The 71,048-nt window shown below is 49.7% G+C and overlaps 1 protein-coding gene and 1 long non-coding RNA gene across 2 annotated transcripts; one reads left to right on the top strand and one right to left on the bottom strand.

Moving 5' to 3' along the window:
* Nucleotides 1–19,145: 19,145 nt before the first annotated feature.
* ANGPT4 (angiopoietin 4) lies at nt 19,146–67,328 on the top strand. The gene is made up of 9 exons (XM_027558928.1): nt 19,146–20,016; nt 43,002–43,157; nt 44,684–44,805; nt 47,539–47,771; nt 51,802–51,917; nt 53,963–54,064; nt 55,531–55,697; nt 60,943–61,073; nt 62,021–67,328. Exons 1-9 carry the CDS (start codon nt 19,708–19,710, stop codon nt 62,179–62,181), a joined length of 1,497 nt encoding a protein of 498 aa, XP_027414729.1. The 5' UTR covers nt 19,146–19,707; the 3' UTR covers nt 62,182–67,328.
* Nucleotides 20,025–37,789, bottom strand: LOC113903177. Its single transcript, XR_003514040.1, has 4 exons — nt 36,745–37,789; nt 30,453–30,535; nt 27,880–28,075; nt 20,025–24,582 (listed from the first exon to the last, which is right to left on the bottom strand). It is a non-coding gene; the product is annotated as an uncharacterized LOC113903177 (long non-coding RNA).
* Nucleotides 67,329–71,048: the final 3,720 nt, after the last annotated feature.

Below are 71,048 nucleotides of genomic sequence, written 5' to 3'. Positions count from 1 at the left end.
GCAGGACTTAGGGTAGAGAAGGAGCATCTGCTCAGGAAAGGGGATGGAAGGGTGGGCAGAGAAGCCCAAAGAATGTGAAGCACCTGGTCCACTGGGCCGAGACCAGTCCTCCTAGAGGCAGAACTGGGCTTCACTTCCTCTCTACTCATCCTTGCTCCCTCCAGGCTCTCAAAAATTTTAGGCTTCAGGGCTGATTTGTGTTCCTGATTGCTCCTCAAGTTGGAAGCAATCTTGGGTCCCAGCAGAAGGGAGCTGGGCAAGGCTGGAGCAGGAAGGAAGGGGCTGGGTCCATTTCATGAGAGGAGGTCAAGCCCCTTTCCCCACCTCAACTCCACGCAGGGCATCTGTGAGGTAGGTGAGCGCTGTTCCTTGACACTGGCTGAGAAGAGGAGGCACAGGCAACAGCTGGGTCAGTCTGAAAGCTGGAAGGGGCCTCAGAAAGAGCCCGCATTAATGGTTACAGCAACAATAACAATAGCAATAGAATGGTCAGATGACACTAACTCCTAGCAGTTACTGAGTGCCAGTCACCGTACATTTAATCCTCACCATAACCCCAGGGACTTGGCCATCCCCAGTGCACAGATGAGGAGACTGAGGCACCGGGGGTTAAATAACTCACCCAAGAACAGACAGCCAGGAAAGAGTAGAGCCAGACCAGCCCCCTCTTCAAACAGAAGAGAGAAGGGAGGCCCAGAGACAGGCAGAGACCAGCCCCAGGTCACACAGTCAGAGGCAGAGCAGGGGCTATGAGAGCCGGACTTTCAGGGCTGTCTGAAAGTCAGACGATATAATAGGATGGGTTCAGGATGGTCACAGCCTGGTCCTGAGAGCAGACAGGACACTGTGAACATGGTGTTTGATGCAGTCCTTAAGGCTTGTGCTTTACTCCCAGGGAGACCCCCTATCTGGACAGTTCCCCTGAATTATCCTCCCTCCACCTCCCCAATGAAATGTCTGGAAGATAAATGAGCTGATATCTCCCTCCATGTTCCAGGAAATGATGGAGGGAAACTTGGGCCATTAGCAGGTGTCTATCGTCTCCATGGATCTTGGGGTGTAGGGAGGGCAGCCACCATCTCCCTCCTCTGCTGACAGCCCTCCGCTTGCCCACGGAGGAACCATTCCTGCCCACTATCAGCCTGTGTGGTGAAGGCAGCCACCAGGGCAGTCAGCTGGCATATTCCTTCCCTGAGGGCCTCCACAGTCGGTCCAGCAGTGGGACAGGACCCCGTCGGAGCCAGTGTGATGCCTTCCCAGAGATCTCACAAGGATTGGACAGAGAGGTACAACAGTCAAGAATGCTTTCCGCTCTAAGTAACTGGGAATAATGCAGTGGCTTAAACAGCAGAGGCTTATTTTTCTCTCTTAGGAAGAAGTCTGCAGGTAAGAATTCAGCAGATTAGCAATGTCAGGGCTAATACCATGATGATTTTTTTGGTGTTTCCCTCAAGGTTGCAAGATGGTCCATGGTCCAAGCATCATGCTTGTGTTTGTTGACCTGAAGTAAATAGACAGCCAGATATTTCTCCTGCAAGATGGGTTTATTCAGGATCCACAGAGGATTGTGATTTGGGTTTGGTAACCATGGTTGAGCCATGTGCAAGACCCTGCTTGGTAAGGAAAGGGGAATGCTTTCAGAGAGAAGAAATGAAAGTTGGAAGTTAGAGGGCTATAGTAAACAACGAGCCAATGGCTTTTCATTGGGTGGGTCCTTGCCAGGAGGGAAGCCTTTCTTCTTCCTGTTGCTCGCCTGTCATCGCAGACCGGGAGGCCTCCCTGTTCTGGTTTCTTGCCTCTTATTTAATTGAGGCTTCTGTTTATTAATTTTTTATATGTTCAACACAAGACAAAGTGAAGAAAGGCGGCTCCAGCCACTGCTGCCCTTGTTATCAAAGTAGCAAGAACTCTCTTCCTGCCAGCTGGCTTTGACTTATGTCTCACTGACCAGCACTATGCCGTGTGCACTCACAGCTGTAGAAGAGGCTGAATCGGTGGCTATTTGGCTACACAGCTCTTATGGTGGAAGGAAACTGATAGGAATTGGCACTTGATTAGCCACGTCCAAGGACTGTCTTTAGATATTCTTTCCCTTAAAGCTTGGTTTTTCAGGGACGTGAGGAAGGAATGGGAGGGCTGGCATTGCAGACAGCCTGCCTTCTTGCTATTATGATGTGAGAGGTCATCTGAGAATGGATGAGTCAATTTTGGTAATGCTGTTCAAGATTCTAGATCCAACCATGCCTGAAGACTGCCCCTTGTGAATATACTCATTACATAAGCAAAAATTAATAACAATGACATATTATTATATTTCATTTAATTTTTAAATTTTATTAAAATTTAAAAAATAAAAATATATAATCAAATAGTCTTTATTTTCTATATAATTGTTTTCATATAAAACAGTATGTGTGTGCATGCTCCATCACTTCAGTCATATACGACTCTTTGCCACCCTAAGGGCTGTAGCCCGCCAATCTCCTCTGTTCACGGGATTCTCCAGGCAAGAGTACTGGAGTGGGTTACCATGCCCTTCTCCAGGGGATCTTCCCAACCCAGGGACCGAACTGGAGTCTTTTAAGTCATTGGCCGGCGGGTTCGTTACTGCTAGCGCCACCTAGTGAGTGAAGTCGCTCAGTCGTGTCTTACTCTGTTACCCCAGGTACTGTAGCCTACCAGGCTCCTCCGTCCATGGAATTTTCCAGGCAAGAGTATTGGACTGGGTTGCCATTTCCTTCTCCAGAGGATCTCCCCGATCCTTTGCCTGCCTTTTTCAGTTCAGTTCAGTTCAGTCGCTCAGTCATGTCCAACTTTTTGCGACTCCATGGACTGTAGCACTCCAGGCTTCCCTGTCCATCACCAACTCCCAAAGCTTACTCAAACTCATGTCCATAGAGTCGGTGATGCCATCCAACCATCTCATCCTCTGTTGTCCCCTTCACTCCCACCTTCAATCTTTTGAGTCAGTTCTTTGCATCAGGTGGCCAAAGTACTGGAGTTTCAGCTTCAACATCAGTCTTTCCAATGAATATTCAGGACTGATTTCCTTTAGGATGGACTGGCTGGATTTCCTTGCAATCCAAGGGACTTTCAAGAGTCTTCTCCAACACCACAGTTCAAAAGCATCAATTCTCTGGTGCTCAGCTTTCTTTATAGTCCAACTCTCACATCCATACATGACTACTGGAAAAACCATAGCTTTGAGTAGACAGATCTTTGTTGGCAAAGTAATGTCTCTGCTTTTTAATATGCTGTCTAGGTTGGTCATAACTTTTCTTCCAAAGGAGCAAGTGACTTTTAATTTCATGGCTGCAGTCACCATCTGCAGTGATTTTGGAGCCCCCCGAAAATAAAGTCTGTCACTGTTTCCATGGTTTCCCCATCTATTCGCCATGAAGTGATGGGACTGGATGCCATGATCTTAGCTTTCTGAATGTTGAGTTTTAAGCCAACTTTTTCACTCTCGTCTTTCACTTTCATCAAGAGGCTCTTTAGTTCCTCTTCACTTTCTGCCATAAGGGTGGAGTCATCTGCATATCTGAGGTTATTGATATTTCTCCTGCCAATCTTGATTCCAGCTTGTGCTTTATCCAGCCCAGCATTTCTCATGATGTACTATGCATATAAGTTAAATAAGCAGGGTGACAATATACAGCTTTGACATACTCCTTTCCCGATTTGGAACCAGTCTTTTGTTCCACGTCCAGTTCTAGCTGTTGCTTCTTGACCTGGATACAGATCTTTTTTCTGTTCTGCAAGAAAGGCCTCATTGGTAGATGAAATAGTATTCAGAGTTTATAGTCAGGCTACCCAGTTTCCAATGCTGGCTCTGCCTTGAGTTTGATTTTGGCCAAATCATTTCACTGGTATGGATTCCCAGTGCTTACACTCTGAAACAGGCTACTGTGTGAATTAAGCCTAACATGGTATGCGAGAGGTTCTGTCACAGGTGGGCCTCAGCCCATAGTAACTGCCTTCCTCCCTCCTATCATTCAGTTTGCAGAAACTGAAGATGAATTTTCTAGCTGTGTTTTGCAGTGGCATTTGTCCAACTTTTTCCTTTTCCTCCAAGTGCCCCTTGAGGCCAAGGACTGTGTCTGATTTATTTTCATATCCACAGCCCAGAGGCTATCGATGATACTCAGGAAATGCCTGGAGACTGCAATATTTCACTTATCCACTCAACGAATGTTTACTGAGCTCCTACTGTGTGCCAGGTGTACCGTGGGAAGACAGAGGTGAATGCCTTAGACACAGTCCATGCTATTGGGAGCCCACATTATAATGGAGGAGACAGACAACAGACAAATAAACTTAAAACATGATGTCAGATGGTTCGAGTACCATGAAGAAACTCCAGTGGGGAAAGGGATAAAGAGTTTGTTTGATAGGGTGCCCAAGGAAGGCTTGTCTATAAAGCTGAGCTCAAAATGATGGCTTCGTGCCATACTCTCTTCTCTCTGGCAGATGCATTTCTTCCCTACCTGAAGCATCCCAGGGGAGGTCATGCCACCAGCTCTCACACTCCCACACCAGTCTATGTTCCTGGTCCAGATCTGAACCCATCCCATACCCTGTCAGGCCTCCCTGAGGTCCCCAGCACCCCGAATACCTTCCTGAATCTGATTCCCCCTGCTCTTGCAGTAGGTGGGGATGGATGGGGAAGTTATTGGACAGAAAACTGGAGGCAGCCTCCCTGCCTGTCCAGATCCCAGCCCTGTGGGAAAATGAAGTGACAGAGGGACCATTCCACTCCCATTTGAAGCCCAGGTCTTCCTGATACACATACGAAGCAGGCCTTCCTTCTTCACACTTTCTTTCTTGTGTTGAGCCTTAGCCCCTACTCTGCCTTCTGCTGGAAGGTGCCCAACCACCCCTGACCACCCCTCCAACCCAGCTCAAATACTTCTTTACCAAAGCAGCATTTCCTAACCCTGACTAGGTTGAGACCCTATTACACTGATTCAGGGTTCCTTGGAGCCGCCTCCTTTCCAGCATTTGTCACAAATGGATTAATTTTCTATTTTTTGCTTGACATCACTTTCTTGCACTAAAATATGAACCAACAAGGATCACATTTCTTCTCATTTGTTCTTGAATCCACAGGGCCAAGCACAGTTCTGCACGTGTAGCAATTGCTCGATAGATATGTATCAGATGGATGTGTAAATGAATGGAGGCATGGATGGATGAATTCTTAGCAGATGCGGAGAATACCTTCACTCATCCTTATGTTGAAAATAAAGTGAAAGTGTTAGTCGCTCAGTCATGTCTGACTCTTTGTGACCCCAGAGACTGTAACCCACTTCATGGAATTCTCCAGGCAAGGATTCTGGAGTGGGTAGCCATTTACTTCTCCAGGGGATCTTCCCGACCCAGGGATCAAACCGGGGTCTCTTGCACTGCGGGCAGATTCTTTACCATCTGATCCACTAGGGAAGCCCACCCTTATGTTTATTAGGAGTAACAGTCATCACCATCACTTACTATGATCTTTCAGTATTGTTTTCTGCCTCATTTCCTGTCCTCACAGGCGATCGAACAATGAGGTGGGTGGTGATTCTCATTTGCTGATGAGGCACAGCGCCTTCTCCTTGGTAGTCCAACACCTTAATGATCACCAAGAGTCATGCTTCTTCTTCCTGACACTACCTGTTACTGTTTTAATCAGCTTCATTAAGGTATAATTTACATACCATAAAAGTCGTGCATTTATGTTTATAGTTCATTATATTTTAAAAATTCATACATCTGTGTGCCTACCACTCTGATCCAGAATAGAGCACCCCCATAACCCTCAAATGTTCCTTTGTTATGTTCTTCTCCAGTCAATCTCTACCTTTCAGTCCCCAGCCCAGGTACCCACTGACCTGCTTCCTGTCACTATAGATGAGCTCTGTCTTTGTTAGGGTTCTGTATGGATAGAATCACTCAGTATGAATTCTTTTGTGGTTTTGTCTTCTTTTACTTAGGATAATGCTTTTGAGATTCATCTTTGTTGTTCTACATGGTTCATTCCTTTTCATGGCTAAGTAGTACTCCATGGCGTGCGCATACCACAATTTATTTATCCAGTCACAAAATGGGACATTTGATTGTTTTCATTTGGGGGTAATTTTCACTTGAGGGCAATTTTTAATTTTGGATAATGCTATTTATAGGAACATATGTATACATATTTGTGGGCATATGTTTTCATTTCCTTTGGATAAATACCTAATAGGAGAATTGCTGAATTTTATGGTAAGTATATGTTTAACTTAAAAAAAAAAAAACAACTGCCAAATTGTTTTCCAAAGTGGCCGTACCATTTTGCCTTCCCACCAGAAATGAACGAGAGCACCATTTGCTCCACATGTTCAGTCTCTTTGACTGGAGTCATTAGGTGAAATATGTGGTAGTCTCTCACTGTGGCTTTAATTTGCATTACCTTAAGGACTAATGGGGTTCCTCCCTGTGGCTCAGACGGTAAAGAATCTGCCTGCAATGCAGGAGACTCAGATTCAATCCCTGGGTGGGGAAGAGCCCCTGGAGAAGGAAATGGCAACCCGTTCCAGGATTCTTGCCTGGAGAATCCAATGGACAGAGGAGCCAGGCAGATTCTTTACCACTGGGGGGTGGGGGGGGCGTGGCTAGAATCCATGGGATCACAGAGAGTTGGACATGACTGAGTGACTAACACTTAATGACTAATGCTTCTGAAGACCTTTTCATGTGAGTATTTACCATTTGTATCTTTTCTTTCATTGAGAGTTTGTTCAAAACTTTGGCCATGTTTGTGAGGGGTTGTTTGTTTTCTTGTTCTTAAGTTTTGAGACTTTTTTCTATACTCGGATATTTCTCAGATATATATTTTGCACATATTTTCTCGTAGTCTGTGACTTGATTTCTCATTATTTTCATTGTGTCTTAGAAGCATAAAAACAATTAACTTTGATGACTTTCAGTTTATCAGTCTTTGAGGTATACCTCTGTTTTTTGTGCCAATACCACAGTTTTATCAATTTATCAAACTTTTCTCTTATGAGTCATGCTTTTAGCGTCCTTAGAAATCTTGGCTTAGGTTGCTTTTGTAAATTAATGTATCATGGATCTTTCCAGCAACCTCACTTTTAATAGCTCCTTGGTTTTCAGCCCATGAACTTGCTAAGGCTTCCTATTCCCCTTATGGAAGAAGAGTTCAGGCAAGGGCCCACTAAATCCCAAAAGCTGGACCAGTGGGGTCTCCTTCCCATCTCTACATATGCCACTTCCTCAGAAAATCCACACACACATCCACTTAGTTACCCTACTCAGCATCAACCCGTCTAGTCAGCCAGCTCTTGAGGAGGGGCCATTTTGTTCACAGTGCTTCCCCACTGCCTAGAGAGAAGTGCTGGGCACAGTATGCAAAAGGTAAATAAATAAAAATATAAATGATACAAAAGTGAATGAATGAATACTGTATGTGGAGCATTGAGCCCTGTGCCTGGTACACAGAAAATCTCACTGAACAGACACTATGATGACTACCAGAGGGAACCTTCACTGACTGTTACATTAGCCGGAGTATGTTGGTAGATTCATTTCCAGGGGCTGCCGTAACAAAGTACAGCAAACCACAAGGTTTTAAACACAGAAATGCATTCTCTCACAGCTCTGGAAGCTAGAAATCAAGGTGTCAGCAGGACCATGTTTCCTCAGAGAAATGTGTGGGTCCTTCCCAGCCTCTGGCTTCCAGTGATAGCCACCAATCCTTGGAGTTCCTTGGCTTGCAGCTGCCTTACTCCACAAGTATTCTGCCCTGGTAGTGGAACTGAGTAGGACCCTGTGGGATCTTCCCAGGTACAAAAGCCCCTCAGTGTTCCCCGTTTCTTACTTGTAGAGAAAAAGTTTTAGTCTCCTAGGCCTTCCCTGAGTTCCAAAGAGCAGACTCATACAGTTACTAATTAGGAAAGTGAGGGAACATAGAAACAAAGGAAAAGTAGGCAAGCAAGAAAACTGATGATAATGTGAACAATGGTGCAATGATAAAGCAAGGTCCTAGTTCCTCCCCAACGGATATACATAACAATTACATATTCCCCAAGGGATATATAATAACAAGTGGAAGATGGTGACTATACACTGACCACAAGCAGGGAGACCCCAGACTGGTTGGAACCAGAAGATTGATGGTTAAGATTCCTGAAACATGACCCTGTTACTTCACCACCAACCAATCAGAAGAAAATACATGAGCTGCAACCCTCACCCCAAATGCTGCCTTTAAAAACCTTCCCTGGGAGCCAGTAGGGATTTCGGGCCTTTTGAGCATGCACTGCCCAGTCTCCTTGCTTTGTGCCCTGCAATAAACAGCGTACTTTCCTAGTAGAACCTAGTGTCAGTAGACTGACTTTGCTGCCTGGGGAGTGAGCGGACCTGAATTCCATTTGGTAACAGTATCTTCACATCATCTTCTTAAGAGGACACCAGGCATATTGGATTAAGGACCCGTTCTACTCCACTATGATCTTATCATAACTAATTACATCCTCAATGATCCCTTTTTCCAAATAAGCTCACATTTGGGAGGGTTAAGACTTCAGTATATATTTCGAGGGACTCAGGTCAGACCAAAATAGCATTTGTTATGCTGACCTAACAAACAGCACAATTCAACAATGGTTTCTTTCTTCTTTCTCATCCTTCTTGTCCCCACTGGGAATCATCAGGTGAGTTCATGGGAACCTCACTGGAACCAAAAATTTTGACCATTCTATGCTACTGCTGTCTCAATACAGGGTTTCAGGTTCTCTGCGGTAAGGAAAGGAAGCAGAGAATCACACAAAGATTCTTTAAAGTGTCCAGTGGTCAAAGCAAGTCACATGGCGATGCCTAACTTCAAGAGGAGTGTCCTGAGGGGAGGCAAGACCTGGAGATGTAGTGGTAGGGATGGGAGGTTAACTTAAGTGAACATTAAATACTTAAATTCTCACGTTTGCTTTTACATTTAAATGGTGATATCCTCCAGAAAACCTGGAAGAATGCAGAAGCTTTGGATAAAAAGCGGAAGCAGGGAGAACCAAGGGGACATGAGAAAATATGCAAGTCTAAGGCTACCGGAACCTGAAAGAGGACCTGCCGGGTACCAATGCCTCTCTGGGTGACACATGTGCCATCTTATTTATCCTCATAGTGACTTGGGGGATAGGTATTATCCCCCGTTCTACTGAGGAGGTACTGAGACTCAGCAACTTGCCTATGATACACAGCCTCAATGAGCTGAACAAAAGGAAGAGCTGACTGGAGCCACATCAGCTCTTGTGCTAATGTGTGCTAAATTGCTTCAGTCGTGTCTGACTCTCCCAAATTTGGTGGCTTAATAAAACAAATATCTACTATTGTCATCGTTCTGTGAGTCACCTGGACAATTTTTCTGGTCTGGACTGTGTTGTCTAGAATGTCTTTAGCTAGGTCTGGGTGGTCAGAAATGTCCTCAGTCATCTGGAGTTCAGTTTAATGTCAGCTGGGGTGATAGGATGACCTGACCACATGTCTCTCATCATCCAGTAGGCTAGCTGGGGCTTGCTCACACCACGGTTCCAGGGTTCCAGGTGAGCAAGAGAGACGGCCCCAGGGCACAACCTCTTTCAAGCCTCACGTTTGAAAGTGTTGCTCTGGCCAAAGCAAGTCACATGGCCAAGGCCAGCTTCAAGGGGTGGAGACATAGGCTCCATCTCTTAAAGGGAGGAGCTGGAAAGACACATTGCAAAGAAACATGCTTACAGGGGTGGAGATCTGTGGTCAGTATTGCAGTCTGCCCCAAAACAAAACCCAGTATCCAACAATAGGGAATGAATTAAGAAAACCTTGGCTGTACAAGTGGAGGCTCATGTCACCATTAAACATGTGCTTTGAGAACTTTCTTCTGCTGTAGAAAGTACTTCATAATACTTCAGTTCAGTTCAGTCACTCAGTCGTCTCTGACTCTCTGCAACCCCGTGGACTGCAGCACGCCTAGAGCATTAAATACATAGGAAGTGCGGGCTATGAAATTACATATACCATTTCATAGCCATCAGATTGCTACAGAAGTAAAGTGTGACAGTACCAAGGGATGGCAGGAGTGTAGAGAATGGAAACTTGTGCAGCCACTCCACTTGGAAGCACAGACTGGAAATCTACCCAGACTGGCCACACATGTCCCCCATGTCCCAGAAGGAGCACCCCTCCATTAATACCCTACATAAGCACTTGCTCATGGCACAAGGGCTAGTGTGTAAGAGCCACAGAAGCCTGGTTAGGAACTACTGAAGAATTGCATTCACCCCATGTCCATCCACGGAGGCTGAATAAATGGAAAGTAGTGTGATTACATGCTGCACAGCTGCACAGCCATGGAAAGACGAGGACTCCAGTCACAGGATCTATATGTGATATTTGTGTAGATCTGGAAAACACAGTGTGCCCGCAGGACACTGCTTACAGTTTAATAGCATACGTTTGAGTTTTGAAAACACAAAAATTGTATCACTATTTACGGATACGTGCATATGGACCTGTGGGCCTGGAGAAGAGAAAACAAGACTGGAGGAGGATGTCGGGGAGGCCGACTTAACCTGTAATAGTATTTCATGTCTTTAAAAAATCTGGGAAAACTTGCAAAATGTTGACAGATGCCCATTTGGAGTGATGGGTATAGGGGGTGGTATTATATTACCTTGTGCATTTTTTTAAGTTCCTGTGTCAAAAAAATAAACCCAGTGTAAGTAAAATGAAATTAAAAATGACTTAGAAAATGTTGCTTTGAGGTTTGGGGGAGGTTTGTTTATGGTTTCGTTTTTTTTTCCTACAAAACCACCCCAAAATATATGCATCTATTTGTAGAATGGTTGGGGGAAAGATACTCCAAAATGTTCGCTATGGTTTTTGCCCCTGGCTTGGGAGAGCTCAGGCACCATGTATTTTTTTCCCTTCTGGCTAGTATGTATCTTCTGATTCTTCTGCGAGGGACATGCTGTGCTTGTTTAATAAAAACAAACAAAATACAGAGGGGCCTGTTGGTTCTCTGGGTCACAGGCTCCCCTGGGCCTCCCGGGGATGCCAGGTTCCAAAATAGATCTGCCCTCCGACCTGGCAGCCTCACTCTTCAAGTCCTGCAGTGAGTGCCAGGCGTGGGCTCAGAGGCAGTGGGGCTCCCCAGGCCTGAGAAAGGACGGATATGGATGGTGGCCCAGCCTGAGCGGCACAGCCACGCGGTGCATGTACTCCATCCTGGTCCCCTCTGGGGTGGCAGAGCCCGCACACTGCCATCGTTCAGAGGGGAAACCAAGGCCCAAATGGAGACTCTGGGGAGAGGCAACTGTTGCTAACAGCAGAGGCAGCCATGTGAAGCTTGTCGGGTGGGCACTGGCCTGGGTGCTGATACGGTGGGTGACTTTGGACAAATCCCAGAGTATTTCTGGGCCAATTTCTCTGGCACTCCCAATGGAAATAATCTCACTTCCTCCTATACCTTTAGCCATCAGAAGGTCTGGAGGACACTTTGGTGCAAAGAGATGCTGGATCTTTCCCATAATAGCAGGGGTAGTAATAACAGCTACCAACGATTAAGCACTTCTGCACTAAACACTTAAATGGCATTTTCTCGTCCTGCCCTTCTGTGGCAGATTATATTTTTCCAAAAAAGGCCACATCTCCCATCCCACATGCTCTTCCAAAACCTGGCCACTCTCCATTAAGAGGTAGTCTGTTGCCCTGCTCCTTGACCTCGGATGGGACTTCGTGACTGCCTCTATGAATAGAGTGGAGAAGAGCTGGCCTTGCATGATTCATGAGGCTAGGTGGCAAAGGTCATGTGCCTTCTGCCTGATTCTCTTGAAATCATCCCCCCGATACCCAGGCCAATCGTGAACCACCCTCACCCCTGTAACATAGGAAGACCATACATAGCCATTAGTGCCGACAGCCCCATTTGAGGTCTCAGTTATATCAACGGATGAGCTTTCAGATGATTCCAGGCTCTAGCCTTCAGCTGCCCCAGCTGATGTTGAATGGAGTCACATCAAGCCATCCCCACTAAATCTGGCTTAAATTGCATGTTTATGAGTAAAATAGGTGTTGCCGTTGCTTTAAATCACCAAGCATTGGGTACTTTATTACATAGCCCTGGTAACCGGAAGCCCCACTCCAACACCTTGTTAATGAGGGACTGTTCTCCCATTATACAGATGAAGAAACCAAGTCTCACCTCCTAAAGCAGAATCAAGATTCAGTGTCATGAGTGGGGAGCTCTTAATCAATAGGTGTGGGTCACAGGAGTGACCTCAATATCCAACCTGGGTCCTTTCTGATCCATTGATTGTATTGTGGCTCTAGGTTTGGGTGGCAGAAAGGAGGGGCAGGAAATAGTTGACAGACTGCTGTCTTGAGGGGAAAGTATCATGGGGACACCATGACTTCTGAGCCACAAGATCCCTCTTGGCCTTCTGAGGACACTGACTGACCATCTCCAATGTGGTCAGTAGCTCTGAGCTTCCTGCCAGAACTTACCCCGTTGCCACCAGAGGCCCTTGGAGATGCCAGGTCAAGTTCTCAGGGAAGTGAAGAGTAGAGAACAAGAGGCTTGGGAAGCTGCAAGTTGCCCACTTGCAACCTTCAATTATCACCTTGGGTGTTGAAATGTAGGGAGCTTGAAAGGGAATGGGGGGGAAGTACTGGATTGTGGAGATGAGGCCAGGAGTGGGAGACTCAGACCTGTGACTTAATCCTCTTCTTTGGATCCAAAATCAGCAAGTGACTCTCCAAGAATGATCCCATTTTCTCTGCCTTTGTTCCCAGGAGCAGGAAGGGCCATGCTTCTAAAAAAATCAGTTCCAGTGTGTGACTTGGGGCAAGTTGCCTCATGAGATAAATGTAAGGTAGGAACTCACGGAATCCCCAGTTATGCTAAGGCTCCACTGGCTTGGTAGCAGGGGGACCAAGAAACCAGCTGATGAATGACTAGGATGGGGAGGCAGTGGGCAGGTGGTCTGCACCCATCAGTATGCATCTCCCTCCTGGTCTCTCTTTCCCAGGTCTCCTTGAGAACCACCATACCTTTCTATCCCTTTGGGTACTATGAGGTTGACCCATGAGAGGCACATAGCCCAGCCTGACCAACCAGAGTATTTCGTCCCTCTGGCTACAATAATTGATTCAGGAATGGCCATGGGACAAGCCAGAACTTTCCCAAGAGCTATCAGGAAAGAGGGACTCCACTTTTGGGGGGGTTGGGGGGTGTTGCTAAGTTGATAGCTTGGAGCTGCTGTCATCAACTGTGGAGGTAATGGTGGTGGGAACTGTCAGAGGATAAGCTAACAGAGAAAAACAAGAGCCTAGAGTTGGAGGAAAAGGGGGAGGGGGGAAGAATTCCTAATATCATTTGAGTACCTGGATCCAGCTATGCCTGAAGCTAAATAAATACACTTTTCAGTTTCATCAGCCAGTAAGTTCTCTTTTGCTCCAAGACATTTGAACAAAAGCCAAATTCTCCAGATGGATATGAGTATTTTCTCCAAACTCTGGCTCCATGGCAACAACAGGCCAGCAAAGGGAAAATCAAGTAGGGGTAGAGGGGTTGTTTTAAGTGTTTGGAGGCAAGATACTTGAAATATCCCAAACAAAGTTCCTGCAGCCCTTGCTCTGGAAAGGGTGATTTCCTGAGTTTCTACCTGGGGACTGCGGCTCCAACTGGCATCCCCAAGTGGAGACTGTAGGGCACAGGAGACCGCTCAACAAGCACTCTTGAGAACCTACTGTGAAGCTGACCTTTGAATAGGCAACACAGAAATCGAAAGTGTGGTTGATACTCTGCAAAGGTTTTCAAACTAGAGGGGGATAAAAGCCTGTAAACAAGGGAGAAAGCTGTGAGAAGCACAGGCAGGGGGCCTCGGGCTCCTAGAGAAAGAGGACCTGTGTGCACCGAAGGAGGGAGGTTGATGGAAAAGGCTTCCCAGAGATGGTGATACCAGAGGTTAAGACCCAGAAGACAGGTAGAAGGGACTCAGTAAATACAGGTGAAGAGGATTATCCAAGCAGAGGTTACTACAAACAAAGGTACTGAGCTGGAGAGAGCAGAGAGAGTGTTGGAAAGTAAAAGCAATACCTCATTATAAAGTACCAAGTCCTAGGATAAGAGCAATGAGGCTGAAGGCCAGATCCTGTGGGGATTTATAAATCATATAAATAATCTGGAGTTTCAAACTGAAGGATTTTAAGCAAAGGAGTTGGGAGCTGCATTTGTGTCTTAGAAAAATCACTGACTGCAGCATCAAAGATGGATTAAAAAGAAGAGTTCAGTTCCGAGGCTGTTATTCTCCCCTTGGCAAGGGATGAAGATGCTGGGCTAAAAGAGTGACGGTGGGGGAATGATGACAACGTTGGCTGCCATTGATTGACCACTTAGTATGTGCCAGGCATCAGTTTTTTAATCCTTTTAACAACCCTACTGGTAATGGCTAACATCAACCCCATTTGACAGAAGAGAAAACTGAGGCACAAACAGATGAAGCACATTGGCCTAGAACATACATTTGGGAGAAGGGAAGTCAGTATTCCAACTCAGACAGGCTGGCTCCGGTACGCCCCAAAGAGTGAAGAGGGGCACAGAGCGGAGAACTATTTAAAGGGTCATGTTGGCAGAACAGGTCTGATTGGATGACAGGCGGGGTGAAGTGGATGGTGGGACCTCAAGTCTCCCTGGCAAGACTGGCTACGTAATTTGAAAGGCCCAGTGCAGAACGAAAAGGGCCAGACCCTGTGTTCAGAACTTACTAAGAATCTTGAGATGATAACAGCAGAGCATTAAACCAAGCCGTGGGAGCCTTCTTAAGAGTGGAGCCCTGTGTGACTACAGAGGTCATACACCCATGAAGCCAAGCCTGCTTCCAGGTTTCTGGCCCAGGTGCCTGGTGAGGTTGGGCAATTCCCAGAGATGGAAGAATCCAGAAGAAACTCATTTGGGGTAGAGTCAGAGGAGAAGAAAATGAGGAGTTCTGTTTGAGACCTAAGGGGTTTACCTCCAGAAACTGGGTCTGGTGCTCAGAAGGAAATTCAGGACTGGGAGTCCACAGCACACAGCACGCAGGTCACCAAAGCCCGTTCCAAGTCCAAAGTTCACTGCTGAGCTTGCTAACCGACCCCAGGTGGCATCTTTCCAGTTTCCTCTCCAGGTTCAGCCACTAGCTCCTCCTGCCTGCTGTCACCTAGGTACCTGCTGCTTCTCGTGGGAATGGCTGGCTCCCATTTCCCTGAAGTTCAAGAGGTCACTGTGTAAACCCTCCACCTCCCAGGCAGACCTATGCCCAAACCATCTCCAACACTGGCCCCGAGGCCCTGTGTTCAAAGATCCTGTGGCCTGACAGTGTGCAGACTTCCCCCCAGAGCTCTCCTCTACAAGATCTCAGAAGATGTGGTCAAGCCTGTTTATGTCGTCCGGCCAAGGAAGAGGAAGCTTCAGCCACAAATGCTGATCTGCCCGAGGCTTCCTAGCATCGTGCCAGCTGGGACTTGCCCTGGTGCCACAGCCCCATGGGAGCCCCACAGACTCCTGCCCCTCGTCAGTCTGACACAAAGCGCCCGGTTCAAACATTCATTCATTCATTCATTCGACAGATATTTATTTACTGAGAACATACTGTATATCAAATGCTGGGAACAGAGGGAGATGAGTAATTACACAAGTAATTAACCTCCGAGCACCTTGAGAAGGCTAAAGATAAAGGGGTGGGGCTCCAAGAGGAGCGATTCTGGCTTGGACAGGGATGAGCTGCCTAAGTCAGTTCTCTGACCTGTACTTTTCCCAGAGGCGGCTACTTCAATGCACTTTCCTGTCCTGCAAGCTCATTGTATGACAGTGAAACTCCTCCATTGAGGGATGAGGTCCTGCCCTGAACCTGGGCACACCCTGATCATATGGCAGAGCTTCCACTGAATGACTTCCCAGGCTAGGTCATAAAAGGTGATGTAGGGACTTCCCTGGTGGTTCAGTGGTTAAAACTCCGGGCTCCCAATGCAGGGGGCACAGGTTCAATCTCTGGTCAGCGAACTAGGTTCCACATGCTGTGTTGTGGCCAAAAAAAAAAAATGATGTAACTTCCACCTGGCTCTCTGGGGACAATGCCTTTGTAGCCTTGAGGGACTAGGAAGGAAGGCCAGTTGCCCAAAGTCACCATGCTGGAGACATCATTGCAGGGAGTGAGGCGGGTGCTCACTCAGGTGCTGACAAGTGAGAGAAGCCTTCAAGATGACCCTGATTCAGCTACCAGTGAAGAACCGACCCATTGGAAAAGACCCTGATGACAGGAAAGATAGAAGGCAAGAGGAGAAGGGGGCGACAGAGGATGAGATGGTTGGATGGCATCATTGACTCAATGGACATGAGCTTGAGCAAGCTCCAGGAGATAGTGAAGGACAGGGAAGCCTGGTGTGCTCATTTCATGGGATTGCAAAGAGCTGGACACGACTGAGCGACAACAGTAGCCACCATCTGACTTCAACCTCATCAGAGACTGGAGCAGACTGCCCAGCTGAGCTGCTCCTGAATTCCTGACACACAGAAACCCCAAGATAATACATGGTTATTTTTTATTTAAACCACTAAAGTGTTGAGGTCCTTTTCTGGCAGCCACAGTAACTGGAATGCTGATGAAAGGTGGAGGAGGTGAGGACATGTGGACAGTCGTTTCTGGACAGAGAAAGCAGCATGTGCAAAGGGCCTGATGTGAGAAGGAGGTGCTGAAATGAAGGTGAGAAGGCTGGCAAGCTTTCCAAAACTCTTCTTTTGATTCTACCTGCATTTCTCCTGTGAGTAGGTAATCCTATTTCCTCTCTGTGCAGAGCGCCATTCTGTGTTCCTGCAATTATGGGGCCCATGTCTACTTAATTAAGTGGGGGGAGGGGGTAGTTAACATTCATTCATTCTTTTAACCAATAAGATTAAATGCATTACGTGTGCCAGGAGCTTCCCTTGTCATGTCGATTCATGTGTGCTAAGTCATTTCAGTCGTGTCCAGCTCTTTGGGACCCTATGGACTACAGCCCGCCAGGCTCCTCTGTCCATGTGATTCTCCAGGTGAGAATACTGGAGTGAGTTGCCATGCCCTCCTCCAGGGGATCTTCACGACCAGGGATCAAACCCACATCTCTTAGGTCTCCTGCAACGGCAGGTGGGTTCTTTACCACTAGCGCCTCCTGGGAAGCCCATCTTCCAGTGTTAACGCTCCCTCCAGTGTTCAGATGAGGAGGCCAAGGCTGAGAGGCGGTGTCCTCACGCACTGCCTTGACAGGTAAGTGGAGGGAAGTGGAATGGGTCCTGGGGCCAGCATGGCTGGCCAGTTCCTAGTTCCTAGTCAAGTCCCTCCAGAGTTTTTTCATTTGTTTTAGGGTTTTGTTGTTTTGTTTTTTGAATTGGGGTATAATTGCTTTACAATATTACATTATTTTCTTCTGTCCAATGAAGTGAATCAGCTATATGTATACATATGTTCCCTCCCTCTTGAATCTCCCCTCTAACCCTCCATCCCACTCCTCTAGGTCAACACAGAGCACTGAGCTCAGCTCCCTGTGCTGTACCGCAGCTTCCCATTAGCTATCTGTTTTACACATGGTAGTGAGTGTATGTCAGTCCTACTCTCTCAATTGCTACTACTCTCTCCTTCTGCTGTTGTGTCTATAAGTAAGTCCACCCTCTACCTCTACGTCTCTATTCCTGCCCTGCAAACAGGTTCATCTGTACCATTTTTCTAGATTCCATGTCTTGTGTGACTTTGGGCAAATCACTTTCTTCTCTGGGTTTCAGTTTTCTCCTCTGTAAAATGGGAAGGATAATACTGCTGGCCTTGCTGAGATTATCTTGAGTCTTAGCCGGCATAATCCTAATAGCAGTTGCCTTTACTCTGGGCTCATCTGTACAGGGCCCTGTGATAAACTCATGAGACTTGAATTAACACACTTCCTTGCAAGGTTGGAGGTGGTGTGGCCCCATTTACAGTGGAGACAGTGGAGGAAGTGGAGGCAGAGGTGGGCGAGCAGGGCCCCGTGAATGCTGGTGGCTGAGGACCAGCTGCCTTGCCTTTTCCTGCCAAAGGAAATCACACACCTGGTTTCATGTTCTTAGTCCCGGATGAGCCCCTAGTTTGCTGCCGTCCCAAGCTAGTCCAGTTCAAAATTTCATCAGGATTTGGGAAAACAAAGGGGGAAAAAAAAAAACAATACCAAACAGCCGGATAGGCCCCTACTCTGGGAAAACAGCAAAGAAAGGCAGCCCACAGAGGAGGGGCCCAACCAACTCCTGGGCATCTTCTGCCCAGCGACCAGGTCTCCCAAGGACAAATCTTTGCCCTCTTGGGGTTTATATTCCAGTAGGTTGGAGAAGGGGAGATAATAGTAACTATGACAACAACCAAAACCTCTGTTCTGCGCTCACCTTGTGCCAGCACTGCTTTGACTCATAATTTTCACACCCAGTGAAGTGGGTGGTTTTAATATTATTTCTCAGTTCACCAAGACGAAACAGAGGCACAGAGAGGTTAAGTGACTTGCCCAAACACACAGCTGATGAGTGGTGGAGCCCGGATTTGAATCAGTAAACATGTCAACAAGTAAATCAAAAATTCCTCTGTCCCCATGCTGAGAACTCATATACATTCCTCATGCACGAGACGAGGTTTCCGTCTCAGGGTATGGAGGTTGAGAGAGGTGAAGCTGCCCGCACAAAGTCTCAGGGTCAGTGGTTGGGGAGTAGGATTTAGAGCCCACTGCCTCTAACTTGGGGGTTGGTCAAGACACTGCTGTACCTCAGGCTCTTCTCCCCAAAATCTACTTGCCCGTTCCAGCCAAAGGCAGCCGCAGCGCTATCTGCCTCAAGACAAGAACACGCTCCCATTTCTATCACAGCACCGGAGCCCATCCAGGCCCCAAGAGAGAAGTGAGGATGGGAGCCTGGCTGGGGCGCCCACTTCCCTAGCCTTGCAAGGATTTTCTCTGTCTCTAGAAACAGATCGAACTGGCTGCCTCCTCCCCAGCCTCACCCCTCTGCCCCCCTCCCCGTTGCTCTGTTTAAGGTCACTCCGCTGTGTTCCAAGGCTAACACGAAATCAGAAGGGGTAGGTGGAGGGGGGAGAAAGAGAAGGCGCTGGGGGCTGAAATTTGAGATCTCAGCCTTGCGAGGAGAGGTTGGAGAGAGAGAGAGACGGAAAGACAGAGACAGAAAGAGAGAATTCAGTTGCCTTTGGTTTCCCGAAGCAGGAAGCTTGCGGGTTTGGTGTGTGTGTGTGTGTGTGCGCGCGTGTGTGTGTCTTGTTTTCTTTCCTCCCCTCTGGCAGGGAGGCCAGGCCTCCACTGGATCATAAAAGGACTCGGAGACGAGGCAGGCAGAGCAAGCCAGTGCAGGGACATAGAGGCAGCGTGCGGACACGCGCGAGGAGGCAGGAAGGGAAAGAGGGAAGAATAGAGGTGAGGGGGTGTCTGGGGGCGGGAGCGTGAGGCGGTGGGAGGAAGCGGAGCAGCTGTGGTATTTGGAGCAATTATAAATAGCCGCCTGGACAGAGCTTGGCCAAACAGGGCTTTGCAGCTGCGGCGGCTGTGCAGGCAAGCCTGGCCACTGTTGGCCAGCAGCGGGTGCAAACGGCACAGAGATAGGTGGTGGACAGGCCCAGCCCCAAGGCTCTGACTCAACACCCCTCGCCATCACCACATCTCTGGATGCCCTCCCCACCAGCCATGCTGCTGGGTGGCCTCCTTCTCATTGTGGCCTCTACAACTGTGGCCCAGCGGAGGGGGCAGGAGGCCGCTGGGCGCCGCCGGGCCCACCGAGTCCAGCACGGCCAATGCAGCTACACCTTCGTGCTGCCAGAGCCTGAGCCCTGCCCACCTGAGCCCGAGGCCTTTGGGGGCTCTAACAGTCTCCAGAGGGACTCCCCGGCGGCCACACTGAACCTAGGAGACTGGCCAAGCCAGCGGATGCGACAGCTGGAAAAAATGCTGGAGAACAACACGCAGTGGCTGCAGAAGGTAAGGACTGGGTCTGCAGGGGGGTGAGGGCAGCGAACAGCAGGTGGAGCATCTACCCCAGAGCCCTGCCCTGGACACAGATGGCCAGGCTAATAGGGCCCTTGTCTCTGAATTGTACATATTGGAATGATGAGGCCCAAAGAGGGGCAGAGATGAGCCTGAGGCCACACGACAAACTGGGAGAAGACAGAACTGGAAACCTAACTCCCCAACTGCCATTCATTCCTCCAGTGTGGACCAGTCCCGTCCTAGGAGCAGCAAATACAACAGTAAGCAGAAGAGTACATTCCCTTCCGGACCAGGATAGGAAAGAGACAATAAAGGGATGAACAATATGTACTCTGTCAGAGGTAAAGCAAAGTGAGAAAGAAAAAGGCAAGGGGTGGCCAGAGGTGGCTATTTGAAGTCAGATAATCAGAGAGGATTTCTCAGAGGAGGTGACGTTTGAGACCAGAGAACAAGTGAAGTGATGAAGCAACCTGGGAAGGTTTCTAGGGGGAAGCTATTTCCAGGGGGACCAGCAAGTGCAAAGGCTGTGTGGTGGGAATGTAGTTGGGGTGCCTGGGGAACAGCAGCATGGCTGGAGCAGAGAAGGAGGGCAATAGAGGGTTGAGGGACAAAATCCAAGAGGTGAGGGGAGGGCAGACCATGCCGGGCCTTGAGGGCCACCGGAAGAACTTTGGCTCGTCCTCTGAGCTTCACAGGAGCCATTGCAGGGTTTTGAGCAGGTGAGACACACCTGAGTTAGTTTTAACAGAATAGACTATAAGGGACAGATTTGATGCTGGGAGCCCAAGGTAGAGACCAGGCAATAAGTGATGGAGGCGTGACGTGAGACAGGACAGCAGGAGGGGGTGTGGCCAGTCAGATACTAGTATATTCTGAAGGGGAAGTTAATGGGCTCTGCTGATGAACTGGATATGGGGTGGCAGAGATGAGGGGGCTGAGGACCCCATTGCCATTTTGGCCCAATGCCAGGGCCACTCTAGGATCCCCTGCCCTCATTCTTTCAGCAGATATTCTGAGCATCTACTGCGTGCCAGGCTCTAGGCAAGAAACCGAGGTGAACAAAGCAGGTTCAGCCCTGGGTGGGGTGAGGAAAGCATCCTATGATGTCCAAGATGGGGAGCAGTCCCTCTTTATCCCATGGTTCAAATTGTTCAGATTGTTTGCCTGGTCAGCAGACAATGTTTCGCTCCCCCAGTACGTGCATATTTATTTAGTATTTGTGCACCTTATTAATATAATATGTACAAGGTATGACACAAATGAAAACTTTAAGAAGATAACATGAAATCACATAAATTAGAGTTCCAGTGGCTTCCTCCTGTTTTCTAAAGGATGACCTTCTGCATACCCTGGGTTGACCATCTCCCAAGTGGAGAGTTACACTTATCTAACCAAGCTGATTTGTGCACATACTCAAATACACACTTAAACTCCTGTTTCATTCCTGCCCTGACCATCTATCTCCTGAGCCTCCTATTCACCATCTTCTCATAGTCACTGTCTACTTGCCCCTCCTACCTTGCAACACTTACAGCCACCACCATCCCATGCTTAGGTCCCCCCTCAAGGGAGCTCTTGGCCTCATACACTGGATCCCAGAGGGCTCCATGCTGCCTTGAAATCTGTGTGTCTTCAGGCAGCTGTTTCCAGTCCTGTAAGGGTCATGCCAAGCCTCGTCTCCTCCTCAGCCTCCATTTTCACTTTGTGCCCATCCTCTCACCAGACCACGGATCTCCTACTTCAAAGAGACATGGGGCCTACCCCACACTTGCAGATTCACCTATGCACCCACCAGTCCCCAGGGCCTTTCTCTGACTCAGAGGAAGGGTTCCTCCATGGACCAAAGTCACTCTTTCACAACTGTGGGTCGAATCCCCTGCAACCCCTGAACTTCCTCAAACAAACCATTCCTCCAGTGTCTCTAACAACTCCTCCCTTTAGGCTGTTCCTTCCTCTCAGTCTTTAATTGCATTTCCCATGTTAAAGAAAGAAAGAAAGAGGAAGGGGAGAAGGAGGAGGAGACAGAACAAGACCCTTCTCCAGCCTATACCTTCTGACTTCTGGCCTGGCTCTCAGAAGTCTACAAGCTCTGCCTCTACTTCCTCCTTCATCCCATCCTTTTCCTAAGTAGCCTCCCACTTCCCATTTCCTACATCCAGTGGCCACGGCTCAGTCTTCATCTTACTTGACCTCTTGGCAAATTTAGTATCGCTAACCAATATCATCCTTCCAGAAACTGTCTCCATCAACCAGTCCTCATCTACCACTCTGACTGCTTTCCCTACCTCCATCCTGGACCAGCCACCTCCATCTCCTACTTGGATGGTCATCACAACTGCTGTCTTAAGCTCCATTTCCACCCAGACCCCAGTAGTCCATTCTGTATTCAGCAGACAGAGGGGTCCTGTTAAAACCTAAGCTAGGTTAGTTTCTCCTCAAAACCCTCCTGGGGCTCCCATTCTCTTTAGTTATTCTCTTATTGAGTGAAAATCCTTGCTAGCTGCAACACCCCTCACCCAGACATGTATGTGGCTCACTCCTGACGCACCTCAGGTCTGCTACTTAAACGTCACCTCCTCGGAAAGGCCATTCCTGTCCACCACATTTAAAATAGCCACCCTCCTTATGGTCCATTTACCCAGCTTTGGTTTCCTCCCTTAGCACCTACTACCACCTGTTCTTAAAAACATTTCTTTCGGTCTGTGAGCTCCAAGAAGACAGGGGCCAGTCTGTTTTGTTTGCTACTGGGTTCTCAGGGCCTAGAACAGTGCCTGGCACATAGTAGGCATGCAATGCATGTCTGTTGAATGGATGGATGCACAGTGATCCTCCCATCTCTCAGGCCAATCCTGCTCCTCCCCTTTTCCTGAAATGTTGCTGTTTCCCAGGGCAGAGTCTCTGTTTGTTGTTTCCTCTCATACTTTGTGGCACAACCCCCAGGGCTGCCCTCCCAGTACTCCCGCAGCACCATCTCCCCCCACCCCCATGATGATACCAAACCAACGTCTGAGGGGCTCCCGACCTCCCCTCTGAAGGCTCACAGTTTCTCAACTCCAAAGCCGCCTGAAATTGAGATCTTCCCTCCCCACCCCCCACCTATTCTGCTGAAGGTAGTACCACCCAGCCAACAGGTAATCTGTGGCCCTGGGATGTCCTTAACCCCACCCCACTCCCAGGCAGCAGATCCTATCCATCCTATCCCCTCAGCTTCTCAGCTCATCCTCCTGTCTTCCTCACTGCCCTGGCTCTTGTCACCTCTCTCCTGGACACTGCTCTCACCTTGCACCTGCTTTCTCTACCCCAAGCCTCACCTTCTCATCCATTTCAACTCCCCTGGGTGCCTCGTGCTTGAATAACATTGGTTGAGCCAGATGATGGATTTAAACCAGTGGGTTTCAGGTTAGGAGGTCGCTCAGCTCACCTCTTCATCTGGCAGTGGAGTGTCCTCCCCAGATATCTGTCCACATAGCCTGATAATCCCGGGCAGGGCTCACCATGGAGCACTGTGGGGCTAAAGAATTCCCATGTGGGAATCAGGTGGACCTGAGTTTACATCCCAGCCCCAGAACTTACTTGCCACGTGGTTGTGGATGAGCAAGGCTCAGTTTTCCCTTCCTCAAAGTGGATACAACAATAGTATGGTAGAGGGTTGGCTGCGAGGATCAGGGAGACCGCTAACTCACCCTTTCGGCTGCATGGGTAACTCACCTGGGCAGGGGTACAGTAGCTCAACTGGCTATTACTTAATTCAGCATCATCTCTATCGGAGCCCTGCACCGCTGGTCCTGGTCAATCCAAGGGTGGCAGGTAGCTTAGGGCAGGGAGAGTCACTTGTCCACGCTGGTGTTCTCTGCAGTTCCCAGTCTTACCCAGTCTCTATTGGGGTCCAAGCAGAGGTTTGTCCTGCCATCTCCTGAGTATGCTTGGGTTGAATGTTCCCTTCAGGCCCTTTAGTCTTTGGGTTACTTCCAGGTCACCCTGTGCCAGTGGAGCCTGCCCCAAGGTCAGACCCCATCAGCAGTCACTTTTCTCTGGGTCCCGTCCCCTCTTTAGGCAGCAGCACAGCCTGGAAGGTGAGAGCCCCAACTCTGGAGCCCAACTTTTTGAATTCGAGACTCATTCTGCCCTTTTCTAACTGTGTAACCTATGGCAAGTTGCTTCACCTCTCTGAATCTCCGTTTCCTCGCCGATAAAATAGTGACAACATTACCTACCTCTAAGAAGGTTTAATGAGATAACGCATATGAAGTCCTTGGCCCAGCACCTGTCATACAGTAAATTCTCAATCAATGTTGGCTGTTTCCATGAGGAACTCTCCCTGGAAAAAAAGACAAATCCTGAAATTCTTGAGTCCTTCCTTCTGAAATAAGACACAAGGCCCCTGGCTCAGGGGTATGAGGCACCTGGACAGTCATCTCTCTCACTCCAGTCAAGAATACTTGCTACCTTCTGTGACCGTGACCTTCTTCTGGCTCTTCTCTCAGGCATTCTCTTGGTCTGGGCTTATCTCAGGGTCTTTGAAACTTGAGGGCCTTTTTTTGGCTTCTGCTACAATCTCTTAGAAAAAAAAAAATGAGTTTTAAAATAGTCTCATCACCATTGCCATCGGGGATGCCTGGGGAAGACTGGCCTTCCAGACCAAACTCTCAGCAAGTCTCATTCATTTGGGAAGTTGCAGAGAAGAGCCTCCCTCCCTCGTGGCCCCAACCCCTCTCCCTGTTCCCAGTCCAGTGTACAGATGAGCAAACTGAGAGGCCAGAGAGGGGAAGGAACTTGCCAGAATGGCACAGCAGGGAGACCCAAAGTCCACTTCTCCAAAGTCTGTGTTCCTCCTACAACTCTGGAGGGTGTGAAGGAGGTAGGGGAGGCCAGATCTGAGACAATGGGGTGCTCCCTTCCAGAATCCCAAATTCCCTAATACCCACTCTCTTCTTCCAGCTATTCCGCCTGTGCTCAGGGTGCATGGGGATGCCCCATCCCTGCTCCCTTTCCCCCTTCCTCACTCCCTTCCACACACTGCTCCCCTTCCCTTCCTCCCACTGGTCTCCTTTTCCTCCCCCTCCCCCTCCTCCTGGAAGCCTCTGCCCCAGTGACTCATGTCTGGAGCCATCAGCTCGGTGGGCTGCACATCAGCTCTTGGCTCTGCTCCACTCCTTCATCTGGGTGAAGAGCTGCAGCAGGAATGTTGAGGGGAATGGGGGGTGGGGGGCAGAGCCAGCTGGAGAGCAGGCATCCCTTGCTGGGCTGTGCCTTCCAGTGGTTAGCGCCTGGCTCCTGAGTCCACCACAGACTCAGGAATACTTGCTGTGTGTGTGAGACAAGAGAGGGAAAGCACCTACTGACATTTGATGTGGGGTTAAGAGAGGCAGAGCCCGGAAAGCATCCGCCCAGAGCAGGTGCTTAATAAAGACCCTCTCCTGTCCTGTCATCCCCCAGCGGCCAGGGGCCTCTCAACCAGGAAGTGCCACACTTAGCCCTCATTGCATGAGAAGTGTGAGGAAACACAAGTCCCCAGGCTCCTGTCCCACCTTCAGCACCTGAGGGCAGCAGAGCTTCTGCTGGGTCTCCAGGGTCCCAGGAGTGGGGCAGACTCTGAACCCCCAAACCTGGGAGCCCTCTACTTTCTCGTCTGTACCAAGAACAGCTAGCCCTCTCTGCTTGTCTTCCTGTGCATCTCCGCCTCTCTCTCTCTCTCTCTCTCTCTCTCTCTCTCTCTGTCTCTCTGTCTCTTGTCCTGCGGCTCTCACGGTGGCTTGACTCACCTTCTCTAAGTCTGCGGGTGTCTGTCACTCTCATACTCTCTCCTGTCTGGCTGGCATCTCCTCAGCTTTCTCCCTGTCTCGCACTCAGGCTCGCCCTGGTCCGCCCACTCCTATGCCATCCATCTCTCCTGCCTTTACCTCCCAGGGTGTCTGCATGCTCCATCCACACTGGAGGACATACAGGCATTATGGCCAGCACCCCACTCCCAGCTAGGCTCAGCTGGGGCCTCCTTCTCTTCCCCTTCTGTGCCCAAAGCCAATCAGAGAAGGGTCAAGGGCTAGACAGGAGCCCCCCAGCCTCTGCTGTTCTCTCCAGGACCCTGACGTCAAACCTCAGAATAACTCAGCCCCTCGGCCCAGTGGTCGTAAGGCCTTGCCTGGCTGGATGTGGGTCAGAAGCGCATCCAGCGGGAGCACAGCGTGGGGTCCTGGCCCAGCCCAAGATCCTCCCAAACTGGCCAGGACTCCCAACTGCCCTGGCCTCCCCAGGCTGCCCGTAAATTCTTGGCATTTTCGGCCTTTGGTTATCCAAACAAGAAATGGATCTCGGTTGCCGAACAAAATGTCTTGGGGTTTGATTTCCTAACCTCACTGCTGGCTCCTCTAGACAGTTCGGGCCTGGGGAAGGGGGTGGGGAGAACAGCATCTGCTTCTTGGAAGAATGCTTCTCCCTTTTCCAAGAACGGAGCCTAGAAACAGCTGGCACAGATGCCCTGGGCCTAGGGATGATCAGGGAGCAGCGGCAGCACGGCCCCTCACGTGGGATTCCCCAGAGGAACCGGCCGGCCCTATACTTCTGACCCTCTCCTCCCAGTCTCCAGAGCTCAGTCTGGGCTGGAAGATACACAGATCCTCTCTCCCCTTTGCTCCTTGAGCGGGAAATGTGAGAAAACAGGCCCCAGGTCTGCCCTTAAGCCTGAACCTCTGCTTAGACTCTGGCCTCTGAGTGTTTGCTTAGCCCTGGAGTTGGCTCTGAAATGCCTAGTATGGAGCCTGAATCAGGGGCCATGTCCCAGGGGGGCTTGCCAACCAGCTGTGGGCCTGGGGGAAGCCACCTGCTTCAAGTAGTGCCTCTGCAAAGTGGAATTTAAAATGCTGCCTCCCAGCGAGAGGGTAGGATAAAGAAACAGACCAGGAGCTAGGGCTGGCGTTTATGAAGCCCTTCCTGTGTGCCAGACACTGTCCTTCGTGCCTTGTGAGAATGATTGCACTGAATTCTCACAATGAGTCTATAAAGGAAGATTGCTTGCCCATTCGCAGATGAAAAAACTGAGGCACCAAGAGGTGAGGTGACTTGCCCAAGGTCCCATGACCAGGAAAAGTGGGTCATGTTCACACTTAGACTGTCTAATGCCAGAAACCACACTCTCAGCACTTGGACCAGTTCCTGGCTAATTGACGAGACCCATCCATTGTGTCCTGGGTCCCTGGGTACCCAGCCTGGGGAACAGAGGCCCCTGGCCGCCAGAGGGGAAACTCACAGGGGCTAGATTTTCCCCTTCACCCAGGAGGCCCTCAGCCAAGGAGAGCTTCTGCCAGAGAAGATCCCCATAGCACCTCAGTCTTCAAGGACAGCCCTTGAGAACTGAGCGGACTGCAAACCTCCATCTAGGCATCCTCACTGTTACAACCTCTCTCCTTGTACCAGGGTAAATCCAACAGAAACCGAGCATGAGCCTTGGGGTCCCACTGACTCAATCTGAATCCCATCTCCGCTGCCTGCTGGCTGTGTGTTCTCCCTTTGCCAGTTTGTGCCTCAATTTTCTTGTCTGTGAAACAGGGACAATAGTAGAAGCCACTTTGCAGGTTGTCATGGAGATTAAATGAATTAATATACAGGCGGGGCTGAAGACAGTGTCTGACAGAGCCCAGGAAATCCAGCTATTGTAAACACACTGGGGGAACTTCCCCAGCAGTCCAGTGGTTAAGACTTCGCCTTTCAGCTAAGATCCCACATGCCTTGCTGCCAAAACACCACAACATAAAAGAGAAACTATATTGCAACAAGTTCAATAAAGACTAAAAATGGTCCACATTTTTCTTTAATCTTTAAAAAAAAAAAAAAGGAAGGAAGAAAGAAAGGAAAACTTACTGAGGATGCTCGGCCCAGGAAAGGAATCCATCTCGGAATCAGCACAGGAATGCCAACTTTTCTGCATCCTGCCTGTGTGATCTTGGGAAAGTCCCTTTTTCTTTTCCCTGGGCCTCGGTTTCCTCTTCTTCAAAGTGGTGGGGCGTGGAACCAAGCACCTCAGGTGAGGACAAAATGAAGTAAAGCATGCAGAGACCTGGTGGGGTAGGCAGGCAGGTGAGGAGATGCCTGGGGCTTGAGGCTGAAAGTGAAACTATGTCCCTTGGACAGAGAAACAGAGCCTCAGAAGCTTAGGATGGCGGAGACTTGTGGCCCTTCGATCCTGACTCCAGTCTAGCACTTGTTGGTCTGCTAAATGAGGCTGAAGGAAGGAAGGTGATTCCCAGGCAGCTGAGGGGAACCCCCACAGGAAATCTCTGCAAAAGCTGTAAGTGGGCCCCCCAGGCTAAGAGATGAGCTGGAGAGAGGCTGCAGATGAGGGGCTGGGGCCTCTTCCTCCAGAGTCACGCTGACCTGGGGTCCAATCCCAGCTCTACCTCTTGCCAACAGCCCTAGTTGTTTTCCTCAGGTTTTGACTAATTTTCAGAGTGCAAAAATTCAGAAATATGGAATTGTGTGAAGACGCAGAGGGAAAAAAAATCATTGTCATCACTATCCCCTGGTTATTTCCTTGCTGCTCATTCTGTGCATTCTAAATGGTTACTGAAATGTTTCAAACGGATGAAAAGGTATAGAGAAAGATCAGATGAAATTTCTTGTCCCTAAAACCCAGCTTAAGTAACAAAACTTTACCAATCCCTTTAAGCCCCCGCCCCACTCCTACCTCCCTCCCTGACCAGAGATAGCTACCGTGAATTCTGTGTTGCTGACCCCTTACTCCAGGTCCCTCTCACATTCTGTATAAGAGGTCACACGGTCCATCTCTTTCTACAATTTGCTTTTGTTCACCCAACCTTGTGTCTGTGAGATTTATAGCTCTGCAAATATGGGAAAAGCCTGAGTCTCAGGTTTTCCATCCGTGAGCTGGGGATGTGGTAAGCACGTGCCTGAGTTTGCTGTGAGGCCCAAATAGCCAGTGCCTGCTGAGTCTGGGAGTGTGTCTGTCACCACATCTGCTTGTAGGGAAATCAGAAATTCTGCTGTCGCTTCTTCTGTCTTCTGGAGCCCCTGCATTGTTGTAGAGACTCCACACACTGTACTGTCTCTGAGCCAGGCACTAGTACACGTGTTTTACAAACATGACTCATTAAATCTCACGACATCCTGAAAGGTGAGGATTGTTATGATCTCCACTTATTGTGGGGAAACTGAGGCCCAAAGAGTTTATACATCTGGGAGGTGAGGGAGGTGGGCTTGAAGCCAGGCAAGCTGGTTCCAGACCTCACACTCTTAATCACTACACAGACTGCCTCTCCCTACTACCCATTTTACAGATGGGTACACTCCCCTGGGCGGGGGGAGTGACTTGACTACATTCACCCTGGGGTCATTGTCAGGGACAACTTTACTTCTCCTCCCTAGTGGTTAGAGGACACACAGTCAGGTAACTCATGAAAAAGCCATGTGTCCTTACAGTTAGGAAACTCTGGGATTGTGTGCACACACTTGTGTGCACCGTTCTGAACTTAATTTGCCAGGTGGAGTGTTCATTCCTCCACGTGCTTAATCACCCGTTCCACTGATGGTAGGGCTTCCCTGGTGGCTCAGACAGTAAAGAATCTGCCTGCAGTGCGGGAGACCTGGGTTCTCTAACCCTGGGTTGGGAAGATCCTCTGGAGGAGGGCATGGCAACCTACTCTAGTATTCTTGCCCCGAGCATCCCATGGACAGAGGAGCCTGACAGGCTACAGTCCATGGGGTCACAAAGAGCCGGACACGACTGAGCGATTAAGCATAAGCAGTAGCCATTGATGTTTACCGTGAGCTTACATGCTAGTCACTTACATGCAGATGATGAAAATTCAACAGTAAGCAAGGAAGACTTGGTCTTTCGCCTCCAGAAGCAGCAGCAAAGACACTAACCTGGTAATTTCTCATGTATACTGATTATTCATGATATTAATACATGCTGTGAAGAAGGGGCTCACCTGTTCAAGGAGTAAGTAATAAGGGGCCCAACCTTGATGGAGGAATGGCTCCAGGAAGAAGAACAGAGCTGAGATCTGAAGAGTAGATTAGGAGTTCTTAGGCAAGGAAAAGAAGGGAAAAACATTTCAAGCACAGGGACCAGCAAGTGCAAAGGCCCTGAGGTAGAACAGAACAAAGGGATTTCGAGGAAGTGGAAAATGTTCACAGTGGCTGGAATGCAGAGAGTTAGGAGAATGTGGCCCAGATGAGACCAACCTCCCCAGATCTTGCCCTGCTCTTGAGGCTCTGGGGTGCCGGAAACTGACATGGCCACTTTTCTGTCCCACCCCCAGTGATGGGCAGTGGCTGTGGACATCTGGACCTGCTCCTCTCCTCCTTGCCTGACCTTGGTCCTATCCCTGTCACCCTGTCTTCAGGGTCAGCCTCGCCCACCAGTGATGAGTGAGCAGAAAGAGCTTAGCCATTGGATTCAGTTCCTTACTTACCAGCTGTGGGTAACGCTCGGCCTCTCTGGGTCTCGGTTTAAACTCATTTGTCAAGTGGAAAGCAATCGCTCTTTTCCTCCAGGCTGCAGAGGAAGATCAGATGAGGGCAGAGTTACCCACCAGAGTTCCTCAGACAGGAAAGTCTGGTGCTACCTGGCGGAGATACTCCAGTAAGGCTTCCCTCCATCTAGAGTGCACTTGACTCCCTTCCCCCAGGGGGAGCTGGGGTGGTGATGGAGGGGAAGTGCTGTCACGTGGTCACTTCAGTCATGCCAGCTTTGAAGTGTAGCCTAAGAGAATCATTCCCAGAGAGCCTGGACTTGCCCTTGGACAAGTTGCTTAACCTCTCTGTGCCTCATCTGTAAAATAGGTTGATAGTATCTCCTATCACAGAGGGTGGCAACAGGGATTTAACACACATAGTGGCTAGGACAGTGACAAGCACATAATAAGCACGAATTAGACATTTGCCAAGCAAAATGGACACACAGTCCCACTCCAGGTAAGGGCTGATGCCCAAGTGGCGGGGAGCAAGCAACTGCAAGAAACGTCACCCTGTTGTTTAAACTCCCGGCTCCTACACTTGGGAGAGTAAGAAGGACTCATGTGCTGGGCCTCACTGTTGACAGTCCTCTCAAGATCAAAGTTTGGACACAGACAACCATAAAGGGACAGCTGAGGCCAAGGCCCTGGCTGCCCCGCCCCAGCTGACGAGAAGCACCCACATCCAGGCGGCAGAGGGGCCCATGCCAGCCCCTCTGCAAGGAGGAATCAGTCAGCCCCATTTTCTGATGAGGCCACTGAGGCTCAGAGAAGCTCTGCCACTGGTCCAGAAAGGACACAGCAACGCAGTGGTGGAACCAGCGCCTGACAGTGCCGTGCGCCAGGCCCACGCCAGACTCAACACTGCAGCTGGAAGCGTGGCGGAGCCAGGCCTGTGCCGGGAATCCGGGAATTACAACTTACGCTAAGAGCTGAAAAGCGCATCCCTCCTCTACAGGCTGTTGGTGCAAGACATTCTCCAGCCCTGGCTCCCTGCCCACTCGCTCCACTGAGCCCTGACCTAGAAGGAAAGCAACAGAATCTTTTGCAGGGAGGAAAACAGCCGAGGAAGGCTGGGCCTGGCTGCTTGAAAAAAACAAGACAAATCCCCTCTGCCTTGAGCCCAGGGGTCAGGGCCTGTGTGGGCCCAAGGGGATGGGAGGGGCTGGAGATGGGCAGAGGAGGGGCCGACCTTGACCGTCAAGTCCACAGATACAACATTAGTTCCACTGGTAAAATGAAACTAGTTAGTTCCATTGGGAAACTATAGCCTGGAGGTGACGGTGGGATGCGATGTGCCCGGCAAGAAGGGTGGGCCGCCTGTGAGCAAGAGTGTCTGACCTCTGTGACCTCTGCGAAAGCAGGACAGTACTTATCTAGAACAAGACACCCTAAGGCATTCAGCAAGCTGGGCTTCCCTGGTGGCTCGGTAAAGAATCTGCCCGCAATGCAGGAGATCCAGGTTAGATCCCTGGGTTGGGAAGATCCCCTGGAGAAGGAAATGACAACCCACTCCAGTATTCTTGCCTGGAGAATCCCATGGACAGAGGAGCCTGGTGGGCTACAGTCCATGGGACCGCAAAGATTCGGACACAAACCAAACAACTAACACTTTCACACTTTCATTCCGCAAGTTAATTGAACCCACAAACATTTATTATCTCTCACGGTTTCTGGGAGTCAGGAATCGGGAGAAGTTTAATAAGGTAGTTCTGACTTGGGCCTTTTTTCTATGCAGTTATACTCGAGTGTCAGCTGAGGCCGTGGTCCCCTGAAGGCTCGACTGGGACTGAAGGATCAGCCTCTAAGGTGGCCCCAGCATAGGGCTGGGAGGGCAGTACTGGCCCGTGGTGGGAGGCCTCTGTTCCTCTCCAGATGGTTCTCAGGGCTGCTTGAGGGTCTTCAGGACATGGTGGTCAACTTCCTCCAGAGCAAGAGATTCAGGAGGGAGAAAGCGGAAGCCACGAAGTGATGTTGCCACAGTGTGATGATGTCAGCCCAGCTCACCACCACCATGTCTACAGTATCCTGTTGTTCACACTGGCCAGTCTGATGACACGGGGGCATGAGAACTGGGAGGGGAGGAGATCACTGGGGCTGCCTTGGAGTCCAGAGGCCACAAGCAGCCCACTGAACTGGTGGCAGCCGTGAAGGCCTGGTCCCCAGCCAGCCTCTGCCACTCACAAACTGTGAGTTTGTTTTTTTTTTTTTGGGCAACGGGCTCGTCTTCTCTGTGCTCCTTTTCCTTGGCCGTGAAATGGGGGCAATGAGACAGTCAAGATCTAAACAGACCAAATAAGGCCCTCAGGGCAATGCCTGGCACCACCTCTGGAGCAGGAACGAGCCTCCTCTAGTCACAGCTCACCCTCTAGTGCCCCGCATGGGTCCCAGCACTTCTGAATGAGTTAGCTCAACAGACAAATGAGCCCCAAGACTGTGTCAGGTTTCTAGAACTTTCTCCTTCAGATGCCCCAAGCTGGCTCTCTCCCTTGCTGTGAGCCTCCCTCTCTCCTCTCCCCTCCCTCCAGCTTCCCCTTTCCTTCCTGCCCTTGAACTAGTGGTCTCTCCAAACTCTCTGACCCCTCTGGCCATGCCTGTCACAGGGATCCAGGGGGCAGCTGGGGCTGAGTCAGAGTCTCCAAACTTATTTCTAGCCCCTAAACTAATATTCCATGGAAATCTGGTGCCCTTTACATGCTGCTGCTAAGTCACTTCAGTCGTGTCCGACTCTGTGTGACCCCATAGACGGCAGCCCACCAGGCTCCCCCGTCCCTGGGATTCTCCAAGCAAGAACACTGGAGTGGGCTGCCATTTCGTTCTCCAAAGCATGAAAGTGAAAAGTGAAAGTGAAGTCGATCAGTCGTGTCTGACTCTTAGCGACCCCATGGACTGCAGCCTACCAGGCTCCTCTGTCCATGGGATTTTCCAGGCAAGAGTACTGGAGTGGGGTGCCATTGCCTTCTCCATAGAACAGACCTATTTGATTTTTTTAAAAAATAGTTACTGAGCCCCTCTTATTTGTTACTGAGTTGGTATAGCTACTGGCACTGCTTGAGGCACAGAGGGTATAGCTATGAACAGGGCACGCCTGTGCTCCTGCAGCTGACATTCCCATGGGGGGAGAGAGGCGAATAGGAAACGACTGCAGTGATTTCAAACACGTGACATGCTGTGATGAAACCACAGTCATGGCAGGTGTCGTAGGGCTGGGGGTGCACTTACCTTTGATGGGGTGGCCATCAGAGGAGGTAACACTTGTGGGCAGACCTTAAAGTCAGAAGAGAGCTGACAGGAGAAGCTTTGGAAGCTCCTGAGATTGGGGTGTGTGGATGTGTGTTGGAGGATTTGAGTAGATAACACCCTGGCTCCATGGCCAGACCCTGGCATCCCTCTTCCAAACACAGTGTGCGAACCACAGACACAACCCTCTGCCCAGAGCAGTTCGTCCAAATCTCAAGTGTCCTTATCCTTTAAAGCAGCTGCTATGGTTTGAGGGATTTATCCCCAAGCAGCCTTGCAGAGGGATTTAGTGACAAGTGGGCAGGATGTTCCCGGCAGCCCTGATGTGATGGCAAAGGCCTGGAAATGAACCTGCAGACCCAGCGATAGGGGACCAGAGGAGCAAACGGTGGGGCACTTCAAACAGCAAGGCAAGTTCATCTGGATGAACATAGAGCAATCTCCAAATTACATTAAGAAAAAAGATGCAAGGTATGGAATGGTGAGCTGGTATTGGTATAGACTAGAAGCAGGGGAAAAGGAGCCTATTCATTGCTGGTATATGCTTAGAGTTTCTTTCTTGCTCGCCGGACCTGACCTCCCGGCCTCTCAAATCAGCAGAACTGGATATGAATCCAGCAACTGCCAACTTGTTGGGTGACCTCAGGGAAGTGACTCTATGTGTCTGAGCCTCCATTTGCTCGGGCCCTTTTCTACGAGGTCCACATCTTCCCTCTTCAACAACCCCACATAGTGGTACTGTTACCACTCCATCTATTGATGGCGAAGTGGAGGCACAAAGGTGAAAAGTGGCAAGCCATGAAGCAGCTCAGGCTGGGGTTCCATGGTTTTATAAAAGCACTTCTCTCCTTTCCTGTTGTTCTGTTTGCCAGTGGCTATACCACAGATCTACATGGGGTGGTTTATTTCAGAGCTAACTCTTTCAGAAGGGGAGATGTCCAATCCATCCATTCATTCAGCTTAACAAATATTCATGGAACACCTAGAAACTGCCAGACATCCTCCAAGCTCCAGAAGAATTGCTAGCAAAGGCCCTGCACCCAGAGTTAGTGGCCCACTGAGTGTCCACTCGTGCAGAGATGTGTGTAGGAGGGGTTTTCAGAGTCTCAGCCTTTCCTGTGCCCTGGGTCCCTCTGGCATCTGATAAAGATCTACAGCCTCTCTCAGAAGAATGTCTTTAAACATATATAATTACATGCTTCAGGATTTCCCTGGTTGTCCAGGTACTAAGAATCCGCCTGCCAATGCCGGGGACTTGGGTTTGACCCTGGTTCAGGAAGATTCCACATGTCTTGGAGCAGCTAAGCCCTCGTGTCATAACTACTGAAGCCTGGGCGCCTAGAGCCTGTGTTGCACAAGAGAAGCCACTGCAATGAGAAGCCCACACACTGCAACTTGAGAGCAGCTCCTACTCACCGCAACTAGAAAAGCCTGCAAGCAGTAATGAAGATAGTGCAGCCAAAAAAAAAAAAAAAAAATTAAGTGTGTATGCGTAGATTTACAAAGGAAACAAATTGCCTTGAGATACAGATATCAAATATTTTTCAGAACAGATGTGTGATGAGAGAGTAGCACACACTACTGTGTGTAAAATAGATAGCTAGTGAGAAGCTGCTATATAGCGCAGGGAGCTCAGCTCGGTGCTCTGTGATGACCTAAAGGGGTGGAATGCAGGGGCGGGAGGAAGAGTAAGGACGGAAGGGATATATACATAGAGCTGATCTACATTGTTGTACAGCAGAAATTAACACAACATTCTAAAGCAATTATACTCCAATTAACAACTAAATTAAAAGAAAAAAGAGCAGATGTGTGATACAGTTATATAGTACTTCTGTATTAGTCTATTAAATAACAAGACCTCTGGTGGATCTAGTACTTGCTGTCTTTTTTTTTTTTTTTGTGGCTCTGCTGGGTCTTGCAGCGTGCAGGCTCTTCATTGCAGCGTTTGGGCTTCTCTAGCTGTGGGTCCAGAGCATGTGAGCTCAGAGGTTACACTGCGTGGGCTCAGTTGTCCCATGACATGTGGGATCTTAGTTCCCTGACCAGGGATCGAATCCACAACCGCTGTCTTAGAAGATGGATTCTTAACCACTGGACTGCCAGGAAGTCCCCCTTCCACCATTCTGAAGTTGTAATAAGTATAAACAGTATGTCATGAATGTCCACAACCCCTGGAGTGAGACAAGGGATTATCTGTGACGTCTGCTGGTGAAGTCACGCGCAGCACCACCGCTGCAGTAATTTGTGGCCTACATTCATCACTGTAGGAAAAGCGCCTTTCAATTAGAGATGAGCAAAATAAAAAAACAAACTGAACACAACTATTTCCCATCCAAGTCCACAGATTCCCTGAATTCTATTCACAGATCCCTCAGGGATCCAGGAATAGCTGTTAAGAATGCCTGGCTGACATACTGGCTTTTCAATATTACAGTAATTATATCTGTACAGGCAGACCTTGAAAATATTGAGAGTTTGGTTCCAAACTGCTGAAAATAAAGTGAATATTGCAATAAAGAGAATCATGAATTTTGTAGTTTCCCAGTGCATTGCAAAAGTTATTTTTACACTATATTGTAGTCCATTAAGTGTACAATAGCATTGTGTCTTTTTTTTTAAGTACAGGCCTTAATTAAAATATATTTCATTGCTAAAAAATGCTAACCATCATCTGAGCCTTCAGCGAGTCGTAATCTTTCATAGTAATTACATCAAAGATGCCTGATCACAGATCACTATAAAAATATAATAGTAATGAAAAAGAAATACTGTGAGAATTACCAAAATATGACACACGGATATGCAGTTAGTTAATGCTGTTGGGAAAATGGAACCAACAAACTTGCTTGGCACAGAGTTGCCACAAACCTTCAATTTGTTAAGAAAAAGAAAAAAGGCAATATCTGCAAAGCATGATAAAATGAAGCATGCCTGTATACAATCTCATTCTGGTTTTTTTAGAATAGAAACAATTTGGAGATACAGAATATAAAAAACAAAACATTACCATCACCACCACTGTAATCGCCTTCCCTGAAGCAAAGCACCGCGGTCGCCAGTTTGTGTCTCCTAGACCTTTGTCTGAGTTCACGTGGAAACACATCAGCTGGGATTTCTTACATGCAAAGGGGTCCACACTGTAGGTAATGTTCTGTATCCTGCTTTTTTCTCTCAAGAGTGTATCTGGGACATCTTTTCACGTCCACTCCTGATGAAGGTCGACCTCGTTCTTTTCAACAGCTGCTTGGTAACCCCTGATACAGACTTACAGACATACCAGAATTTTTCATGTGTCAATTACGTAATCATGCTCTAGGCCTTTTAAATGGATCATGCCTGGAATCTTCCCTACCATCTGGAGATAGGAGCTACGATTATCTGCATTCTAGAGAAGTGGCCCAAAGAGGTAGAGGTCACATAGCCCAAGGTCACAGACCCATTAAGCTAAAGAGCTGTGATTCAAACCCAGGCTCACCATATATAAGGCACTACTCTTTCTTTCTGCCTTGGCTTTTATCTGTAGTTGACAAAACGCTTTCCCCAAATCTGAACCGTTTCTACAAAAGAAACAGGCAGGACATATCGTTGTTATTGATCTTATTGATTCTCTGACACACCAGACACATTCCCACCTTAAGGCCTTTGCACTGCCTTTCCCGCCTGGAATTCCCTTCCTCCTGACTTTCCCATAGTTGGCTTCTTCACGTCGGCTCAGCTCAGATGACCCCCTCTGCTGAGCATTTCCCTGCCATTGTGGCTAAACAAGCCCCTGACCCCACTCACTACCCTGTCTTATTTTCTTTGTAGCGCTCATCACTATTGGAATTTAACTGATATAGTCAATGGAAGTGTCCTGGAATTAGAAAGCTTGCCAGTTTTGTTCATTCCTTATTCTTGAGTACCTAAAACAGGATCTAGCATATAATAGGTACTCAAAAATAATTTCTTGACTACATAAATGAAACTCAGAAGGTGAGGGATTAGTTTGAGGAAACACATTTATAACATACGTTTCCCATGGACTGTATCCTGCCAAGCTCCTCTGTCCATGAGATTCTCCAGACAAGAATACTGGAGTGGGCTGCCCTGCCCTTGTTCAGGGAATCTTTCCAACCTAGGGATCGAACCCAGGTCTCCTGCATTGCGGGCAGATTCTTTACCATCTGAGCCACCAGGGCAGCCCATATTTATATATAATACATATTATAACACATATTTTATATGGGACATTTTATAGAACCTTGTGTTGATGGATTTTATATTGAGATATAGTCCACATACAGTGAAATTCACCCTTTTAATGTACAGCTCTATGAGTCTGACAAATGTATATCATCATGTAACCACTGTCACACAATACAAAATATTGCCAACACCCCCCAAAAGTTCCCCTGTGTCCCTTTGCTGTGAATCCCCACCCCTGGGCCTCAGCCTCTAGCAACAAGTGATTCTGACTTTTCCAGAAAGTCATATGAATGGAATCCTACAGTCTGTAGCCTTTTAAGTCTGGCTTTTTTCAATGCAGTCTAATTGGAGGTGCCTCCATGCTGTTGAATGCATCAGTAATTCATTCCTTTTTATTGCTGAGTAGAGTTTATTGGATGACTGGGCCACAGTTGCTTATCCATTTACCAGATGAAGTCTTTTTCATTTAGATAATGCAGGAAAAAAGCAGACTTCAGCAAATCTCCTTGGCCACTGAGACTCTTCTGCCTATGTGCTCAGCTATATTCTATCCAGAATTCCTTCCTTTCTCCCCCAGGCTCTGCCTATCAAAACTTTTTCCTTTCCTTCAAGGCCCTTTTCAAATGCTCCCTCCCACAAAAGAAGCAGGGTTTACTGTCCCTGTGTCACAGGTTGGTAAAGTGAAGCTCAGGGAAAGGCAGCCTTCAACTGCTAAGAGGCCCACACTTGGGCGTAGCAGAGCCAGAACCAAACTCAGGGCCAAGGCGAGAAGTGGGCAGCTCAAGGGCCAAAGATCAGCCTCTTTGCAGGCCGGGGGTGGTGTGTGTTGGGGTGGGTGGTGTCAGGTGGCTGAGATGCAGGGCCCCTCTTTCCCATCTCAGGCCTGAGAGTTTACCAGCAGGAGGGTGACAGAGAATGGGCAGGTCCAATCCTGAGTGGGGCTGGGGGGCTGGGGCAGATCCCATCTGGGGTTTCCTCTCCATGAGGACTTTTCCCTTCCCACCCTTCCAGTTGGTGCCTGAGCCCTGGGCTGGACCCAACCCCTACACACAGGCTGACATTACTCATCAGAGCTGCAGGCTGGCTGAACTGAGGCCCTTCTTGCCCAGATTACCATCCTAGAGCCCACGAGTGGGCATGCAAGTTCGGTGATGGGTCCCAGCTGTGGGTGGCCTTCGCCCACCCAGCCATTTGTAGCCACAGAACAAATAGGGGACTAATAAGAGTGCTTAGGGGGTTCCCATTACTAGAGAGGACCCCAAGCTACCCTGAGGCCCCAGGCCTGCTGTGCAGACCTGAGAAGCCCCCTGGGGAGGGAGTCTTGGAACCCAGGCCATCAGCTGGTGACCTTAGGCAAGTTTTCTGGGTCTCAGTTTGGGGACTTGGGCTGCTGGTCCTGGGTGGAGCTTATGGATACTTTTTCAGAATATTACTTAAAAAATTTTTTTTAATTTACATACTCTTTTGGTTGCACTGTGTCTTTGTGGCTGCCTGCAGGCTTTTCTTCTCTAGTTGTGAAGAGCAGGAGCTCCTTTCTAGTCACAGTGTGTGGGCTTCTCATTGTGGTAGTTTTTCTTGTTGCAGAGCACAGGCTCTAGGCGCACAGGCTTCAGTACTTGCAGCACGAGGGCTCAGTACTTGTGGCTTGTGGACCCTAGAGCTTGCAGGCTCAGTAGCTGGGGAACACGGGCTTAGTTGCTCCGCAGCGTGTGGAATCTTCCTGAGCCAGAGATTGAACCCATGTCCCCTTTAGTGGCAGGCGGATTCTTCCTCTTCCACTCTACCACCAGAGAAGTCCAGAATATTGCTTTCAAATGCATAAAATAAGAACACCTAGTGACATTGTGATTATAATGTGCTATAGTTGTAACATTACCCAGTGGTGGGTTTGAGAATGTCCAATATTCTGAAGTCATGATTGGTATTTTATGACACTGTAATATCTATGCTGTGATAGGAAATACTTGTGATTTCTGTTGGTAATGAAGTTGCAGGATCAGCTAACAGTGTTATGATTTGGAATCTCTGCTCATAATTAAAAGTGAAAGCCGCTCAATTGTGTCCAACTCTTTGCGACCCCATGGACTATACAGTCCTTGGAATTCTCCAGGCCAGAATACTGGAGTGGGTAGCCTTTCCTTTCTCCAGGGAATCTTCCCAACCCAGGGATCGAACCCAGGTCTCCCACATTGCAGGTGGACTCTTACCATCTGAGCTACCAGGGAAACCCAAGAATACTGAAATGAGTAGACTATTCCTTCTCCAGCAGATCTTCTCAACCCAGGAATTGAACTGGGGAGATCCTTCATTACAGGCAGATTCTTTACCAACTGAGCTATGGGGAAGCCCAGTTGTAGGATCAGCTAACAGTGTTATGATTTTGGACCTTGGCTTGTAATTGAAGGAAATGCCAAATTTTTATTACAGGTTAGTGAACAAAAAAGAAAAATGTAATTATTCTTTCACCCAAGTTCATGGACCCCCTGAATTCTCTTCACAGGCCCTGTGGTCTCCAGTTAGGCACCTGTGACCTACAGACAGAATACCCAGGATTAGGGCATGAGAGCCCCCCAAGAAGCCTGAAAAAGGAATCAGATAGAGGGTGATGGGAGGGGAGGGGGAAGGAATAGGGAGGGGAGAAGAAAAACTAGGGGAGGGTATACCTGGGAAGTTCTTCCAGAAAAAGGGAGTGGCCATATGGGTGACTGCTGCTGAGACGGAGAGTAAGCTGAGGACACAGAAGTGTCCTCTGACCACCCTTGTCAAAGACAGTTACAACGAGGTGTGTTAAAGAGTCTCTCCAGGGCTGGGGACAGGTCAGTGGTGCACAGGATTCAACCATATGGGTTGTATTTTTTTTCTTGAGTGTAGTAAAAACACAGATTTTATTATACTATTATTTATGCTGTGTGAATGTGTGTGTGTGAAGAACACCATAATAATATTATTTTTTTTAAAGTAAGCATGGAGAAAGCAGTGGCACCCCACTCCAGTACTCTTGCCTGGAGAATCCCATGGACGGAGGAGCCAGGTAGGCTGCAGTCCATGGGGTCACTAAGGGTCGGACACTACTGAGCGACTTCACTTTCACTTTTCACTTTCATGTATTGGAGAAGGAAATGGCAACCCACTCCAGTGTTCTTGCCGGGAGAATCCCAGGGACAGGGGAACCTGGTGGGCTGCCGTCTCTGGGGTCGCACAGAGTCGGACACAACTGAAGCGACTTAGCAGCAGCAAGCATGGAGAGGGAGGGAAAAATGGAGATAATTTGTCCAAGAAGTTATGTTGTTTGGGGGTGAGCAGAGAAATTGGAGACACAGATAGAGAGAATCTGTGGAGTCAAGGATATTTTTTTTCTTTAATTTTTAACTAGGGACCCTTGGACACATTTGCCTGATGCAGAGGCTGGGGCAGGAGAGGAAAGAAGGGGTCAAAGGGACAAAGGCTTGAGAAGTTCAGACACACTTATCTCCCTGGTCCTCAAGTCCCCTTTGTGACCTCTCCACTTGGGCAAGCATCAGTTGGCTGAGTCTCTCCCCAGAATTTCTGATTTTGTAGGTCTGGATCTGGAAACTTGGATTTCTCACAAGCTCCCTGGTGATGCTTGCCCCAAGGACGCACTTTAAGAAGCAAGGCTCTGATCGACACCACTTGCGCCCCCTTCAGGATTTGACATTGCACTACAACGAGCCATGCCCCCTTAGAAAGCACAGAGGTGAGGGAGGTATGGGAGCAGACAGTTGAGATGGAAGAGAGGTGAAGAACTCAGGAAGAAGCAGCTGAAGCCTGACCCCCAGCCAAGGTCACCCCATCTCCCTGGGAAACACCAGTCTTCCCAGGGACCTTGGGAGCTGCCCTGTTGGACCTCCTGGAGGGCTGAGTGACAGGGGGTGGGAAGGAGCCAGAGCTGGGGGATCGAGATGGTGGCGAGAGGCCAGCAAATATGCCCAATGGAGAGCGAGTGGAGGAGAGGCACCGGCTTTCTGTCCTCAGGCACTGAGCCCTGAGAACAGGCCGTTCACCTTTGCAATTTGATCCTGGTCTCATGCCAGCTTCTCCTGCTCTTGGGAAAAAGCAGCCCTGTCAAAGAAATGAACATTAGCTTGTCAGATCCCAAGATATCTGAGCTGGGAGGACCCTTGGAGACTGGCCAGTTCAACTCCATTTCACAGATGGAGGGGGCCAGAAAATAAAAGTCCGGTTTGATGGATGGACTTGCAAACTCCGGTATAGGGAAAGATGCATCCCCTCTTCCCACTCTTGACTCAGTCCTACGAAGCTAAGTCATAGGCATGACGTTGGGGACTATGATGACAATTGTTGCTTCCCCTCTTAGTGACTCATTGAACACATTTTTTTTTTAACACCCACCGTATGTTAAGCACTGTGCTAGACATGGAGATAAAGTGGAGAGCAAGCCCAAGCTCCTGGCTTCATGGCATTGACATGTCAAGGGCAAGTTTTAAAAGGCAACAAACAAAAAATATGTAATACAAAGTTGGGGTGTGATAAGGGGTTGGAAGAGAACTGAAATGACGTGAGGGAGTGAGCCTTGTAGATGGTGTGGGGTGGTAGGATCCAGACAAGAGGGAATAGCATGTGCAAAGGCCCTGAGGTAGGTCCATGCTTGCTGTGTTGGAAGGGTGTCACAGAGGCAAGGTGTCTGGAGTGGAGTGAGGGGGACTAGGAGAGGAAACCAGAGTGGTAGCAGGAGACCAGGTCGTAAAACCACCTGCAGTCACGGAGGACTGGCTTTTCCTCCCTGACTTTTCCAAGGAAGACTTTGGTGAGATAGGAACTCTGGGAGGGCTCTGAACGGAGGAGAAGTGTGATCTGACTTCAGTTTAACAGGATCCCTCTGGCTGCTGAGTAGAGAATGGGCTGTGTATGGGACAAGGATGGAGGCAGAGAGGTTGAGGAGAAAGCAACAAATAGAGTAAGCAAGAGGTAATGGCAGCCTGACCTGGCATCAGGGCCTCCCCCAGTTGCGCTACATCCTTCCAGGGGACATGTGGAAGGGACAGGAAGCTCCCTTTAACCCTTACCCATGACCCCAGTGCACCGTCTATCTCCTCACAGCTGGAAAGGTACATCCAGATGAACCTGAGGTTGGAGCTGGCACAGGCCCAGCAGCACATGGTCCAGAACCAGACAGCCACCATGCTGGAGCTGGGCACCAGTCTCCTGACCCAGACCACCGCCCAGACCCGCAAGCTGACCGACGTGGAGGCTCAGGTACTAGAGGGTGAGGGGGTGGTACTGGGGGCACCGTGGCTGGCCAGGCTGGCTCATAACCCTGGTCATCTTACTTTGACCCTTGTCCCTGGGGAAGGTCAGAGCCTCCTCTGACCTTGCAGCCCCCGGGACTCCTCCCTGATGACCCCATCACAGAACTGTCTCCCACCAGGCCACGAGCCCAGAGCAGGAAGTGGGGGACAGCAGACACTGGGTTTGGCTCTTCTGCCTCTGTGAGTCCCGTGTCCGGTCCAAGCTGGGATTCAGCAGCACAAACACACCTGCCCTCAGGGGGCTCACAACGCTTCAGGAAAATGTGGATAATAAATTAGACCTATTTATTAGACCTCAGGGGGACAACAACTCTGGAAGAGGAGGCCACAGGGAGCAGCAGAGAGGGAGGTAGGAAAGGGACAGGAATATAAGTGAGAGAGTGAGTAAATGAATGGCTGAAAAGACAGCTGACAAAGGGCCACGTGTTTCTTAAACCTTACTATGTGCCAAGCCCTGTTGGAGATGCCTGGTTCTAGTTTACAGCAGTAAATAAAATAGGTATGCATCCATACGCCCCTGGAGCTTCCTTCTCATGAGCACCAAGAAAACAAGCAGGATAAATAGCATGTGTATGAGACAGTGATAGTGCTAGGGAGACAACAGCAAGCACGAAATGACCGGTGGAGAGTGTGTGCCAGGAGTGGCGAGAGGGACAAGTTGCAAGCTTAGACAATACAGCCAGGAAGGCACTGCTGGGAAGGTAGGGTTGGGGCCAGGCTTACTAGAACAGCCTTCCCAACAGGGAGAGCAGTATGTGCAAAGGCCTGGAGGTGGAACAGAGCTGGCAAGCTCCAGGAACATCAAGGAGGCCAGTATGGCTGGAATGACCCAGGGAGACTTGTGGGCCAGCATCAGAGGTGATGGGGACAGGTGGCATTACAGGATTTTGCCAGCCACCACCATGTGCGGTGGGAGCCACAGGAGGATTTTGAGCAGAGGGTCCGCATTTTAAAAGTCTACCCCAGACTACCAACCAAACAGAGGCCTATAGAGGACAAGGTCGGGGACAGGGAGCCCTGTGAAGAGGCCAGTACAAGACACAGGGTGAGAGATGGAGGTCAGGGCCAAGCGGGTCATAGAGGAGACCAGGAGAGTGGCCATGTAGCCATTCGGGAGGTGGAGCAAATATCTAACTGCTGATGGATTAGATATTGGGGGGGAGGTCAAGGCTGATTCCTCCCACATACATGGCAGGAGGAATGGAACTCCATGTACAGGGATGGGGAAGAGCAAATTTAAGATAATCACAAGCCTAGCTAGGTGTCATGGTCTGTGCACGGGTTGGGAAAGAATTTCCAGAAACAAGGCAGAAGGAAAGAAAGGACCACGATATTAGGGTCTATGAGTGAGAGGGTGTAAATAGGTCAGCAAGTTTCTGGAATGGCAGGGCTTGAGGTCAAGTGTGTGGCTGCTGGGCAGGGCTCCTAAAGGGCTTACAAAGCCCCCTCTCCCCACCTCCCTTGTCGGGGCAGGTCCTGAACCAGACGTCACGAATGGAGATCCAGCTGCTGGAGACCTCACTGTCCACCAACAAGCTGGAGAAACAGCTGCTGCTGCAGGGCCATGAGCTCCACCGGCTGCAGGGCCACAACAGGTGGGCACTGGCACCCTGACACGGGACACCCTGGCAGGGATCAGGGCTGAGCTCCAGGGCTGGGCTGGGACCCAAGTGGGCTGGGGATCTGGGGTGAGCCCCAGAACCAGCCTGAGCTGGGCTCTGTCAGGGGGCAAAATGAAAAGGTGGACTTGAGCTAGTGCCCAGGATGGGGGCTAGGGCCAGAGGTAGAGGCCTGAAGACTGGAGTGAGGGGGCACTAGGGCTGGGGCTAGAGCTGGGACGTGGCCAGGGCTAGGGCAAGGCCTGAAACCAGGGTAGGAGATCAGACTAAAGTTGAGAGTGAAGGTGGACACTGGGGCTTGGCTGAGGCTGAGGCTAGGGGCTAGGCAGGCATGGGGCCTGACCACCCTGTCCTGAGTGGGGACAGGAGACAGGCATTTTCCTGGGACGTGGGAAACCCTGATTTTTCCTCTCTTCTTTCTCTCTCTCTCTCTTTCTTTCCTTCTTTTCTATCTTCCTTTATTTATTTTATAGATTTTAACAGCTTTTCTGAACCACCATTTGGATAACATACAATTCACCCTGTACATCTTAATTTGATCTACATATCTGTAAATAAATAAATATAATCTCACCTACCAACTCCTCTCCTTCCCAGAAACAACCACAGTGATATGTTTCTTGTCTGTATTAGCAGAGAGTCTCAGCATTTATAAGCAAATAAACACAAAGGGAACACCCTTTAAATTACAAAGAAAGAGTCCTGGGGTACAGATAAGGCAGAGACATGGACCTCTGAAGCTGATTTCATCTCAGTTTCGAGCTGAGTGGAGAAAAAACTGCCAAGCTCAGGCTGGTGGAGAAAGCAAAACCCACACAGGTAAGCAGTCACAGGCCTGTGTACAGAATGAGACGTTATTGTTGCTCATATGCTGAGTCAAGATAAGGATACAAGCATCCTCAAGCTCCCTGTGATCTGGGGGCCATTAATGATAGTTTGTATACCTCCTTATTCTTACTCCCCATCCCAAGGGAAGGGGGAAGCACTGGGATACTACCAATGACTCTGAACTGAATTAAAGTGCCTAGAAACCAGTGAGCCACCAGTGGGCTTCCCTGGTGGCTCAAATGGTAAAGAGTTTGCCCACAATGTGGGAGACCCGGGTTCAATCCCTGGGTTGGGAAAATCCCCTGGAGAAGGAAATGTCAACCCACTCCAGTATTCTTGCCTGGAAAATCCCATGGACGGAGAAGCCTGACAGGTTACAGTCCATGGGGTCGCAAAGAGTTGGACACAACTGAGCGACCACCACACACAGAAACCAGTGAAGATGGAGGGTGTCATCAATACACACTTGGCCCATGGAGACAGCTAAAATTCTAGAGTCCAGGTGGAATTGTCTCTTCCTGAGGCATAATCTGGGGTCCAGAGAAATTCCTCCGGCCCTGGTTGGACTCATTTTCTTAGACTGGAGAATGGTTGGCATAGCCTCATGCATAAGAAAATATCTCCTTCCTGCTTCATCTCTCAGCTACCCACCCACTGGCAGCAGAGGCAAATATGTATGCATAGTCCCCTTTTTAACCCTTTTTAAACCCAAGTGGAACATACTATTCTTTGGAAGATGATATTTTCTTTTTTTTTTCAATTATCCTGGAGATGGTTCCATAGCTACGTGACACACTTGTGAATTCTTTTCTCCAGCTGCATAATGTTCCACTGGACGCCTGTCCCCAGATATATTTCCCAGTGCCCAGTTAATGGGTACTGAGGTTGTTCCAGTCTCTTATGATTCCAACACGTGGTGCTATGAATATTGTTCCCATACCTTATTGAACACACATGTGAACAAATCTGTAGGACAAAATGCCAGAAGTGCAAAAGCTGAGTCAAAAATTTCTTTCTTTTTAAAAAAAACTCATTACAAAAATGCCTCATGCTTATTATATCCTCAGACAATAGACACTTGTACAAAATGAAAGGTAAAGTTGGCCCCCTCCACCCACCCCTTCCTTTTCATTTCCATCTGCTCAAACCTGATCCACAGAAGTACCAGCACTTAGTGGATTTTCTTTCACATTCTCTACAAACTCAGGTACCACAATGTCCTTCCATATGTCTATCCACGCCTCTTCCTATAAGCTCCCGAGTATCCCTCAACAATTTACATTAATACCATTTTCTTTCTCTTTTAATTTCTCACATGTGGGGTTAGACTGGAGGCAGTGATGTGCCACTCCAAGTCCCTGGCCTCTTTCCCTTCTGCACAACTGAGCTCAGCCTCCTTGCTCTTCAGAACTGCTCCAGATCATTTCCAGGGAAACCAGAACAGAAGAGCTTCAGCCACTCCTGGCTGTTGTGCATTTTGGCTGTTTTGTTTTTCCCCATTACAACCAACTCTCCCAAAGGACATTCTTGCCCATGCCCCCTGGAACTTGTCTCTGGTGAGTGGACTGCTATTTCAAAGGACACGCGTATTTGGGATTTGATCACGGCTAGCTGGTTGCTGGTGTGTCCCTCCCACCCCACCTGTTTCCTCTGCTGGACCCCAAGGCATTTTACTCCAGGGCCAAGTCTCTCTTTCCTCCATTCCTCACTCTGCTATCCGTGGGCACGGACCTCCCGGCTGTGGAACCCTAGGCAGGACGCTACCTCTCCGAGCCCCGGTGCGGTCTGAGCCTCACCCGAGGACCCAGGGGAAAGCCTTGAGTGTGACTGCACGGTGGGGGCGGCGGGTTCACCCCTGTGCGCTCCCTCCCCTCCCTGCAGCGCGCTGGAGACGCGGGTGCAAGCCCTGGAGACGCAGCAGCAGGCGGAGCTGGCCAGCCTCCGCGGCGAGAAGGAGCGACTGCGGCGCCTGCTGGGCCGCCAGAGCGGCGCCCTCGCCGGCCTCGAGCGCACCCTGCGCGCCGCCAGCAGCAACTCCAGCCTCCTGCAGCGCCAGCAGCACCAGCTGCTCGAGTCGGTGCAGCGCCTGGTGCGCGTCATGGCCCAGGGCCCGGGTGAGCGCCCGGGGCGCCCGGGGTGTGGGAGGAGGGCAGCAGAGGGGAGGGAGACCCTGCTTACCCTCCTGCCCTTTCATGCTTGTTCTGGCAGCCACTGCAGGAAGGACCATCCCCGCCCCCAATCATGAAACAGAAACAACAAAGAGTAGTCATCATGGTGACAACAACCACAGTCCTAAGAGGAACCAATCCAGACTCCTCCTGACTCCCTTAGTGACCTTGAGCATGCCCCATCCCTCCCTTAGTCTCCCTTTCCCCATCTGTTCAATACGGGTGGTGATAAGAAGGACACCACCAGCCCAGACTGACAAGTTGGGGATTCCAGGATCCACCCTCCATCCCCGCTTGCTTGGGCTTGCCCCCTCATCCCCAAGCCTCAGTCTCCCTGTCTACAGAATGGAGAGGTTGGATTCAGCCCCACCCCACCCCCCAAGGACTTCTCTCCCCTCTAACCCAAGAGGACCAAACAGAAGAGGAGAGGCACCTCTGGATCAGTTTCCTAAGAAAGGACAATGGCTGGGCCTGCTCCCCAGCCCCCACTTCTAATGGGGCCGACTTCAATCACTCAGTTCCAGAGTCAGTCACTCAGTCAACAAGCACTTACTGAGCCACCCAGTGCTGGGTGCTGGGGGTACACCAGTGAACAGCATAGTTCCACACCTGTCTCCTGCAAAAAAAAAAACAAAACAAAACAAAAAAACATGGCTAGCCCCTCTCTGTGGGTCTCTGAGGGAAGGAGGAGGAATTGCATATTTGTTAAGTGCCTGGTATGTGCTAGGTGCCCTGCTAGCAGTGTCCCTGAAGTTTCCAGACTTGTTTAGTCACTCAGCTGTGTCTGACTCTTTGCCACCCCATGGATTGCAGCATATCAGGCTTCCCTGTCCTTTACCATCCCTCAGAGTTTGCTCAAGTGCATATCCATTGGGTCACTGATGCCATCCAACCATCTCATCCTCTGTCATCTCTTCTCCTCCTGCCTTCAATCTTTCCCAGCTTCAGGGTCTTTTCCAGACAATGGAAGGCCTAAAAGGCTGTGTGCAGGAGAGGAAACTTTAATCTGAGGGCCGCAGGAAGGGACTAACTCATTTTCTAGGGACTAACATTTAGGAAGCGTGATTGGAACCAGGGAAGGGAGAATGGCTTGGTGAGAGAAAGACAGGGAAAGGGTTCCTACTGCTGCTGGGTCACCATAGGGGGAAGCTGGAAAGCCTTTAAGGCACAGGAGTCAAACAATAGTGATGGATTCCAGACGCTGTTGGCTGGCAGCATTGTGGAGACAGAGGACAGCACCATAGTGCCATCTAAGCTGGGCACCCCGAGGTGGAGGTTTGAAAAGGTCTGAGGTGGCCACAGGCAAGAGAAGTGGATGTCTTCCGTAATTAACAGTGACCCGAACCCATCACTGGCTTGTGCATAGTGGCAATGAGGCTGCCTAAATTCGTCCTGTAGCTCAGCCAAAGGCATGGGGCCTGGGGCCAACACCTCACCCCACCGGCTCACTGCCAACCCAGTCTCCAGTTGTGGCCCAATGTCTGCTTCCCTTCCCCAGGGACCAGGGGCCTGGCCAGTGAGACCATGGGGATCTTGTCCAGGGAATGTTTTTGCACAGACTGGGATGGATTTGGGGGCTTTTGTCTTTTCATTTGCGATCTGGGAATAATAGCCTCCTTTCAACAGTGCCTCAGCTCCAAGATCCAGGATCCAGGTTCAAGTATGAAGCCAAAAACAGGAAGTCACACACTTGGTAGCTTCCTGGTTTGTCCCTCGTCAGGATACCTATCCATCTGGAACTTTAGCCCTGTCCATGGATACCCACCTTAAACTTAGTGACTCAGACATTAAAGAATCTCCCCACAATGTGGGAGACCTGGGTTAGATCCCTGGGTCAGGAAGATTCCCCTGAGAAGGGAATGGCTACCCACTCCAGTATTCTTGCCTGGAGAATTCCATGGACAGAGGAGCCTGGCAGACTACTTGGGGTCCTTGGGGTGGCAAAGAGTCAGACAAGACTGAGTGACTAACATTATTAGTTATTGGATACCCACCTACCCAAGATTGGATTCTGGTGGATTCATAGCCCAAAGCTCTAATGGATTCCACGAAAGGAGCCAGAGAGGGGATTTGAATAGTTTATTTACCAATAGTCACTTTTTTCTTGCTAAGCCTGGAGGCCCCCAGAGCCCTGGTGGAATTTGGCCATTATATTCATATCCTCTCTTAAGGCCAATGGTCAGCTCCCAGGGAAAGCAGAATGTAGGGGAGGGGCCCACCTAGGAGATGCTGGTAGAGTGGACTGTGGAGGAGACTCTGGGCCACCCACCCCGAGGGAGCTCTAAGGACAGCTCCCCAGTGAGACCCAGAGAGAAGGCAAGCCCCGCTCATCCCTTCCCACCCGACCCAGCCGTGTGTCCTTGAGCCAGTTACCTCACTCCTGGGCCTCAGTTTTCTGGTCTATGAAATGGAGAAGTACCTCAGTGGAGTTGGAGCCCCAGTACCTGTCCTGAAAGACTGTAACAGCCGCATCTCTGGCCTTCCTGCTTTGAGTCTCATCCCTCCCAGTCTCTGTCCTAATCTCTGGCCAGAGCACTCTTCCTTGCCAGAGTCTGCGCTCCTCAGCCCCATGTTCAAGACTGAAATCTCAAGACTCCTCTCTCCTTCCTTGATGACACTTTCTAGTTCATTGAGCAGCTAGAGCTCCCTCTGGCCTCAGGTCTGAGATCAGGGTGTGAGTCATCTCCTCTCCGTGGCCTCAGGCAAATTTCCTGTGTGTGTGTGTGTGTGCGCGCGCGCATGCATGTGCAGGTGCGTGCATGCATGCTAAGTCAGTTCAGTCCTGTCCAACTCTTTGTAACCCATGGACTGTAGCCTGCCAGGCCTCTCTGTCCATGGGATTCTCCAGGCAATAATACTGGAGATATTCCCACTCAGAGATTGAACTCATGTCTCTTAGGTCCCCTGCTTTGGCGGGTGGGTTCTTTACCACTAACACCATCTGGGAAGCCCCAAATTCCCCTCACCATACCCCAACCCCAGCACACATCAGTCCTGTTCCCACGTTGGAGCCTGTGCCTGTGCTGTTCCCTCAGCCTGAGACAATCCTCCCTTCTACACCTGGGCAGTCCCTGCTCCTCGTCCAGGTCCCAACTCACTATCAGCTCCTCTAGGAAACCCTCCCGGGCCTGATACATTCTGTGTCCCCAACATCTCCCAGCCCAGAACCTGGCACAGAGCAGGCAGAAGTGCCCACCTGGCCCTTTCCCTCTCACCTTGTTATTTAGTTGATCAGTCACGTCTGACTCTTTGCAACCCCATGGACTGTAGCCCGCCAGGCTCTTCTGTATGGGATTTTCCAGGCAAGAATACTGGAGTGGGTTACTATTTCCTTCTTTTTTAAAAAAATGTTAATATATATATTTTATTGAAGTATAGTTGACTTACAGTGTTTTAGGTATACAGCAAGATGATTCAGTTATATATATACACATATATAATTTTTCAGATTATTTTCCATTATAGATTATTATAAGATATTGATTATAGTTCCCTGTGCTATACAGTAAACCTTTGTTGCTTGTTGTGTGTCCATTTCCTTTTAAATTAGAAATATACTGTTCTATTCATACTAAGTCAAAGAAGTAGAATCAAAATTTGTCATAAATTTTTAGCTAGGCAAAATTTCATAAGTTTTCTAAAGGGATCTTCCTGACCCAAGGATCGAACCCGCATCTCCTGCATTGGCAGGTGAATTATTTATCACTAAGCCACACCCATCTTCATCAATGTACATTCATGCTCAGTTGGGTCTGACTCTTCGTGACATCGTGGACTAGTCTGTAGGCTCCTCTGCCCATGGGATTTTCCAGGCAAGAATACTGAAGTAGGTTGCCATCCTCCAGGGAATCTTCCCAACCCAGGGGTCGAAACGGAATCTCCTGTGTCTCTGCATTGGCAGGTGGATTCTTTGCTACTGAGCCACCTGGGAAGCGTTTTGCTCTTTGATAATTGTTTTCACCTTGTCCCATTGCAGCCTCCATGAGGGCAGCTGACCAGCTGTTCCAGGACTGTGCAGAGATCCAGCGCTTTGGGGCCAATGCCAGTGGCATCTACACCATCCATGTGGCCAATGTGACAGAGCCCAGAAAGGTTAGGGGGCTCCTTGGGGACTGAGGCTATCAGACGGTGCTGAGCCAAAGGACCCCTGCTCACCCCCACCTGCTCCCCACATTCACTTCAGGCCTTGTCCAACATCTGAGATCCCAGAGAAGGTAGGGGTGACCCAATCAGGGGTCAGATCATGTGGTTAAAGCAGATATTTTCTAGCTTGTTCCATGTGGGATATTAGGGACTGGGACTGATGGAGACCCTGAACTTTGAGGACCAGTTATCAAATGTGTGGAGGGAGCGCAGTCAAGGCAAAATGTGGATGTCAGGAGGGAGGGTTTGGGGGCCAAACCCAAAAGTGGAAGAGTTTGAGATATCCTTTTTAAGATGCATTCAGTCTGAGTATTTACTTAAGTGAAAAAAGACACCACTTTTAAAGTAAATATTTTATACGAAATTAAGTAAATTCAGCTATGGTGGGATTTTGGAAGTGTGAATAGCTAAAATTTGGGAACACTGATAGAGAGGGAAGAGCTGGCCTGGGAGGTAAGAGATCTGGGCTCAGACTTCAGCTTTACTTTGACCCATTCACCTTGAGCATATACTTTCCCCTTTCTGGACCTCAGTTTCCCTTCCTGCAACCTCTGCTACCCTCACAACATATACCACTGTCTTCTCTCCTGAACAGACCTTTAACATCTCAGAACCTCTATTCCAGCTACTCCCCTCCTCCACTGGAAATGCTATTTCCACTCATCTCTATCTGGCAGGCATGTCAACATCCAAAGCCTTGTTCCAATGCTACTCCCCTGGGAAGCCTTCCCGAGCTGTCCCTGACTCTTTCTTGGGAACTCATCTTGTAGCTGCCCAGATGTTCATATTCAGTAGTCTGCCAGCTGTATCAGACCTTCTAGCCATATCAGTCTGCTAGCTTCCTCCAGATCAAACCAGCCCTGGGGGTTTATTTATCTCTCATTTGTCTCTGATTTGTCTACTAATAATATGGGACTAGATACCAAGTATTTCCTCATCAAACATTGAAATCTACTGAACTGGCTGAAAAATTAATATGTAAACAAAAGTTAAACTGAAAGATGTGATTGCAATGGATGGTAAGCTCTTCAAAAGAATGAACTCTTTGTCTCATCCATATTGGCACTCTCTATGCCTTGGACTGCAAGATCCAACCAGTCCATTCTGAAGGAGATCAGCCCTGGGATTTCTTTGGAAGGAATGATGCTAAAGCTGAAACTCCAGTACTTTGGTCACCTCATGCGAAGGGTTGACTCACTGGAAAAGACTCTGATGCTGGGAAGGATTGGGGGCAAGAGGAGAAGGGGACGACAGAGGATGAGATGGCTGGATGGCATCACTGACTCGATGGACGTGAGTCTCAGTGAACTCCGGGAGTTGGTGATGGACAGGGAGGCCTGGCGTGCTGCGATTCATGGGGTCGCAAAGAGTCGGACACGACTGAGCGACTGATCTGATCTGATCTGATCTGATGCCTTGAATGGAGCCTGCTACCTACTAAGTGCTCAGAAAACATTTGTCCACCAAATGTAATAACATTTTTTTTTTTTTTTTGGTATCTTGTCCCAACCGTGCGGCATGCAGAATGGTTCCCCAACCAGGGATTTAACCCAGGCCTCCATAATAAAAGCACTGAATCCTAACCACTAGACCACCAGGGAACCCCTGTAATAACATTTCCTGAGTCTACGCCATATATCAAGCACTTTACACCTCTTGGCATTTCATTTTTAAAGGAACCCTGCAATAATAGTGAATGAAAAGCCTCCGTTTACTGAGTTCTGTTCTTTAGATGGATGACTCATCTAGTTCTCACGACAATTCCATTGTGCAGATAAGAACCTAAGGCACAAAAAGATGAAGGTATTAGCATCCTCGTTTGACAAATGAAGAAAGGAAGGGTTTGGGCCTGGATCTGTGCGATGCCCTTGACCACCAAGCTCACTGTTTGCTTTGTGATGTTCTGTCAGTCAGATGACCCTCATGCTGGCCCAGACCTGGCTTCTGGCTGCCTCCAGGGGCTTCCAACTCCCCACCTTCTCAATTCTCTCCAGGTGTTCTGTGACATGGAGGCCAGTGGAGGTGGGTGGACCCTCATTCAGCGCCGTGAGAATGGTAGCGTGAATTTCCAACGGAACTGGAAGGATTACAAACAGGTAACATTGCTGCCCTGGGGAGGATCTTGTCAGTCCTGAAACCTGGGGCAGGATGTGGGGTGTGGGCAGGCATCTGGTTTGCCCTCAACCCTTCTCAGAAAAAAAAATCAGCCTGCCTAAACCAACTCCCTTCAAACAGGTTTGGCCAGCGCACATTCACTGTCAAGGACTCCAACACCCAAAATTGAACCTTCTTTTTGCAAGTCCTGACGTATATCCTAAAAATGAAAGTTTAGCTTTCATTTTATTTTAATTTTTGGAAAAGATACACGTTGATGGAAAAATTTTACCAAAAAATGGAACAGAAAAAAGTAACCTCTGCTGCCCACCCCGGGATGCACTGCTTAAATGAATGTCTTTGTCTTAACACACATACATGACTACATCTGTAGGAGAGATTTTTTAATGCAGAATTGCTGGCTCAAAGACCCCATGCATTTTACAAGATGAGGGATAATGCCTGATTGTCTTCCAATTTTTTAATTAAATTTTGAGTAAAGGATTTTTGGCAAGCTGACTTAAAAGCTCTTAAAGTTTTTAAGAGCAAAAGAAATAGAAAAAGATACTCAAACGGAAATATAACAATACTATTTTTTGTGTGTCTGTTTGCTGTCCATTTGATAAATACTTGAAAATAAATAGCAAATTAAGCTATGACTGTTCTTAAACCAATTGGGTTTTAAAGAATTATTCAAATGGCAAAAAGAAAGAGGGTGCTCAAAAGCAGAAATACACAAGAGTGCTGACTATAAACCATTAGGCTGATCAGTGGTACTAAAATGGGGAGTGGGGCTTAGGTGTGCCCTGTCCTTAGTGCTGAATTACTGTCCTGGCTAAGGGTGTTGGATACTTGTCACCCTGGGACACTTTCCACCTCAGTGCTCTTCGTTTTACATTTTTGTTACTGAAATTTTGCAGTGGCTGCCATGTCACTGAACAAAGTTTGCTCAGCCATGTATGCAGCGGATTTAAGTTTTTAGCTAGTTTTTAACTGAGATTTAATATACGTGCATTTCTGTGCACAAATCCTAAGTGTAAGTAAGATTCAGTGACCTTTCAGTGAATATGTATTCACCCATGTGACCACCATTCAAAGATAGATATGCAACATTCCCAGCACCCCAGAAAACCTCCTTGTGTCTCCTCCAAGTCAAGACACCCCCAAAGTAGTGGTTATTCTGACTTCTACCACCACAGACTTTTTTTGACCTGTTCTTTAACTTCATAGAAATGTGATTTCAATTGCTTTTAAAAGGTTTTTACATTTACAAAAGTCTTAGTCATTTTACTCTAGAAGTTGGGGAGCTCCACCCTTAGGCCTGCCCACACTATTCTTTATGAATTTGGTCATTTAGCAAAGTGGCTTTGGGTGAATGTCCCCAGAGCCGGGCCCAGCCCAGATCCTTAACCAAAGGCGTAGCCTCTGTCCTCCACATGCAACCCACCCGCATTCTCCCCTTCCCTAGGGCTTTGGCAACCCAGCCGGAGAGCACTGGCTAGGCAATGAAGTGGTGCACCAGCTCACCAGCAGGGCAACCTACTCTCTGCGAGTGGAGCTGCAAGATTGGGAAGGCAACGAGGCCTACGCCCAGTATGAGCACTTCCAGCTGGGCAGCGAGGCGCAGCTGTACAGGTGGTCTCGGGGCCCAGGCTGGTGGGTGGGCGGGGGACCCTGGGCTAGTGGCTACAGAGTCTGCGCCAGGGGTCAGTCCCTGGGCGTCTCCTGTTCCTGCCATCTTTCCCCCATCTGGGTGCGCGTCATGGGCTCTGGAGGCAGCTGGTTAGCACTCAGCACAGCCCGGCCACTGGGTGGGGTGGAAAGAATGCCACTGACGCTGCCATGCCGGGAGCAGGAAGGGGCCTTCCAAGGTCAGTCAGTCATTTTGCAGAGGCCTGGAACCGCGGGAGTGATGTTCCCAGTCTGTCCTATGCTATGAGGGGAAGTGGAAAGGTCTCCGGGCTGGGAAGTGAGAGACCTAGGCTCATTCTCACTCTCTCCAGCTTGCTGTGTGAACTCAGGCGAGTCAAGTCAGCTTCTCCGTAGCTCTGTAACACAGGATGGGCTTAAATATGAGCAACTTATAAAATCACCAAGGTCTCCCACCATCCCCCTCAGCCTGGGTTCTTGGTCCCATTCAGAAAAAGAAATGAGCATTTCTTGAGCACCTACTATGTTCCAGGCACATAGCTTCATTTAATCCTCCCCATAACGTTTTGAGGGCTTCCCTGGTGGCTCAGACGGTAAAGAATCTGCCTGCAATGCAGGAGACCTGGGTTTGATCCCTGGGGTCAGGAAGGTCCCTGGAGGAGGGCATGGCAACCCATTCTAGTATTCTTGCCTAGAGACTCCCCATGGGCAGAGGAGCCTGGCAGGATACAGTCCATAGGGTCACAAAGAGTCGGACACGACTGAGTGACTAAGCACACACACACACATAACCTTCTGAGGTAAGTGTTGCTATACCTGCTTTAGTGATGTAGGAACTGCCCAGAGTTACAAGGTAGGGAAGGCATAGTTTTAAACTCATTTTTGCTGCCAAAACTCGTGTTTCTCCCCCATCATTTTATGCCTCTGAGAAACTCGAGGATATTAGGATAAGCTATCTTGGAACCAGGACAGAATTGAATTCACAGATTCATGTTCCAGGGCCACAAGGGACCTCACATGTCATCTGGTTTTTCACATGATGCTAGAACCTCCTCTACAGCCACAGTCAGCATCCAACCATGCTGGAATGCTCCCATTAATGGGAAGCCACTTCCTTCCAAAGAATCGCTCATGACTCTCTGGCTCCTTGCACTGTATGCATAGTTCCCTCTCTGATGGCCTCTCAGGGATGTGCCCCCAGCCCCTCTCTCTGTGAAATGTTCCTGGTTCATCCAGTTGGCTGCTTCTGACATCCCTCTTTATGGGACTCAACCCAATCTGATAATGCTCTTTCATAAAGTGTAAGGTCTAGAGCTAAATGAAACATCCCCAGGTCTGGGCTAGGCTGGCTGAGCTGAATGCCCCCTGACTCCTTGAGCTGACCAGTGAGTAGCCACAACACCTGGCTGACCTCTCTTTAAGCCACTGACCACCAAAGCCAAGACTTAAATCCTGGCTTTATCCTTATCTCCCTGAGGGACCCTGAGCAAGTTGCTCCCTCCACTGTCTCATCTGTGAAATGGGTGCCCAAAGTGTACCCACCTCAAAGTGCTGTGAAGCTTGAATGAAATACTACACATAGAGCATTAACACTAGCACTTAGTAAATATCCAACAAATAATATTATACTATTATATTACAATTACTGTTCCCAAGCCATCCTTTCACACACTTGGCTGGCCTGTTCTGTGCGAATTCACTGCTGTTCCCATCCCCAGTGCCTGGGACATAGTAAGTGCATAACAGGAAGTGGGGGTGCCTCCCTTTCCTACACATGTAACAGTTAAACTTCATTTCATCTCCATGACCCAGTCCTGGGGCAGCAGCTTCTGTGGCCCCAAGTCCATGATCTGCCATTTTTCTTAGGGAAGAAATATCAGGAAAGTATTATATCTCATTGTGCTAAAGAACATGGCCCTAGAGCCAGATTGCCCAGGGTATGAACCCTGACTCTTTGACTTGTTGGATTCATGACCTTAAACAAGTTACTTACCTCTGTGTGCTTCAGTAAAACACACTATCTATGTCATAACTGAGATAACCTGTGGGAAAATGCCTAGCATATGGTTAGTGTTAAGTAAATGTTAGAGATATATAAACAATATATCCAAAGACAGAAATACAATCTCTACATCTATGCACATCTCAGTTATTTATGTCCATTTATACGAACATATGCATTTATGTTAAATTTGGAACCACTTGCTGTGCTCTCCTATGTGAATTTGATGTGCTGCCTCTGACTTTTTATCTGAGATCTGGAGAAGCTCCCTGCCCATTACTCTCAGGTCTCAAAGGGCCCACATCTATTTGACCCTTAGCAGACCCCAAATAATAATAACAATATATTGAACATTTGCCCTGAGCTAAGTGTGGGCTGGCCTTGGTCATTTGGAGAAGAATCAGACCTACGCTCTACCCCTCAAAGTTGTTCACAGTCCAGTGCGTCATGTGTATCTTGGGGTGAGTGTGTCTTCCCACACCCCCAGGAGTACAGGAGTTGCCTAAGGGGACAGCACAGGAGCACAGAGACACTAGTGCTAACAAGGAGGGCTCCCTGGAGGAGGTGATGCCTATGAAGAGTAGGCATTCTCCAGACAAAGAGAGGATAGAGAGGACACCCCAGGCAGAGACAGAAGAGTTGCCATCTAGCTGGCCACGGAAACCCTAAACTTAAGCAACGCTCTTTCAAAGGCTTCTGGGATCCTAAAGAATAGGCCCTGCTCATTCAGGAACAGCTTGGAAGATCCTGGAAAACACAGAGGGGCCTGGAAACTGCCAGAGAAGGGCTAGGGGAAAGTGACAGAAACAGACGCTGGTCCCTGGGCCCCCACTGTCCAGAGTCAGCTGCCTGACAAGATGAGGAGGATCCTTTCAGGGACGCCCAGAGGCAGGGAAGCCTGGCAGTCAGCAGCTGGGGCATGGGCAGGAGGGACACGCTTATATGTCAGATACAATGATGGGGACCCTCTGGAGCCCAGCTGGGGTGCATGCAGAAGCCTGCAGAGAAGTAGCCATGGAGCGGGGTGAGGGAGGCACAGACAAGGCACAGCACACACTGACAGCAGGCACAGGCCTCCCCGAGGTGCCACCCACCCAGACCCGGCACGAGCACCAGATACACACAGAGGCACACAGGGACACGCACAGACACACATGTTCGTGTGGAGGGGCTCACCACACCCCTGGGTATATCGTGGGCCTTCAGAGCACAGAGACTCATACAAGTGCCATAGCTACCCAAACAAGCACAAGCACACAACCGGGCACGTGTGCAAACATGCCTCAGAGAAGCCCTTGCAGATAAACACATGCACAATCCAGCCACAAAGACAGATTGCAGAGCACACACCAGATCCACCATAGATAATGCCACACAAACTCAAAACACACACACACATACACACGCAGGCACAAAGACGCGTACCCAGATGCTCACGACCTCAGACACACAAACTCACACCCCTTCTGTATCTCACCTGGGGACGTCCAAGGACCCGTGTGTTTGTTTGGGTTCCCCAGGCCTCGGCCATGAACATGTTCAAAGTGTGTCTGAAAAATGGGTCAAGTGGGCTTTCCTGGCCCATGACTTGAGGGTCCCCTAGAGACTGCAGATCCCCCTTCTCGCTCCCAGAGGAGCAGGGAAGGGAGGCTGAGGACTTGGGCCCAGTAAGGGGCTGATGCTGCTGAATGACCTCATGAGATCATTTGGCTTTGTCCAACACTGATTTCATGCGGCCCCAGACTAAACATGACCCCCAACCTCAGCCTGAGCCCCAAGCCTGGCCTTGAAGTGACATGTCTGAGCCCTTAAGGGGAGCCGTCAACAGCCACAAGAAGCTGGGACCATATGAGCAAGTGGGCCGGCCAGCCTATTCCCACCCCAGGGAGGCCCTGGCTAGGTGGGCCTCTTGGAAGGGGGTTTGCAACACTAGTCATGCAAGCCCAGGGTGATGTATTTAAGGGCATTGTTGAGGCTTCAGGGCTGTCTGCCCTGAGCTGGCCCTGCCCTCTCCGCAGGCAGAGTCCATGGGTGGGAGGTACCGGGACTGAGCCAGGCCACATGCCCAGGCACCACCTTCCCTCTAGATCCCTCTGGGGGCATCTCATAGGCCCTGCCCTGGGGAACCAGAGCTCCCCTGAACTGCCCTGGCTGTACCTGGTGTCCCCTTGCCTCCACCCGGAAGACCTTGATTGCTCCCAAAGTGGCTCCCGCCGCAGCTGTCAGTGGAGCCCCTCCCCCACTACAAGCCCCCAGCACTGTCTTCAGCCAGGCTCAGTGGAAGCCTGTGCCAGCCGCGCGCCCCGGGCTGGGAACACACGGACAGGACAGGACAGATAACAACAAGCCCTGAACGTGCTGGGCACTTAGCACGCGCCAGCACCACTCCACACTCGTCACATGCTGAGGTCACCCCCTCACAATGACGGTTAATATGCTATCATTACCGTTTTTAAAAAGTGAAGAAACTGAAGCTGAGAGGTGAAGCAATCTGCCCAAGGGCACGCAGCTGGCGAGCAGCAGAGCTGGGATTTGAATCCAGGCATTTTGTCCCCAAAGCTCATGGTTGCAATCACCACACAGGCCTCAAGGTGTCTGCCAGGGTCTTGTAGCCTGATAAATAGAAACCCTCCCCACCTGGCTGCAAGGGTAGAAGTCACAGGTATTGGGGTGCCTCGGGGCCCCATCCATGTGGGCTGATGTGGTCACGGAAGTCTTCCTGGAAGTGGGGGCGGGGGGATGAGTATGAGGAGGAGTGACAGGGCTGGGGTTGCAGGATGGTCAGCTGGGGAGGGAAGGCACACAGCTCTCACACTCGGGGCAGGCTCCTTTGGCTCACAGGAGCTCTGTTTCCTCTTCTGTAAAACAGGAGTTTTAGGGTATGGTGAAGATTAAGCAAGAATGAGTTAACTCACGTTAAGTGCTTTAAACAATGCCTGGCACATAGTCCATGTTCAAAAAGTGTTAGCCATAGTCATTATTATTATTATTATTATCATGATCACTCTCACAACTGTCCAAGACTCAGGTCCAGCTGAGAGGGGCCTGGCACACATGGGGACTCTGTCCCTGGAGGCAGCAGGCAGGGAGGGCAATCCAGGAGGGAAGATGGCCCAGCATCCAGGATGGGGCTCCCTTCCCAGGACAACCAGAGGGGAGCCCCTTCCTCAACCAGCCCCAACCTGACTCTGTGCCTCTCTCCCATCACCACCTCCGGGTGGCCTCCAGGCTTTCTCTGAGTGGGTACAGTGGCTCAGCAGGGCGCCAGAGCAGCCTGGTCCTCCAGGGCACCAACTTCAGCACGCGCGACGCAGACAATGACAACTGCCTCTGCAAGTGCGCCCAGATGCTGTCCGGAGGTGGGTGCAAGATGGGGTGGACCCACGCCTCTGCACAGGCTCACCTGGCTGAACACCTTTATCGCCTCCCCACTTGGGTCTTTGTGCAGCCAGGTGCCATCAAGAAGTGGGTACAAGTCAGGGTCTCACTCACTTGCAGGCTGGCCTGGCTGTACCTCATCCAAACTTCCCTACTTCCACTGAGTCCTTAAGGTCCCCTCCAGGGTCTCACCGCCCCCTAAAGCTGGCACCTCCAGTTCTCCCCTGAGACCTCAGAGCAGCACTGATGCTGGGGACCAGGGTGCACCCTAGGGGGGTAAAATGCCTAATCTGCTCCAACCCCAGATTTGAGACTCCCCCGCAACCCTCCTCCAGGCCAAGCAGGATCAGGAGGAGGGAGACCTGGGTTGGGGGCAGAGGGGCAGCTGCCCACCAACTCTGACTCAGGCAGTGTTTTCTGCAGAGAGCGATGTCAGAGAGTGGGAGATGGGATGTGAGAGACAGAATGAGAGGGACAGAGATCAGAGGGGACCTCAGGAGACACAGAGACAGGGACAGACTGAAATGAGAGAAACACCAGGATGAACAGACAGAGAGGTGGACACAGAGCTGCATGGGGACAGGGGCAGGTACAGAGGGAAAGATGGAGAGAGAATCACAGATCACGTTTCATCCACGAAAGACGGATGGAAACGGGGTGAGAGGCAGAGAGACCCAGAAAGGCAGGGTCATAGGGAGCAAAGAGACAGAGACATCAGAGAGACAGACCCAAGCTCCCAGCCTCTGGAGGCCCCAGGCTGAGGAGAGGGTCTGGGAATCTCCCACCCATTCCCACCCAACCCCATCCTCAGCAAGCTGGCTTCTCTCAGGGGCCAGCAGCCCTGATTCACCTTTGGGGTAGGGGGCTGCCCTCACCCTATTAACTGCATCCCCACTTACCTAAAGCCTCTTTCTCTTGCCTCCACCAGGGTGGTGGTTTGACGCCTGTGGCCTCTCAAACCTCAATGGCATCTACTATCCAGCCCGTCACCATGTGCGCAAGCTCAACGGCATCCGCTGGCACTACTTCCAGGGCCCCAGCTACTCGCTGCGCACCACTCGCATGATGGTGCGCCCCTCGGGCATCTAAGGGGCAGCCACGCCTGGAGGCTGGTCCCAAGGGAGGACATGGCCATGGTATCCCCTGGACAAGCTGGACTCGAACACAGGACACAATGCCAGGACCTTGTCCCGGACAGCCTGGGGGTCCCCTGAGCCAGCCCTCCTTGCCCCAGGAGTCCAGAAGAGTCGCCTCTAGCCCTTTTCCCCTCAAGTTGTGAAATGGTGGACATTTGGGGGTTCCTGCCTCTTCAGTGTCCCTCTTCCTCTTCCCTCCTGCCTCCTGCAGGGGCCTCCTGCCCACCTGAGGGCTGCAGTATCCTGAACAAGCGGAGAGCAGATTTAACTGGGCTCTGCAAAGGAATATGCAGCTAGTGGTGGAATTTCAGGCAAGTGGGAAGGTATTTACAGGAGGAAACCACTCAGGTGGAGGCCCAGATTCTGTCCCCAGGTTGTTGGGAAGGCCATCTCTTATTTCAAGCTTTCTCACATCCTTGAACTTTCTGTTCAAGACTGAAGGAGCTGTGTCCCCCCTATAATGGGAATCGCCATTTGCACCCACACTGTCCATCACTCCTAGGCCCCAGCATCTAAAGCTCAGACATGGTTTCTCAGGGGCTCCAGGAGATCCAAGAGGTACTCCTTTACCCCTAGAATGTTCTAGAATATGTTCCAGAGAGAATAAAGGTACCTGTGGTCTAATGAGGGAGGGAAACACCAGGTTAAATCAATGTAGACGCATTGTCAGAGCCATCACTGTGGTCATGTGCTTTGTGACCACCCATGAAAGGGCTAGAGTGGACCACTTTCCCCAAATTTACTTATTTGAAAATGGGACCTGATTATCTCAGAGCATCTCCTGGGGCTGTGGATGCCCTTGGAGAAAATTGGTTCTCCCGAGTCATGAGTTAAACCCCAGGCCCCATCCCCATCCCCAGCTGTTTTCACCATTTTCAGCAATGAGGGCCACCATGACATTTTCAGACAGCCTCTAAAAACAACTGGAAAGAGGCTTTGGGTTGAAACAGACATGCTGTCACTGAAGAAGAGTCTAGAACTAAGTCTTTGGTCTTAGAACTAAGTACTTCAAGGCTTCTCTGACCCTAGGAAGCCAGTTTTCTGGCTGGGGCTGCCGTCCACCCTTCTTGTGTCCCCAGCTCACACTAGCTCTCAAGTTTAGGGACTCTTGGGGACTGCCCACTCTGTCTTGAGCAGGAAACCAGTCGCTGGGTCCAGATCCTTTCTGCCTCCAAACCAGAACTCCTAGTCTCCTCCTCTCTCAAACAAGAGCGATGCTGCAGTTATCCATGGAGACAGGGCTTTGCTGAGTCTGGGCAACCAGGGGCTCCTCATGAGCTTCTTTCAGAGGAGAGGAGCAGAGAGGGGCCATGGCCACTCTGCCACCCACTCCCATTACTGTGTCACTGGCCTCAATCCTGATGAGGCCACTGAAGCCCTGTCGTCCTCAGCCAACACCTGGGTCCAGCCAGGACCGACCTGCCCTCCCGCCCAGACACCCCTCTATCTTCAGAAGATTTTCTCCTGCATAAGGCTGTGGGGTGGAAACAGGGCACCTTCGTTTCGCCTGGCTCTGCCCCACCTCCTGAGTCCCACCTCTGCCAATCCCCTGAGTCAGTCCAGCACAGATTAGTGCTGATCTCCTTCTGGGAAACCAAAGGGTGTGGTTGCTAATGGTGGCATTTCAGGCAGGAGGGAAAAGTACCTAGGGGCAGGTTGCTGCCCAGAAGGCTGACAGCACCTTATCCAGCATTTGCTAGGCGAGCCTTCATTTAGCATCTAGTGTATGCAGCGTGGTGCCGTGGGCAGGACTTTGGACTCAGACAGACCTGCTGCGGCTCTTGAGCTTGAAACCAGTGGTCCTGCCTCTCAAGGTCGATCGTCTGGTCTGTGAGATGGAGATGGTGATTCTCCCTCCTCACTGTGCCGGGGCAGGAGGAAATGAGACTGTCTTTCAGCCTCTTAGCAGAGCCCAGCAGGAAGCAGGTGCCTAATAAATGTTAGTTCCCAAAGAAGTGAATGGGGTGGAGAAATCGGCCCTAGTAGTACATGCCACCCCTTCTCCTGAACCTAGGGAAGTTAAGTGCTTTATCTTTGTAGCTACAGCATTTTTTTTTTTTCACTGCAAGTGTATAGGAACTGCTGGGAGCCCCAAGAACAGAGCTCCTCTGGGTGGGGCGAAGGCTCCAATCTCTACCTGCATTCCAGTTGTCTAAAAACACCAAGAACCCAATTGGGGTAACCCTCACATATCTCTTCTTGAAAATGTCCATCCTTCCTTTTTAACTTTCCTTCCTTCTCTGTGCCAGGATTCTCAAGTGCAAGGGACAGAAAACTTATCCTGAGGAGTGGACTGACTCACATACAGGGAGTCTAGAGACAGATTCGGGTGTGGTTAGAGCTGGGTGCTCAAATGATGTCGCTCCTCACCTCTCAGGCCTGCCACCCATCATGCTGACCTCATTCTCCATCAGGTTCTCTCCTGACGATGGCTCCAGCAACCGCAGGCTCGTGTTCTGCCTGCTTAACATCCCTCAGCCAGAAAGCTCCCCTGTCCCAGTGATTCCAACAAGAGCAGAATTCTTTCCAGCCAGGACTCGTCCTATGTCCATCCTTGCGTTTACCACTGTGATTCTGATTGACCGGACCTGGGTCACATGATCATACCTAGAACCAGGGACTGAGGTCAGTCCCCTCCAAGGCGTTGGATTGGCCTTGGAGAAAATGAGGAGCCGCTTCAGGAAGCAGGGATGCTGGGCAGTCGAGAACAGGGGTTCACTTTTTCTCCTTCCCTCTTGCAGATTCCTGGCTCTCATCTCTATCCCTGCCCCTTCTCCTAGCCTCCGTGCCCCCAAGGCCTGTCCCTCGGGCTCTAACTAATCCCTGGTTTGCCCCAGACTATCAAGGGCACTGCTGTGTCCTGCCCAGAGGTGTCACATCCTAACTCACAGTCCCGGCTCTGCCCCTGGAGCAGCACCCCTGGCCCTCTCTGAGCCTTTACAGTTCCCATCTGTGCTATAAGGAGAGAGCACCTGCGGAAGCCTAAAAGACAGCAACACTGACTCACCACAGCTGTAGACATGACCAGATAAAGGACTTGGAGTGCACAGGGCCCTAGGGCCTAGCTGGCATGTCCTTGGCCTTGGCTGGGTCTCCTGAAGCCACTGCTTGCAAAAACTGCAAGGATACCTATATCTGCAGGTACCTACTTAGAAGCCTTGTCACCTCTCTCTGCATCAGACCAGCACTCTCCCCACCTTAGCAATGAAGAAATTAGAGCTCAGAGAGGGGAAAGAGTTTCATCCAAGTAGCTGAGCCAACACCACCTCCAGTGCACTTGCATCTTTCAGTTGCCTCCCTCGTCGAGAGCTCTCTGGAGGCATCTTGGCATCAACCACAAAAAGGCTGGAGTGGTGTCCTCTCCACCTATATCAAGGGATGAACGAACCTTCTGGAAAGTTTTCCAAGACTACTCTGTATTTCCCACTGGTGTCTGATAAATCCCAGTGGAGCCAGGCAGGGAGAACACATTGTTCCTGAGATCTCTGGATGTTTCCAGCAAAAGCAGTTTCCACACCGGGGAAGAGAGTTCACTGTGCACAGCCCAGAGACAGCAACCATGGGTGGGGTACGAGGTGGCCCTTTGCAGGCGGCAGGGGAGCAGCCAGCATCAGGATGGTTTGTCTCAGTAGAAAAGGGTATTTGTCTCCTTTTTCCAGACTGTCCCCCCTCCACAGTGTCCATGTGGGCCTTCACCTCTCTCATGAAAGATGCTTTGGAAAGCTAACAGTGTTGCCTTGGCAACAGCAGCATCAGCATCTTTTGATGGAGCAGCCCTTCAGAGAATGGAGTCTGATTCAGGCCACAACCAGCATAAATGTGTTACTTCTTGTGTTAGATTAATGTGTAACGTATCCTATGAGCTGCTGTTGGATGTGTCCAGAGGGCAGGGAAGTCCAATGGCCTTTAGCATCCCACACTTTCCTACCCTCCCCTGTAAGACCTCTCTGAGCCTCACTTTCCTCATCTGTACAATGGGGAGACTGTGATCTAGTCACAGGGAAGTCGTGCAGGTTCAGGGCAGTGGTGAATGTCCAGGCTTGGCACGTTCACTCGGGAATTTATTCATTCATGCACGTATCCATTCATTCATATAGCGAGTATGTACTGAGGACCTGCCTGGGCCAGAGCCTGCCTCAGTGACGGGGAGGGAGCAGCAAACAAGACAGACAGACCGCCACAGTCCAGACATCATGGTGCTTAAGAGACTAAAGGGAAAGACTCACCAAAATCAAAATTTTTTAAATTTAAATTAACTGATTAGTTAATATATTATAAGTGAAGAAAATAAATAGGAGCCATAGGTAAAAGATTTCAGATGGTCCAACTGGGCAGGATGATCAGGGAAAGACTCTGAAGAAAGTCACTTAAGTCAAGGACCAAATGTGAGAAACGGCTGTCAGGTGAGGAGCTGTGGGAAGAGCTCTCCCACTAGAGGGCACAGCACGTGCCAAGGCCCTGGGGTGGTCATGAGGAACGGTAAAGAAGTTAGTGCGGAGGAGTGATGCCGCTGAGCCAGTGCTGCCACTCCCCAGTGAGCTGGGGAGAGGTGGGAGAAGGTGCCCCCAGCACCTTTATCAGAGATCAACTCCTTGCCCAGTGCCCACCAAAAGCTGGACTCAGCATCACTCTGAATGGACCTGCGGAGCTGAGGCAAAGCCCTGCCCCTCTCTGGACCTCAGTTTCCCGATCTGTGAAATGCAGGAGAGGGATCACCTCTATCTGAAAGTCTTTCAGATCCTGGGTCAAGGGCCCTGGAGGGCCCTGTGTCCACTGCCCTGAGCCACCAAGGGAATCAGAAGGAGGCAGAGAAAATAAAAGGCTTGCCCTTGGGCTAAATGGGAGTTAGGGGGTCAGCCGGGGGGGCTTGTGTGGGAATGAGGGGCTTTAACCACGTGCCTCCTCCTTGTTAGTTCTACACGCGTCGTTTCTGACTCTTAGCAGGTTCTATTGTTGCCCCCAATTTACAAATGTGGAAATTGAGGCTCAGAGAAGTAAAGTTCCTTGCCTGAGGTCAAACAGTGAGTTCTGGTTCCGGCTAAGTGGCTGTAGCAGAAAGACTCTAAAACTCAGTGAGTTAAATGTTTCTCTTTTGTGTGAGTCTGGAGTTGAGTAGTCTGTGTCTAGTGGGCGGCTCTGCCATCCTCGACCACAGCTGCCTTCTCTGGGACCAGGGCAGCTGTACTCAAAGGTGACACTTCCCAGCTGGCAGGAAGGGAGGCAGGACATCCGGCACCGCTTCCCCTCCGGCACCTGCCCTCTCACCCCAGCCTCATGTTTTGCCTGGAAGATCCCAGCAGCCTCCTCACGGGGCCCCATCTCCAGGTGTGCTCCCTCCTGGCCTACAGTCATGGCACTTCCCCTGTCTAGAACCTTCAGTGGCTCCCGAGTACCCTGAGCTCAGCCTATAAGCAGGACTTTATCACTCAGCTTAACCCTTCCCCAGCTCCACCCCTGCTCCAGGGATTCTTAACACTGGAGTTCAGAGGCTTCCGGTAGAAAGCATTCCTCCTGAAGAAAGGGTCCCAGATGGCCACCAGGTATCCTGGAAGAATTGTCCATTTCCACTTGACCTTTATGTGCCTATTGCATGGAAGGCAGGACCCAACATGCAGCAGCTGCTCTCTCTAAGTAACACAGTTCATTGGTTCAGCCCTCTGATATCTGCAGAGAGCTGGGTCTCCATCCCACCTCTGCCCCTTTCAAGCATCATGCTGGAGCCTCCGAAATCCCCATGAAGTCTTAGTAAATTGCGGACCCCTATAACTGGGCCTGTACATAGTAAGTTCTCTGTGATGCTCTCTCCAATTATTTCTCTATACCAGGCACACCATGGAGAATTTCCCTTAGAATATCTGGGGAAGCCCTGTAATGACCATGGAAGATAGGTACAATTATCATCTTCCCCTTTTACAGGTGGGGGAACTGAGGCCCAGAGAAGCCAAGACACACAGTGAGGAGAGAGTTTTGGACCCCAATGACCTGCTCCAGAGCGTGTTCACCCTATGACCAAGGTTAAAGGAAAATAAATATATACATAAGCAATTGCTGAGTTCAAGCTGGCCAGTGCTTGAAACACACAGGAAGACAAAGGCCCACTGTCTCCGCTGGATCCCCCTGGGGCAGGGATGTGAGCTTCCTTCCTGCTTCTGACTTCCTGACTCCCCTGCCCTGGCTTCAGAACACATGACCACAGCCCTGCCACCCCCAGCTCTTCTGCGAGTAGGACTTAGCTTTTTTCCTTGTCAATTTCCTTGGCCTTCTCCCCATCCCCTCGCCCCCCTCCCCAACTTCCCCCTGCCCAGCACATCCTGGGCAAGAGGGGAGGCAGAGACAGGTCACACTTGCCAATTCTAAGCTGGAGAGCAGCGGAGGGTCATGGGAGGCTGGGAAGCCCCCTGGCTGGCTGAGGCCTTCCTCTCAGTCTGGGAGAGGTGTCAGGACCACGGTCACCCAGGCCTGGCTGGTCACAGGTCACAGTGGACTGGACCCCTTCCCTCACTGGGCCTCACTCACCTCATCCATAGAATGAGAGTGAGCAGCCCAGCCCTGCTAGATTCACGGAATTGTTGTGAGACTCAAGTAAGATGGTTCCTTCCCTCAACAAATGCCTACTAAATACCAGCTGTGTGCCAACAACTAGGCAATGCCAACACAGCCATGAACAAGACAGACACACTTGCTCTAAAGTGCCTACAGTCTAGGGTGGGTGGGAGGAGACAGAAACACAATAACCAAACAGCAAAAACAGCACAGTGACTGTGACAGGTGAACTACATGGTACTCTTGGAGCAAGCATGGCAACCTAGGGAAGGCATCCTTGAAGGACAGGAGGTTAGGTGAAAGACAAGAAAGAGGGTTCCAGGCAGAAGGAACAGCATGTGCAAAGGCCCAGGGGCTGGTTCAGGGGAAAGCTTCAGAATATTCAGGAAGGGAAGGAAGAGGCTGGAACTCTGACAGAGGCAGAGATAGGTAGAGCCGTGGGTGCCAGACAGAGAAGACAGGAAGATGCGGTCTAAATAAAAGGAAGCCAGGGCTGTCAGGGAGCCCAGAGCCTCCAGCCTCTCCCATCCTTCAGTATGAGCAAGGAACCTTGACCAAGTTACTTCCCCACTCAGAGCTTCGGTTTTCACTCTCCGTGAAAGAGGGATCACAGTACCTATTTTACCAAGACTTTTGAAGATGAGAGAAAATCTATCTACTATACATAAAAGGGCTTCCCAGGTGGCGCTATTGGTAAAGAACCTGCATGCCAATGCAGGAGACATAAGAGACATGGGTTCAATCCCTGGGTTGGGAAGATCCCCTGGAGGTAGGCATGGCAACCCACTCCAGTATTCTTGCCTGGAGAATCCGATGGACAGAGGAGCCTGGAGGGCTACAGTCCATGGGGTGGCAAAGAGTCGGACACGAGTGAAGTGACTTAGCACACACATACATCGAAGTCCTGTCCCAGTGCAAATGACTTCTTCACAGAGGATGACCACTTTTATTCTCAGCGCAGCTCATGGCATCTCTAGGTTTCCCCCTGTTTCTTGAACAACTGTCATTGTTAACACTTGGTAGCAGACAAGTGGGAATGAACCGCAAATGTTTTAGGGAAATGTTTGCATGTAGAAGAGCCAATCCATGCATTTGTTCTTTTTCCTGTCATTTGAGAAAGGACCCCAGGGTTCCACAGGAACCTAGTTTGAGAACAATAACCCAACAGACTGGCAGAACCGTAGAGAAGGATCTAACAAAGCTGACATCTGTGTAACAGGTTTTGATGACTGTAATAAAAACCAAAGAGCATAACATGTATTAGCCCGTAACTGAAAACACCAAAAGGAAATCAGATACCATGGAAGGGAGCTGGGAAGGGGGACTAGGGTGGCTTTCAGAGGGCCAGGAATGTTTGTTTCTTGACCTGGGTGAGGATTACACCCATATGTTCAGTTTCACCGGGAATTTGAAAAGCTGTACCTCTATTTGTGCATTTTTCTCTATGTATGTTTCTCTGTAGTTATGTTGGAGAGGGAAATTATACATGTACAAATATATTGTAAGCACAAAGAAAGTTGTTTAGAGAGGAATTTGGCAATAGCTAACAAAATTGTGTATGCATTTTACCCTTTGACACAGTAATCCTCATTTCTAGGAATCTAAATATACACAAACTATGCACAAAGTTATTCATTGCAGCTTCATTTGTATTAACAAAAGATTGGAATCAACCCGAATGAATAAACAAGGATACATTTCCTTCTGCATATCAAATGACCCCAATCTGGTGAAACACAACCACCACAGGCTTTATTTTGCTCACGGATTCTGTAGGGCAGGAACTCAAGCAGGGTATTACAGGAATGATTTGCCTCTGTTCCATGAGGGGTGGGTGTCTGCTGGAAGACCCAGATGGACGGAGGTGTCTGGAAGTTAAGCTGGGGCCAGGGGAGTGTTAGGAGAGGTGGGAATGCAAACATCTGAAGGCTTTATTTCTGTCACCTGGGCTGAGACACCCCAAAGGCTAGGCTTGGGCAGGACTACTGACTGGAGAACCTAACATGCTCTTTCCATATTGCTTGGGGTTCCTCCCAACACAGCAACTGGGTTCTGAGAGGAAGAGTCCTGACAGCAGGCATTCCAAACAGGGCCAACAACATGATTTGCAGCGTGCTAAGTCACTTCAGTCGTGTTTGACTCTTTGCAACCCCATGGACTGCAGCCCACCAGGATCCTCTGTCCATGGAATTCTCCGGGCAAGAATACTAGAGTGGATTACCATGCCCTGCTCCAGATGACTTGCAGGGCTCAATGCAAAGTGAAAATGTGGGGTCC

The sequence above is a fragment of the Bos indicus x Bos taurus genome, chromosome 13 (genome assembly GCF_003369695.1).
Source record: "Bos indicus x Bos taurus breed Angus x Brahman F1 hybrid chromosome 13, Bos_hybrid_MaternalHap_v2.0, whole genome shotgun sequence".
Taxonomy (NCBI): domain Eukaryota; kingdom Metazoa; phylum Chordata; class Mammalia; order Artiodactyla; family Bovidae; genus Bos; species Bos indicus x Bos taurus.
Note: the sequence above shows the minus strand (reverse complement) of the source record. Positions and strands in the feature narration are given on the sequence as shown.

Bases quoted from the DNA above. Each gene is read 5' to 3' on its own strand.
- ANGPT4 (XM_027558928.1), top strand. From the start codon at position 19,708: ATGCCCTCCCCACCAGCCATGCTGCTGGGTGGCCTCCTTCTCATTGTG. The intron at 20,017-43,001 runs GTAAGGACTGGG...ATCTCCTCACAG, and splicing joins ACACGCAGTGGCTGCAGAAG to CTGGAAAGGTACATCCAGAT. The intron at 55,698-60,942 runs GTGGTCTCGGGG...GGTGGCCTCCAG, and splicing joins AGCGAGGCGCAGCTGTACAG to GCTTTCTCTGAGTGGGTACA.